The 64,164-nt window shown below is 38.8% G+C and overlaps 2 protein-coding genes across 5 annotated transcripts; one reads left to right on the forward strand and one right to left on the reverse strand.

The window, feature by feature from the left end:
- Positions 1–12,794: 12,794 nt before the first annotated feature.
- On the reverse strand, positions 12,795–14,551 carry TIGD4 (tigger transposable element derived 4). The gene is given in 3 exon segments (XM_066549023.1): positions 12,795–14,447; positions 14,449–14,493; positions 14,495–14,551. Coding segments are annotated over 3 exon segments (1,734 nt in total). The 3' UTR covers positions 12,795–12,815.
- A 44-nt stretch (positions 14,552–14,595) lies between these two features.
- ARFIP1 (ADP ribosylation factor interacting protein 1) lies at positions 14,596–55,524 on the forward strand. Of its 4 annotated transcripts, none has more exons than XM_066549025.1 (9): positions 14,596–14,731; positions 22,918–23,019; positions 31,038–31,152; positions 33,664–33,759; positions 35,234–35,343; positions 40,395–40,616; positions 44,022–44,179; positions 46,315–46,489; positions 53,932–55,524. In XM_066549025.1, the coding sequence occupies exons 2-9, from the start codon at positions 22,927–22,929 to the stop codon at positions 54,085–54,087; spliced, it is 1,125 nt and encodes a 374-aa protein (XP_066405122.1). In that variant the 5' UTR covers positions 14,596–14,731; positions 22,918–22,926; the 3' UTR covers positions 54,088–55,524. The 4 variants fall into 4 exon arrangements, with proteins under 4 accessions (XP_066405122.1, XP_066405121.1, XP_066405124.1 ...); XM_066549024.1 differs by lacking the exon at positions 14,596–14,731 and adding an exon at positions 18,953–19,060; XM_066549027.1 differs by lacking the exons at positions 14,596–14,731; positions 40,395–40,616 and adding an exon at positions 18,983–19,060.
- The last annotated feature ends 8,640 nt before the right edge of the window (positions 55,525–64,164 follow it).

Genomic DNA, 64,164 nt, shown 5'->3' on the forward strand with positions numbered 1-64,164 from the left:
ATATTGAAGATTTATATTGTTGACAGATTTATATTGAAGCTGGACACTTCATTTCTACTAATTTTTGGGAAAACAGTACATGGATTATACATTTTGCACTTGCCAAAAGGTTGCTGAATTACTTGTGACTTACATAAATCCCTAAAATAGATGATGCTTCCATTCTGTTGTAGTACTGACTGTGTTTTGAAAGATATGTCCTCCTGGAAGCTCAGCTTTCCCTCAGGCAAAATCCACAGCTGAAACTGCACTTCCAAAAGGACAACGTCTGGTCAGCAAAGTTGTCTTGTTGTTTGACCACGGGAGAGACACAATTACTAGCTGGTGTAGGTAGTCCCCAGCAGAGCTTTCCTGTAGCCGAGTGGGGATTCACCCATAAATTCCTTCACACAACAACATTCCTAGACTCCTACCCTTAAAATCTAGGGGGGACTCCATGAGGTCTGTCTTTGTCTCAATGCAGGCTGGGTAAAGGTGGGATGAACCCCTCAAAGTACAACTTTAGGGTTTGTGTTTTTTTAAAGCCTGCTCTTACCTCAATGCTACTAGCTTAATATTCCTTTTCATAGCTAAATGATTAGTACTTTCTCCTAAATTTGTAACTTCAGAGTGCTCCTGGGCACCAACAGGGATTGTACCCTTTTCTGCCCCCAAAACTGTCTGTTTTAACAGGGAAAATCCAGGGTTTTGGGCCAGGATGCTGTGCCCCACTTATTTTCAAAACTGTGCAGAGCATCCTCATGAGACATGAAGCCATAAGCATCTGAGACAAGAAGCCAAGGCATGAACAATGCAATTCTGAGAATCAAATTTCAAACACTTTTATTCATTGTAACATACCACTACTGGGAGAGAAATTTACAATTTATTAATCTTTTATACTTTGTTCTTCTGAAGCCAGTGCTGGAATGAAACTGAAATAAAAACAATCAGTTTTTAAAAAGGCTTGGGTCACCTTCCTGACCTTTTATTTATGAGTAAATCAGACTTTCATACTTTGTGGAGCAGGATGGGGATTTATTAGTTAAAGGTTTGTTTCATTCTTTAAAAATAATTATGCACATGTTGTATTAGGGTTTAAGCTGGAATTAGAGACTGAAATTATAAAATGGAAATATAAATTTTCTGTAGGGTTGCAGTATCCCAAACCTGTATTAAGCATACAGCTGATGTAAACAATCCAAGTCCTAGTTTAAGGAACAAAGAGGTCATTGGGCACTGCAACTCAGCTGTCAGGAGGGGATCCCCTTCCACTCTCAGTCAGGGGTTGAGAAACACATCTGACCAGAAGTGGACCCCAAAAGATGAGCCATGTAATAAGTTAGGAAGAATAAATTTACTTGAGATGCCTCACAGAGGGATGGGATTGTGTTCAAAAGCCTGTTTAGAACAGGAGCTGACTCCTGAGTCTCTGGTATTGGGAATAAAGCTGTTTTGTACAGAAATGGCTGTGCAGGCACAGGAGAGCAGCAGACCTGCCAGCACAGACAGACACACGGCAGACAATAGAACTGACATGCTAAAAGGAGTATCTGCGCAATTTTGAAAAAAAATCAGAGAACAGAAATTCTCCGTGGCTGCTCCTGGGAGTGAGAGAAGAAACACATCCTGGGTGTCCCACACAAGGATCAGAGCCTTGTCTGGTCACAGGCTTTCATGTGCCAGCTCACTTGATAGATGCATGGGCAGCAACTAAAATGGGGGAAAAGCTGTCAGCTGGTGAATGATCTTCCCATGAAACGTCAGCACTGCGTGGCTTACACAGAGGTGCCTGCTCAGTAGTTGTCACAAGTCAATGCTAGCTTGAGATCTGGCTTGAAAAAACCCTCAGTGCTCGGTAGAAATTGAAATATTTATCTTAAAGAGATAACAAGACTTGTTATTGATGAAGTAAAGGATTGATGAAGTAAAGGATTGAAAACCAAACAGAAATCTGTTCTGGGTGCAATCACTGGAGATTTAGTAAAATGAAGAGTAGAGAGACAAGGTACTTGAGGGAAAGTAAAGTAGATATTTTAAAATCCTCTTTACTTTCATTTTTAGGGTGCTTCAGCTGGATGTCTGAAGGTATTTTCTCAGCTGTGAGCAATTCATAAGAAGAGAATGAAATCTGAAAAGCACATTCCTTCAGGAATACTAGACCATAAAAAAACCACACCAGCACATCCAAATTGTAATGTGAGTACTAAGGTTTTTCCAGCCACACCTAAAGTATCTGAAGATAATCTTTGATGTCCTAAAATAATGCTGCTTAAATGTTGCTTGATACTTTTTTAGGCTGTGGCAGCTCTCATTTGATCCTCCCATCTAGGTCACTTATTCTGTTCTTGAATTAAATGTTCTCGAGTTTTTCCTTTGCATATTTTCACTGTAATTACTGAACTTTACTTCACAAATAGTTTATATAGAGTCCAGACTAAAGAAACATTAAAGACAAGCGTTTTTTAAACCTTCTCAGATACTAAAAATGCAAATAACCACTAACTACATTTAAGAGTATGGATATCTGATCTGGGGCAAATTTTGTTCCTAGATTATTTGAAAAAATTATTTTCCATAGTTTGTAATTTAAATAACTTTAAAGGACTTAAGCCAAGTTCTCTGTTCTAGTGCAGTGTTATGAACCAACATTTAAAATCATGGAAGCAGCCTCCAGTCCTGTCATAGTCCAGCTCTGCAGAATTTGAGGACATATTTAAGCATATAAATAGTTCCAGTAGAATTAAAGAAACAGCATCCAGCTTTAAACCAGACAGATATTAAAGGAAAAAAGTGTGATAGTCTGCAGAGAGGCTGTATTTATAATGTGTGTACAAGTGAGAGGCTAAATTAAGGCTGTTTGGAAGCCTCTCAGCCTGTGTTTTGAACCTGTGCCTGTTTAACTTCAGGCCCCTGAATCAAAATGTTAGTGGTCCTGAAGGCACTTTGTCTGCTCCTCTATGCAACTGGAAACTAGGACTGAAGCAAGAAACACAGCTGATTATTAGAAAATAAACATATTTTTGAAACACATACTTTAAAAAAAAAATTCAGTTAAAGCACTTTCTATATGGCATTACATTGCTAATACTGGTTTAACCATCATAGCTGCTAATATGTGATACATTCCTTTGTCAGGGTGATTACACTAAACCCACATATTGCTAACTCAAAAAGTTTTCAACAGCCTTTGCAGTGCCAAGGAAGCTGTTTCAGAAACTTTACACTTTTGTCTAGAATCTGAAATCAGAAACCATGCTGAAATCTGGAAATCCATGTATCTGCAGCCTCATTTTCAGATGGAAATGTGAGTTGTGTCTTGCCTACAATCCTTATTTCTCTGAAACCCCCATCTCAGCATAGGGTGTATTTAATCTCTGACCAAGTCTTCATACAGGTGATAGAATTTTTTAGTGATAAGCATCCAAAATGCCATCAGTCACAGCCCAGGGAGGGATATGCTGAGGGCATTTGTGGCAGAAAGCATTGCTTCTCAACACCCTCCCTGTGTTTAAATCTAACTTTCAGTTCAGTATAGCTGACTGTAGTGCTGCAAGACTACCTGAAAAAAAAAAAATCATAAATTTGGCCCTCTGATTTAGTCTGGTATGGGAGAAATCCATTTCTAAGAGCTGGGTTGGATGTACTGCACCACATTTTCAGGTCGATTCGTGTGTTGACCAGTGTCTGTGATGGCAGTACAGGTAGGCACACCTTTATTAAATATTTTTTTGGTTGCTGTAGAGAGTTGTGACAGTGAAATATACTTCAGTATATACACTAGCAGCCCAATTACACATCCTAATAGCAGTGCACAGACTGATACCCCTTAACTCCTGTGGTGTCTCTTCTATGCATCTGTCCATGCCACAGTCACACCCCTGTGCCAGTGCAGGTGCACCAAGTGTGGTCTGAAGTGAGAAGATCATGGTTCTGACAGGCTGCTACCTTGCCTACATCCTGCTCTCTGAGGCCTGATCTTCTGTCAGAAGGTACAGGTTTTATAGGTGTATCCTAAGTAAGAGGCAAGAAATACTAAAATTCTGTGAGACCTGGCATTCAGCCATTCACAGGAGATGCAAGAATGAAAGAGGTCAGTCCTAACTATTGGCTGCTGATGAAACCCCTGACAGAAAGAATTGTAGATGTGATCATATAGGAAACAGAAGCTTCCTGGAAGTGAACATATAATTCCTCTCATAATCCATTTTGGTTCTGAGTACTTAACTGTGAAGCTTTATGCCTTCTACCGTGTCTGCAAAGGTCAATCCACACCTACCCTGAGTCTACACCCTTCTCAAATGTAAGTAAGGGCAGATCTCAGCATGGTTTAAATTCTTATAATTTTATCTCCACAGAGAGAAACGTGGAATTCATTTCAAGTTCACAACTCATTCTTTTCCCATTAGAGCTGAAAATGCTTTTAGAGAATGCAAGGATCTGATACTCAACAAAAACAAAACAAAACAAAACAAAAGCCTGGTAAATACCGGTGCTATATTTAAAGCCTGTAAATCAGGAGGGTGGATTGCACAGAGCCATCCCAGGTTTCCAAACCGGGGGACTGATCGGATCAGGCAGGCGGCTGACAAGGAATTTTTAATCTCTGAGGAGCTGGAATGGCAGACAGGAAGAAGAGAGAAGGATGAATGATTAAAAGCAAACCAGGACCTGCATTACTGCTTTTGGAGGATGTAATCTCACAAATATGTGCCATGCCTGAGGAGTCAGCATCCTAATAAGAAGCTGGCTCAGCCCACTTGGGAGGCAGAGCAGCAGTTAAATCTCCTGCTGGCTGGATCCCATGGGCTGCTTTCCACACATTGCAAAATTTCTGCCTAATTCTTGCAGGTCAATATGCCTCTGAACACTAGCAGAGCTCCTCCCAAAAGAACACTTTTCAAAATTATCTCATTTGTGAGGCTGGACCAGTGCAAGCTACTGGTTTCAACCCCTGTTAGATGAGGTGAGAGGATAAAGAAATCTGAAGGAAGTTTTAAATTCATAAAGCTACCTAATCCCCATTCCAAATAATTCCTTAGGAAGCTTACATTAATGTAAATTTCATATAATCTCATTGTCCAGGATGTTCTCTGCCATCCCAGTGATGCAGGCATTTCACAAGGAATACAGGTTTGGAGTTGCACATGTGCATTATGGCTGGGTAGGAATAATGCTGTAGATATTGTTAAGGAATGATCAAGCCATTTTACGACAGCTATTTAACAATGAATATTTGAGATGAAACTGCAAGATGATTTCTAGCCACCATTGTGTTTGCCAAATGCTCTCCTGTTAGCTCTGGCAGGCAAGTGGTTGGCACCAGATTACACTTTGACAAAGCTCCGAAGGTGTTGTATGATTTAGTGCACCTAAATCTACATGAGATGAGTGAAGGCCAGTTGAGGATGGGACACAAAAAACTACCAGTTTTATTACACATTTACTTCAGCTTTCCCTTTTCTATTTGGATTTCTGTTGCCAACTTCTACATGGTGAAGGGGTATGAAGAACAACATTGCCAATTTGGCAAGAAATTATCAAACTCTAAATTTCTTTTGGTTCCTAAGAGAATTTCTGTTGCTTTTTGAAAAGATTGGGTTGGTAACAGGACATGTAGGAGAAGCCTCCTGATGGGGATTGGAGGGTTGTTTGTATTCATTCAACAAGCAGAGCCAAGAGCCTGTAGCTCTGCCTGCCTGTACTTATATTTCTGTCCTGCTGTTGCTTGTCTATAGCATTTGCCACATCTGCTCCTGCTTCTCTGCAGATGCTCAGTGTATAATGCACTGAGTCTGGTCACCCTCAGCACTCACAGGGAATTAAGGGTTTGTCTCTACTAGAACTTGAGTTGTAATTCAAATTTGAATTGTTTGCCTTTGCCATGTGTTGAGTATACATGTAACACTCAGACACACTTTTTCTCAGAGCAGTAAAACTGATATCAATTGTGCCAGCTTTTCAAAAATAGTTTAGCAGTTGTTAGTAACAGCACATAATAAGGGTCTCTAATTCAGATCCCAAGTTCATATTACCAAGCGTCTCTTGGTTAATTTCTGAAAAGCCATGTCAATTTTCAAGCTCATCTGACTCTTTCTGAAATGTCTAGGCTCTGCAGAAACCCTTCTTACACAGAAATGCTGTTTCAGCCTTGCCTTGTCTCTAGGCAAATGTCTATTTGCTCACTGAACATTGATGAGCCCTGGGCAGGGCAGTGACAGTTTACACAGATCGTGTGTCATTAGCTCTGGGGGAGAAAACTCAAACACAAATTTGTGTCAGTTTTGAAGTGGAGCTGAATTGTGGGTGGCCATTTCTTGCTATCCAGAATTTGGAGAATTTGTGGTGTTACCTCTCATAATAATTTCTGTGAGCTAAATTATATATGGATATGGATTCTGTAAGTCCATATCCATATATAATTTAGCTGTTTTTTAAAAATCAACAACAATCGATGTTGATTTTTAATAAAAAGTTCTCCTTAACCTGACTTACAAATTCTCCCTGAGTTCCTGCAGGGGAATCTCAGTAGACCAGAACCCTGCATTTTAACCCATCCTTTTTTATGTTCTACCTGCCTTTATGATCTCAGGCCATATGGGCTCGCTACACATGGCACAAACATCTGAAGTCTCACAAACAGCTATTGAAATAGAAAAAAAGCAAAAATAAACAACAAAAGATGTAGGTTAAAATAAAAACCTAGATAGATATGTTTTTGATAGATATTACCTAATGTTTGAGCCGGCTTTCAATCTGACTTTTTAATGCAACATTGTAACGCAGTTAGCTATGTCAACAAACAGTCCTCAACTCTGTCCTTGTGCAGGTTTTGTTTGTGGGTTTATTTTTTACAAGGTTAAAACAAAGAATAAAATTTATGCTGAGGAGTGCAAAAGAAAGCTTCAAACAAAGGCAAGACTTGAAATGACTAAGCATAAAGGATGGGGAAAAAATGCAAAGAGGTAAAGTTAGGGCAGATGACATATTTTTAATCATTACATAATATTTGATGTACAAATATCATGGAGACACGCCAAGTAAGATAGAAAGTAAAAACACTGGTTGTCTCCAGAAAGAATTAAGTATTTGTTTTTGGAGGAGAGAACTGGACATGAAATCATAGAAAGAAAGACAAGGGAGTTTGAAATGCAGTTTAAATATTAGATGGGGCCAGTAAAAGAAGAGGGAGGAAAAAGCCAAAGAGCTAAGAGTAGCAATATTATATTTAGAAATGTAAATATAAAAATGGAATGTGGGAAGGATACTATATAGGCAGGTAGGGGTAAGAGATGAATGAGAAATAGGAGCAGTTTAAACAAAGATACTAAATTTCAAATTGAGAATTTCAAAAGAACAGGTCAGAAGGGACCACTGACAGAAAGTTAGAAAATGGAGACATCTGAAAGGAGAAAGAGATTATGTGTTTTGTTACCAGTTCTCTTGGACATTCTGGGGAACTGCTGGAAAAAGCACTGCTCACCCTCTGCTATAAAAGGAAAAGACAAAAACAAATAATGACATAATGTTTTCAGCTAAATGAAGCAAGGATTTGGGAAAGCCACTAAATACAGCAATGGAGAATTTAGGGCCTACGATCACGAGGATGTGTACCAAGAGGGTGATACTAGCTGATACATGAGACAGTTCAAAAATATGATCTGCAAAAGATAATATTAGAAATAGGGAGTGTAAGGAGGAAAGCAGTTTGCCAGAAGGTTGGGCCAAAAATCCTAACATTAACATTAGAATTGTCAGGATATCAATGAATATAAAATGGATGAATAAAAGGTGGAAGGGGAAAGAAATAGAATTTTGAATAGCGAAGTATCATATTGCATCATTTATACAGGTTAGAAATAGGAGGCACCAGTGCCTCTAGAAGAAAAGCAGCGCTTTCATTAGGTTGTCTCCTTGTATGCATGATACAGAGCACATCTCTCAAGAGAAGTGGCTGACTTCAGATGAGAAATCCAACAACTAGTTACCACATGTCGAAGGAGTTCTTCTAAGAGCGAGTGTTTTGTAAGAACTTCTCCAGAGCAAGAACTTCTCTTTCAGCCTTGCTACTGAGCAGGGACCAGGAGAGCTGAGACATCTTAATGCCCTCCTCAGCAATCCTGGGTCCCACAGTCTTCAAGCAATAAACCCTGAATTATTTCATTTGGCATTTGGGGTGAGGTTGCACTATCCCATCAGACCAAACTTTCTCAGACAGATGAGTCACTACCTTGGTGATTACAGCCAAGTGCTGGCACAGCACATAGAGCAATGCAAGCGTGGAAGGGCAGGAGGATGCAAACCAGCTCTGGAACTCACCTCCCCAGTGACACAGCCACTACCTGTGGGCAGGCTGGCAACTCACATGGATTGTAGCTACCTGTGTGTTGATGGGAGTGACCTGTTCCCCTTGGTGCTATTCATGCACAAGGCTGGAATGTTGTGGCAGAGGTAGCATGACATGAAAGCTTAGGAATAATGTGGCTTTCAGCTGAAATACTGTAAAACACAGAAAGCCATTTTAAAAATTGTTAAAAACATGGCACATTCTCACTCAAGAGATTTGGTAATTCAGTGTGCTATTTGCTCACTTTACTGATAGCACTAATTTGCAGTTTACACTTTTCCATTCTGCTCAAAGAACAGAGGTGACACAGCTATAAGTTGGCAAGACACTACTGGCTTCCCCACTCTGCCTTAACCCAGAGGTTGTATGGTTTGAGCTAGACCAATGCAGTTAAACAGATACATTTGAAAGGAGAAAATTCAGCTCAAACAGAGTAACTGAGCTACCAAGAAAGGAAATGAGCTACACCTGAATTCCCATTTCTGTAAACCAATGATGTGCAGTGGTATCAGGAAAAGGGAATCACGTGTCTATACCACACTGCTTTACCAGCATAAAGGCTGTGTGTAAAATCAGGCTGTCAGACACCAAGTTTGTATATTTTCATCTGTTGCAAAGATTTTTTTTTCTGTTGTTAAAGCATGTATTGACAGAAATATGCTGTCACTCATCCCACTGCAAAAATTTCAGTTCAATTTGTTAGCTTATTAATTAACCAGGCTTTGTTCTGATTTTCAAGGAAGGGTCCCCCCAAAACAGACATATTAAAACATTTAGATACAAATACTGACTTCCTTGCATAAATATAAAACTATTCTGTGGCCACAGCAGCATTCAATTCTCAATGAGAACTTTGCAAACCCTTCATTTAACAAATGCCTCCCAAAAATAGGAAGCACCAGCTTTTATTGATATTACAGGAATAAAATAACATGGAAAAAACTGTCATTACAACTGTCCATGGGTGCCCAGTCACCACACATTTCAGGTAAGTCTTGAGTAGACCAATATTATTCTATCACTACAATAAAGACAACCACCAAAAAAACTTGGAGGTATTTTACTAATATTCTCATGTTACATTTTTAACATAAGTTTACGAAAATATTGCACATAAAAATTAAAATCACTTAATACTCTGTGTGTTTGAAAGTATTATTCTCAAGATTTGTGTAATAATGTGAAACCATCGACTTATTTACTCCCATGATTGCTTAGCTATCAAAATGTCACAAATCTTGGATATACACGCACACATGGATTGCTCTCCTGTAGATCCCTGACTGCCTCCTCTCTTCCATTTTTGCCTAAGGGTGCAAAAATTGTTATTTCCTTTTACCATTAGGGGAGAGCAATCTTCCTTTTGGTAACAGTTTTAAAAGTAGATTTTATAGACCTGAAAGGTTTCTAGAACTGCCCATACAGTAATAAACCTACACAAAAAAATCAGAGTGTACTATTTCTAACAGTTTTCAAAAACCATGCATTTTTGAAGAGCATATTTATTTTACATATTGCTTACCTCAAGAATGAATCTGAGGATGTTTTTTATTATATCAAACATACTTTCAAAATATTTTTTTCTATTTTGGCCTTGTCTAGACATCAGTTATATTTTTAAAACTTCATATTTTCAGTTCCCTCTTCTAGAAGCCACTTTTGGGTTACCGAAAGCAGCCTCACTGACTTGTTGCTGAAGAACATAATCACTATCTAACCATAACATGAGGCAGAAAAGCTACAGAGAAAAAGCACCTTATTTTCCATACTAATATTAAAGTATTAGAGCAAACAACAGCCTTAGTTACCTGCCTTTTGTAGAAAAGGTTCTTCATTTTAAATATGATGCAATCTAAAGCTATATTCTTCCTCTCCCTCCAAAAGGTACCATCCCAAGATATAAAAAAAACAGTGTCCTGGTGGTTTACCCAGACAATGTAAAGAAATCTCCAGCTCAAACTGTGTGCACAGGCTGAACTGACAAACATTTACACAGTGCCCTGCTTCCTTTTCCACTGTTTGTACTTCAGATCTGGGAGTCTGCATCTCCCCATGACAAACACCTGAAAAAGTAACAACTTCAGAATGGATTCCATTTTCACTCACTATAAATGTGACCAAAATCCAAGCGAGGAGAAACATTTGGGCTCCTAAATAACTTTGAAAGCTATAGTGTTAGAATTTGAAGTGTCTGACTTACAGAACCAGTTTCAGTGAGTGCATTTTAGTTTTGTTTCTCAGAATGAACTAGGAGGCTAGGAAAAAGTCATAAATTCTCTAAAGATACAGGATTTTGACAGGCTGTATGTTTTTTAAAGCAAGTTTCACAATTCACCTTCAAAGTCCAGGCCAAATTAGTAAATCCTTCCTGTTGCTTTCATGAGGGAGTATGAAAACACACAGTAATTCACTTCCTTCCATTCCAGCTAACAATGTTATTTCCCATCTGCTGATTTTACAAGCCTCTTCTTGCACAAGTTACACTTCTTGTAGAGTGCACCCTTGTTTAACCAAGATTTGCTGCTTACATACGTGAGTCTTCCTCATTCAGATCCAACACTTTCACACTCTGAATTTTCTCAGAAGGAAACAGAGAGGTTCTTTATCTGGAACCCAGGCCAGTGAGGGCCACATGGAGTCAAATTATAACAAATTATACATTTACTATATGGATAAGAGAAACTAAACCTGCCTTTAGCAAGAAAAGCTGTTGCAAAGAATCTATTTTAAATTGAAAGATTACTATAGGCAAATTATCTACAGATGTCTGTGGGATTTAGATGAACTTCAAATAAGCTTAAGTACTTTTCATAAGCTTGTTCTAAAGTATTTAAGCAAGAAGAATGTGACACAGATTGTTAATTGAAAAGATTTTGCATCTGTTTTAAAATAATAAATACCTAGAAGAGATAATTCAGAGGAATATGTTTTTCACCAGTTCTATAAATCTCCATGTAGGACTTTATTTATTGGGATATCAACAGAAATTTCTTAATTAATCAGAATATTCTTTGGATGGAATTCACATAATATATTTCATAATAAGATACCAGAAGTTTGTGGGGTTTTTTTGGAAGGGGTTCTAGTAAAATGTTCTTACAGCCAAAAGCTTTTTCTCACCAACCCTAGTATTTTCACTGTCTTGCAACAATCTGATATATTTTCTGAAATGATTTCACAATAATGAAAATGGATAAACTGTCCTACACCAGAAAAAAAACCCCAGTAAACAAAGCTATAGACAAACTATTTATTTAAACTGAAGATTCACATATGCATGAGATTTTTTTCTCATGGTTTAATTTTAGGAAGCATAATAGATTTTTTTATTACACAGGCTTCCTAAAGGGCCTCTAAAAGAGAAAAAATATTCCTCTAAATTAGAAAAAATATTATCTCAAAATTTTGAAAAAAAAATTAAATTTATAGATATTGAAAAGATTTAAAACAGGTTTTGAAAAAAGCCAGAAGGTCATATACACTGTGGGTTTTGGCTCTGATATGATTACCTTGCTTGAAATGCATACTCAAAGACATGTAAAGGTACTGTGATTTACACAACTTCACACTGCAATCATGCAAACAGCACCCTTGTTAATGGGACTTATAGTGATAAACCACATTAGTGCATCGAATCCTACAGCAAAGCCTCCAAGTACTGAAAACAAAACAAGAGCTCAGTGAGGTTTTTACTCCAGATACTGGGGTTTTATTTCTGTATTTCCTGTAGGAATACACGGAGTTTCACAAAAAAAAAAAAACTACATCAAAACTATGCACCAAAAAGGCTGCAAAGGAGCTCCTTTGCAGCCTTTTTGGTGCATAGATTTGAATGACCTTCCTTTTTGAAGTAAAGGTTTGTTTGTCTTTTGACTCTTCACACTTGAGCAGGTTTAAGAAAACAAAACAACACATTCAAAGCTGTGGTAACTTTCTGCTGTTCATCATCTGCTGCAAGAGTAAAGATGGCAAAATTCCTGATAAGGGGCCAAAAATATTTCTTTTTAAAATGCCTTACTTCTCAGAATTTAAACATGTATTTTCCGTGTTATTCAATTTTGTGTTTATGTATCAAAAGCACCAAAGTGATAAATATTTACTACTCCACTGTCAAAACTCTGAAAACACCAGTGAAATTATTGATGTCTAGAAGTGCTAGTCTCTTCTTGAAGAAAGGATTCCAAGTGGTCAACAGTTTATCCTGAGTGCACCAAACTGCTCAAAGAATTTCTTTTGCCTCCATTGTACTTATTACAGTTAGCATTTTAAGGGTTCAGCTCATTCCCTCTCTCCACCTCAAATATATGTTATTTGCTCCTGATTTTGTAGAAAATTTCAGTTCATAGCCCTTTTTTCATTGTTTTGTTATGTTCATCTAGGCACCTGAGCAAAACATACCAGAGAACATTTCAGCAATGCTTGTTTTTAAACTATCTTTGATTATATAATTTTTTTTCCAATTACATGCTTTCCCGCTTTGCTAAAATATTTATTCACATGCTACATGTTGAATAAAATTATCCAAGTCAGCTAGGGAATCATAAAGAGAATCATCTGTGTCCTGACTTCTGAGAAACTTTCGAAGGGTATCTAAAGCACTCAAAGCCTCCTTTTTGGATGGTAAAAGCTGTTCAACTCCCTGTAGTTGACCGCCTTCATCCTTATCTTCATCACCAACAAATGTCTCAGCTTTATCTGATGCACTTTCTTTGGCACACATCCTTTCATTATTTGTAAGCACTTCATAAGTTACCAAGCCATCATCTATAGCTGAATATTCTTCCAGAGACAAGCCTTCTGGAAACTCTACCCCAGCTGCCCGTGCATGTGCAATCAAATCAAAATCACTTTCAACTTCATTGTCATTTTCATTTGTCTCAGTTTCTAATTTGAAAGTTGCTCCATTGCAACTTTTTGCAATAGTCTCTGGTGTTACTTCCCTCCAGCACAGGTACAGCATCTCAATTGCATCAAGAAGGGTCAGCATAAACTCTTTATTACTTTCTACGCAGTCAACAAATCTCTTGATAAGACAGTGCCTGTATTTTACCTTGAGAGTTTTGATAATCCTTTCTTTCATAGCTATACATGAAGAAGAGTCTGGAGGAAAGAACACTAATTTGACAGACTTCAGGTTCTTTACTTCTGTGTGAGCTGGGAGAAAATCAACAAGAATAACCACTTGGCGCTGCTGTGCTTGAAATCTGTGATCCAGTTTGTGCATCCACTGTTCAAAGATTCCTGAAGTCATGCACGCCATATCATTTGCTTCATAATCCACTGGCAGCGATTTCACATCTTTGAAAGAGTGTGGACTTTTGCTTTTTCCTATAATGAGCAGTGGGAGTTTCTCAGAGCCATCCATATTTGTACCCACCACTACAGTCACGCTCTCTTTGCTTTCTTTGCTTACAGAAAAAGTTTCCCCTTTAAATGTAAACGTGTTATGTGGTAACATCTGATACAACAACCCAGTCTCCTGTATGTAAAACACATTTTTTGGCTGATAATCATTTAAATTACAAGGAAGCACATTTTGGTACCAAGGAGTTGGAGCACCCACTGCAGGAGTAGCAGCTGCTTCTACAGGCTGAGCTCTGAAAACTAAACCGTACCTCGACTTGAAACGATCGAGCCAGCCATTGCTGCATTTAAAATCACTGTGTCCAAGCTTCTGGGCAAAATCATTCGCCTTGAGGCGCAACATGGGGCCATTGACCGGCACATTCAAGCACTGTGCAATTCTGTACCACTTCATCAATGCATCTTCCAGGTCGGCATAAAAAGCAGTTCTCAGTCTTTTCCTTTTAGGATCAAACCGCAAAGTTTCAAAGGCTTCCAAAACTTTTTCCTTATTCTTCATAATCGAAGACAGGGAGTTCCTCTTGATGCCATACTTGGCTGCAATGTCCGCCTTTTTCTTGCCGCTTTCCACAGCGCTTATGATGTCGATTTTCTCCTCGATAGTTATGCTTTTCTTCCTCCTCACTGTGGCTTCGGGCAGAGCCTCTGCCATGGCACCGAGCAGCGTCTCCCGGGCGCGCTCATCCGCGCCCACAGCCGGCCAGGCTCCTTCCCTGCCGCTCCGGCCGCTTTCCCAGCCGGCGGTCCCACCTCAGGGGCTCGGCCCTCGGCGGGGCTGGAGCAGCCTCCCGGGCGGTGCCGGCGGTGGTTGCCATGGCTGCGACCATAGATATGACGGCCTAGAGAGGCCGCCGCCGTCATCCCTTTCCGGCCCGGCGCTTCCGGCTCCTGCTGCCACCGGAGAAGGAAGAAAATAAAGCTTGAGAGGGGCCGCCGGCGCCGCCCCGCCCGGCCTCCTCCGTCCCCCCTTCCCTCCTTCCGTCCTGCCCTGTCGTCCCCCGCAGCACGAAGCCCCCGGGGCCTCAGCGGCGCCGCCGCCAGGTGAGGGACGGACCGGGCCGGGCCGGGGCAGCCTCTGGGCCCGGGTTCGGGGAGGGCCGGGCCGCGCCTCCCGCTCCGTCCCGTCCGACGTGTCACCTCGCGGGGGCGGCCGCCCTTCGCCGGGCTCCGGGCCGCCCTTGCCCGGGCACCGGCAGCGCCCGGCGGGTCGGGGTCGGCCCGGCTTGTACGGCCCGGTCCGGGCATGCTGGGCGGCAGGACAGGGAGAGCAGCGCCCTGCTCGGGAGCAGGCGGGTTCCCCGAGAGAGAGAGGGAAGCTGTGTGTTGGTGGAGGAAGAAAGCTGTAGATGCTCTGTAAATTTTGTGCCCCTGGGAGTTATTCCACACCCTGGCAATTACTGTTTTAAGTGTGCCAATTTGTGTTTTGCTTACTGTTCTTAAAGCATGGAAGAGCTTTGGTGTTGTGCGACAAGCAGGTGTTGCATGTGTAATTGTCTCCAAAGGAGTGGCAGTTCTTCCTGAATTTCTTATAGTACTGCTCTAATAGGTTATTTTTAACCAAAAGCCACTAATAGCCTCTAATTGCATGAAAGTCTTTGGAGGGGATCATTCTGAACATCCAGCCCAGGATGCAGTTTCTGTTTCTCATGTGTGCTTTCTGTGCTTGATGGAAAAGGTAGCAAGGAGTTATCACTTTGCAGTTGGCGGCTCTGTTACTTAAGAGTTGATTCTCTAGAGAAGATAACAGAAGGGTTCTTTTTGCAGGGCTGGAGAAGGATGTCATTTGATCAGTGCAACTCCAAAACTTTTTGAATCGTGTTTATGTTTATGTATGTATGTGCATGTGTACTCACACAGTTAAAATGTCAAGAATAAGAAACACAGAAGAGTGTTAGATTGGCAGAACTGGAAGCTGAGGCAGTAGCTTGATCAGCTGTTTTTTTCTGATTTGGTAGAAGTTGAAACCATAATGGCAGCCCATGGCTCAGCTAATCTGGAAATGAGCAGAGCATTAAATTGTTTAGGGCCAGGTTGACGTAGCATGGAGAGTGTGAAAAGTCAGCAGCAACCCTGTTCTCCAGTCTTCTTCTCCATCATGTCTTCTAACTCCCAAGCATAATTAGATCTTGCAGGTGGAGCAGCCAGGAAATTCAAGAGCATTAAGAAGAAACTATGGTGTGATTGCAGCAGGAAGTGTTTAATACAGTTCTTTATAGTACTTTTTTTTTTTAAGGTAGTACTTTTATAGTATAGTATTTTTTTTAAAAGATGGTTGATCTCTATCTTGACAAGAATTAGTGAAAGTGTTCTTAGTTAGAAATTGAAATAGTCATTAAAATGGTCATTTTCCTACCAGCACTAGGATATTCTTCAGTGTTACAAAAATTTACATTCTTTATGCAGTTAAGTAATGAGACAACAATAGAAGTGTGTAATAAACTTCATTTTAGACAGAAGGTGTCTTGCTGTTGCCTTATTGGCAATTAATTTAGGAGAAAAGTAAGTGAAGGAACCAGTGAATCTTTCTTAGAAAAGCCGATCTGATTGTTGAGAATACCACGGTTCTCATTTCTGAGACCATCAGTCATTTACCTAAGTGATATAGGTATGTGAGGAATATACTTCTTATTCAAAATTAATTTATTGTTGATGACATTTACTTCATATTTTCATGAATAAGCAAATATGAATTTGCCTTTTTAATGAAAAGTACATAAGTATGCTCTTATAACTAATAATTATAAATGGTTAAATGTCTCTTTATGTCTCCATCCTAGAGGAAGCTTCCCATGTTGTTTGTAAGTTCTTGATTTGTTTTGCTTTTTATTTTACCAGTTGAAGAAGTGATACTTAAATCCCCAGGACTCAAAAATCATGTGGTTTTATTTATGATGAACAAACCTTGAAATAATCCAATATGCATTTAAGGTAGCTGCACTATGAGTGGAATGACTCTTAGTCTGATCTGTGTCTTGTGTTCTGCTGTGGTGCAGTATTTGTGTTTGGGATTATCCCCACTGGGATAGTGGGGTAAAGGAGAACCCAGAAGGGCAGGAGTGATGTGGACAGGGTTTTGGTTCTTGTGGAACGGAATATGGATCAACCATGTTTTTTCCAAGTAGAATCTCTTTGAGTTGTTCTATTGCAGCAGATGGGAGCAAATTTCCTGGTACAGCAGTCACCTAATGTGTTCTAAAGTTGTGGCTGCTTTAGTGAAGAAACAAACTAAGCCCTGGATAACACAATCCATGCTGTTCTGGGGATTAGCAGCTTCTTACAAAGAACAGCCCTTTGTCTGGCACCTGCAAGAACTACAGAGATGCTAAAGTCTGTGTGCATTTCTTTAGTGGAACTTTAAATGATAGATGTGTGTAGATGTTGTGATTACCACAATTTCACATGAGTGTCTTCATTTCTGAATCTTGGTGAAGATGTAGCAAGTTCTCATTCTTGCATCGAGTATTTGATGCTTACATCCCCATTTCTTTTCTGTAGAAGCAGTAATCAGGAAATTCTGTAGTTAAATTTGAATGTGCAATTGAACTTCTTATGAAAGCCACCTTTAATCTACATTTTTTCACCTTCTCATATTTTAAAATTGATCACTGTGATCCTGCAGAGCTGTGTTGAAACTGTTAGCACTACTTGTAGGAAAAGAACACTACAAAAAATTGAGCATGGAGGGGTGTTCTAACATAAATGGTGAATTCATTTGGGTTTAAAAAAATTAATCATTTGCTTTTATGCAGTGTCTTCTACATAGATTTGTGAGATGGTTCTTGTCTCTAGGTTCTTAAATCTATCAAAAGTTCTTAAATCAATCAAAAATGTTTTTGCCTGTAGTATTTAATGGTTTAGAACAGTATTACCATGGTACATAGGCTTGTATGTGATGGACAAATATGACTCCAGGAACACTGATGTGGTAGAACTGAAGAAAAGATTGTCTTAAAGAAGGCTCTACCACAAGATGAATTTAGCTTTTTGTTTAACAAGTAGAGCAAGGAAATAACACTTATTGTCTTATTCTATCATGTAATTGCTTTAGCTACTCAGAAATAAGCTGTTAAGCACAGAGGTTGTTTTCAGCCACAAGCAGAGTTTGAACAGGACCATGTGGGCAAACAGCATCTCTGCTGTACAGTCTTCCATGTTCAAAAGAAATTTGAAAAATTAAGGAAGCTATTTAAGGATGTTAAACTTATTTCTTAATTACTTCAAAGGGAGCTTTACTCTGATCCTAGAAAAATCCAACTTCATTCAGTGGTAGCCCTGAATTAACTGTTTTTCTGCAGAAAATCTCTTATTTTATATATTTGGTTTTCCAAAATAAAGTGATAGGTTATCCAGTGCAATATGATCTAGATGATCTAGGTGATTCAGTTTCTCAGCCTTTGTGTCCTTATTTCCCTTGCTATGTGAGCTGCTTACCTTATTAATTATTTGCTTTAGTTAGAATGTTTTGTAGTTCAGGAATTTGAAATACAATATAAACACAAATAGTAATCTCTTTATAAATTTTCTTAATCTGGTATGTGTCTGAACATGTATGAAATGGTGCAAGACTTAATGAACTGAAGTCATGTGTGATTGTATGCAATACTGGCAGATTAATTAATTTTTAATGATTGGTTGTCTCCTCCTCTCAAACAGCTGAGTGAATTGTGGTGTCACCTGTAGTTACCGGCTATTTGGAATCAAATTGAGATCATTTCCTTACTTAAGATAAAATCTTTCATGATCACTATATTCACAGAGTTGATTTCTTTCTCATGTGCTTAGTGTTAACTTTCTTTGCTTCTGCAGCTGAGATCTTTTTGAGGCTAAAATGAAAGGGATTCTGTTCTAGTAAACACAACAGATTTAACAGCTTAATAAGTTTCAGTGGCTTAGCATTAATGTAGTCTTGCAATGTTTGGATAAATCTTACGCCTTAACAAAATGGTGATCTTTGCAGTGGTAGGATACAGTCAGTGTACTGTTGCAAGTGGCACGATATATGTCACCTGAAGAACCTTGTTTGACTTCCAGGGTTTTATGTTGCAAGCTTAGTTGTCTGTGGGGAAAGGTTGCTTTGGCAGTGGAAGCTTACACTAGACTGTATTCCTAATCCCTCTTAGGTTTTTGGAGAGCTGAAGGCCTGGTCACTATCAAAAGAAGGAGGTTTCACTTTGCTTTAGCAGAACTTGTAAAAGAAATGTTTTCTGAACGCCTGCTTTGGTTTCTGTGAGGTGCAACATCCAGCTCCTTTCACTTCAATTAATGCATGCCAAACCTGTTTGGTTTTCAGGTATGTCAGAACACAGCAGTGAATCCACAACACTTGATGAGTCTCATCCATCTGCAGAAGAGATCCAGTCTGGCTGTGAGGTGATTGAGTGATAGTTATATTAGTGTAAAATCAACCAATCCTAACAAGTTTCAGATTCCCAAAAATTCTGCTTTACATAGCACAGTGTTGTTAGTATGGGGATATAAGTTCATGCACAGCATCTTGAATGGGTGGGGTCGGTTTTGAGATCCCATTAAGAACAGTCCAATTAATTCATAGCAAGGGATTACTTCAGCCACAACGTAGCCTGTTGCTGTGCTGCAGTATTTGTTTTGTAAGTTTAATAGATTTAGGCATGGTAGAATCTGAAATGTGTGAGTATTGCAGGAAGAAAGGGTTGGTATTCAAAGGCATCAATCTTTGTGTAACCTCACTATAACAAGGTATTTTATCTATTGCAGAAGGACTGAATCTTTTTTCCCTTAGAGCAGATACAGTTTTCACCTTCTCTCTGGAGAAGTTTGTGACAGATTTGAATTATGAACAAGGTTCCTAAGGTTCCCAATATTATTTAGCTAATCAGGTGTGTTTGGGATGCTCTTTCAGAAAGATAGGGTCAACATTTTCCTTACTGTTCTAGAGTAAAAATGAAAACAAGTAATGCTTACTTTATCACTATTGGAGTTTCAGTAACAGTGAATTGTTTTCAATCTTTCAGTAAAAACAAAATAGTGATTCTCTTTAGCATATTTCTAGGTCTCATATTTGTAAACACAGATGTACAAAGAAAACATAGATTGTTACGGAAGGACAGTTCTGCTTTTTCAAAATAAAACATGCATCTGAAATGCAGTGTTTTACTCTAGTGCTTATGTCATTCATGTCTAATACATCACTACAAATTTAGGAACTTATTTAGATTTATTTTAGGTTGTTTATACATATAAATTTTCTTCTGAGGAATCAATTTCTTTGTATGCTTAGTTTAAGTCAGCTATGGGCTACACTTGTCAAAGAGACACTTGATTCAGCAATCATACTCCCTATTTCAGCAGAAATGCTGCTATGGTTTGGTGGTTTAGTTTTCTCTCAGATCAATAACCTTACCCTGGTTGTGTGGACTTACAGGAGCACACATCCAGAGGTAAAGAGAAATGGCTGCTGGATGTGGCAGTAGCCTACAGTCAGAGTAAGTATTTTGAGATCCTGCACTGCTGATGCTGTGGGCAGTGCTCCATTCTCAGTGGCTTCTTCACTGCATTACTGCCTGCTCTGTTTCATAGGTGCAAGTGTTGGAGATGTTCCTGCTTGGGAGACTTGATGGGAGTGGAAAAATGACCCATCCTCTTTTTGAGCACAGGTCACTTTCTTTTGATCTGCAGTGTTTCCGGAATCTTGTTTGCTGTGCAAATACATTTTTCTGGCTCAGGAAGGAGATGAAGGGATGGTGAAAGCTGCTGGGGGGAAGAGTTGGGGGAAAAGGGCAAGGAGTGGTTCTTAACAGCAGTGCAAGCTTAAACTGTTAACTAAAATGGAGATTATAGTTTCTTGTTATGTCCGAGTTAAATTAGCAGTTTATCCCACTTCCCCTTTTCAGCTGCTCATTTCAAGGCTTTGGTGCTTGTCTGACCTCATTGCAAACTGATTCAGCTCACTGAAGCTGGAAAATTAACCTGTTGAAAAGGTCTATTGCCAGGCTAGTGAGTTGTGTGTGGTGTCTGTAGTCAGGTGAGTGTTGGGGAGGTGAGGCACTGTGTGGTTCACAGTAGAGACTGGAAATAGAGTGGTGAAATGTCCCCTTTTCAGCAGTGGGAAATTGTCGTAGTTCAAACGTAGCATGGAACTGACATTAGCAAGTAATTTTTTGCTTTCTCTGAACTAGATACATAGGTCTGACTCAAGTAGGAATGCCAAAAAAATAGGTTAATTTCTTCTAGTTGTCCAGAGAAGCTCATGAATTTTTGTTTCCTAATATATGTATTTATTAGAGATGTGTGCATGTGCTTTGAGCATGTATATCCCTGAATAAAAGCATAAAAATATATCAATGTCAGTATTTGCAAAATTATTTTAGATTCTTGTTGAGAAGCACCTAAGTCAAGGTGTTTTTCCTTTTATTAGAGATGCAGTTTTGTTTGTGATCCCTAGCAAAGTGCCCCTTGACAGAAGAGGACTTTCCCTTTGAACTGTCTTATCTGATAATTTGTGGAAAGAACAAAAGTAGCTGTGAACTGAACGTGGCCTATGCTAATGCTTCTGTATTATGCAAGTAGCTGTGACAGGCCAAGCATTTTGAAAAATATCTCACTTGACCATATCAAGTAGAAGTGTAGTTCCTAGCAGCCTTAGAGCTTAATTAAGCACATATGAGATTTAGAGCAAGCTTAAGAAACTTGAGCTATTGGACAGATTTCCCAAATCGAAATGTGATGTGGCAGGTAACTAGGGCATCTAGTATAATGATGTTGTATAGCAACTCTCTGTGAGGAGCAGGCAGTTGGACTTGATGATCCTTGTGGGTCCCTTACAACTTGAGATAGTCTATATTCTATGAAATAAAACAAATTACTGTTTTTAAAGTACTCATAAAATAAGCATAGACCTTTTGGTGTGCTTCAGTAGAAGCACATTTATTGGAGCCTACAGACAGTGACTGTTAGAAAAAATCTTGAGACACCTCAAGACTAATAAAGGAAATTAGGCTCACAAATGTAATTGAAGTGGTGATATGTGAAAGTGGAAGAAATATTAGTAATGACAGAAGATGTTCCAGTTAAGAATGATGCAAGTGATGCTCAGTAAGTACCAGTAAAATCTTTGTGTTATATTCATACTCTGTAAAGCTTCACATGTTGTTCGAGAAGCTGATGGTACTTCAGATCCTGATCTCAGGCTGGGCCTCTTCCTGACCCTTGGGTTGAAAAGAGCTGGTTCAGTTTGATGATTTAAGAGCTTTAAGGGTATAAGGGTACCTATTCTCAAGTACCTGTTGATGGTACACCTTGTCTTGCCAGTCTAGCACAGGTGTATGGACTGGTTTGAGGACTTGAGACAACTTTTATGTAAGTGAATAAATGCTGCCTTGGTTGTATGTTGATTTTTCTTCTATATACACTTTAGATGACTGGTGAAACTGCCTTGCAGAGTTAGGAGCAGCTTTTTCAAAGGGATAAAATTTTCACTTCCTCTGTATTTTAGAGTGTTAAGCTGCCATTCTCTCTTCAGGTGCTTGTAAATGATGTGCAGTTCTTCTGGGAATGTCACTTCAAGGCTATACCTTAGGTTGTACTTGAAATACAGCTGCTGCTACTGTTCGTGATGCAGCTGCATTTGAAACTAACTTTGAGTCCTCAATTCTCTTGGTACTTTTGAGCTCTTTTGGCACTTCTGTATTTCACTTCACGTTTGCTGCTGTTGATTTCATGAGAGTTGCATACCAACAGTTTAGTCAGAAGGTGGCGCTATATTATGGTAAAATAAGAAGCAGCTGAAACTGTTTTAAAGTTTGGAATCAATGCTTTTCTTGTAACACATAATTAAACGTACTGCTCTTCTCTAGTATTTACTGCTTATTAATTGCTAGTACAATTTTTTTAGCCAAGCTCATTATAATTTGAGATACAGAAACTACTCTAAAGCTCAAGTGTGCATGTAAAACATTTGTCTGAGCCCATGCCTCATTTGTGTCTTACTCCCCCAATGCCAATGGGTTAAATTTTCGTTTTCCTTTTCTCTTAGCTCTGGAAACTTTAAATAACTTCTTACTGAGCGGTGCTAGAGTATTGCTGTGATTCAATGATGTGATTAAATAGACATATACAGACTGAGCATATCAGAGTATTTCCAGTTGGAGTTTGAAATAAAATCAACTGTTATGAAACCCATACATCAAATATTTTCATATGGATTACTTATTGGAAATGTAAGACAAACACTAACCTGTTTCTTTTTACAGGGAAGTGCAATGGCTCAAGAATCTCCCAAAAATTCAGCGGCAGAAATTCCTGTGACTAGCAATGGACAGCTGGAAGATTCTCATGAACACAGCTTTAACAGGGTCAGAATTTTCTTTGCTGTCTATTATGGTACCATTATCAGAAATGCTGAAGTTACAATTCCGTGCTTAGCAGTCTTCACTTGACGTAGTTTTCTGGAGGTTTACTGAAGAAACGCCTTTGAAGCTCATAGATAATTGTAAGAGTTGACATAACACTGGTTGCGTGTTGCAATGATATTTTTCTGTGCAAAAGGCACGTTCGTAGTGGCGGAGGCTGAGTTCTTCCCCCTCCGCTCGGTGCAGGTGAACGATCCGTTCTGCTCGTGCCCGGGCGTCCAGCAGAGGGCGCTGGGGCACAGCCTGTGGAATTTGGGGTTGGGCTCCTTTTATTTGGATTTTCGTTTGAAATTGTCCACGTTTACTTGATATCTGCTGAGGCTTAGGTTTTAAAGAAGCTCTTAAGTTTTAACAGTTCCATACTGACTTGCAGTGCAGGATTATTCTTAAAAGAAATACTAAGCAGAACTGCAGCATTTTATTCTGTTTTACTAAAATGCTGATTAGAGGGGGGAACCTTCATGAGGTTTGTTGTTCAACTAAGATCTACTAGAGACATAATGTAAAAATTAGTACCGTGTTTAATGAAATAAAGTTAAAACTACATTTCTATGAAGATATATGTTTAGGGAGACCAGCTTGGGAAATGCATCTTGAAGTGGTAAGGAATTTAGGTTCACCTCAAAGCAGGGAAACAGACTGAGTAATTTGAAGCTTGATGATCTTGCTGCTGCTGTGACTTGACTGCTGTCTAAGTTACCTTTTCCTTACATAGTGATTCTTCTGCAGTGCAGTACATGCAACACTTATGTACAGCAAATGGAACTTGCACTCTTGGTGACTGCATTAGGGTCTGTGCTCAGGCAAATTGTAAAGCTGGAATTTTAAGGTGGTTTTTTGTCTATGGACATATGTGAAAGTTGGAGTAGATTTTTCTTGCATGCTAATTGTTTTGCTGGCTTGGAGTCAATTATATTTTGAAACTTTTAATTTGACTAAAATGGGTCGAATCTTAGGTCAAATTGCAGAAAAACCTGTACTCTGCAAGCATATTTGAACTTGCTGTAATTATTTTCGCAGTGCTTATTCTGAGATCAATGAAGAAGCGCACTTCAATTATTTTTTTGAACTGTCTTGTACAAGTTCGCACCTGCATGTGTGACCTGAAGTCAAAATATGTGATAATCAAGGCTTCTTATAAACAAAACAAAGAAAATAAACTTCTTGGAATTAACATCTAGGTCTGTTTACTAATCTGTTAGTCTCAAATTCTAATATTTAGCTTCTATTCATCTTGCTTCATGTTTGTTATTTCTAATGCTTAATGCCATGCTTTCTCTTTTTGTCCTTGCCAGGTAATTTTTTGCTTTAACCTAAAGCAATATGCATTGCACCACAAGAATTTTGGGGTCTTTTTCCCTACAATTTATGGAAATGATAAGCCAAGTACTGATTTTTATGAAGTCACTTAAAAAAGGGGCAAGAAATCCTGACCACTCTAATTTGCAGTGTTACCACAGTGCTCAGTAAGAGTATGTTGACCACAGTAGAGTTTAGAGCACTCCAGTGTGCTGATTTTGATTGCACTTTCTTGGGAAGCTGGGGAACAAAGTTACTATAATTTCCTGCTTCCATATTTGTATGATGAGGGAAATAGTCATCTAGATGCTGTACAATTCAGATGTAAAGAACAAAATACTTCTTGTTCTGTACTTTTCAGTCTTCTGCAGCTATTTTGCCACCAAGACTTGAGCAGCTTTTTGCATATTTTTAAGTGAAGAGGTATTTATACAACCTTTTCTTTAGAATTCTTTGATTAAAAAAACTGCACTTTCCTCTAAAGTTGTGTTCTGTTTGGCACTTCCATGAGACCTCGTCCATAAGCTGCTCAGGCATGAAAATGCACATTTGTGTTTCACCAAATGCAGTATTAATATGCATTCAAGCATGAGAAGTATTTCATTTTGTGAGGCAGTGCAGAGCAAATGTATTTACCTGAAAATGACAAATAGGGTTGCTCCTTCTTTAAAGAAAGATGCCATTAGTTTTGCAGAACATCAGAGAGCATAGATTGTCATAATGTCACTTCAGAAGGAAGTTTGTTAGTTCCATTTTTGTGGGAATGTGACATAGCACTAATTGGTGCATCTTCTTGGTATAATACATATTTAAAAGGTAACTTAAGTGTTTTCCTAACTGTAAAATCTCAGTCAGAAATATGCTGCTACATTCTAATTCTCTAATAAGACATGCCTGTGGAATTTAGACAAGTTTTGTCCTGCTCATATGAAGGATGGAAACTCTTTTACTGAAAAAAGCTGTAGCTTCAGTCGTCACTGGATCGAATATCTAACGTTCTTTCAGTACAGAAAAGCTTGACTTAGTGGTTTTTAACTCCCCAAGCTCTGTTGGATCTCACTTGAGCTTTAAGAACTTGATGTATGGAACTGTTTGCTAATGTTTGGGTATTTGTTAGACAGAACGCTTCAGCATTTCCTAATCAAAAGTTTTTCTTATTACTTTGTATAAGAAAGCCCAACTTACAAAAAGTCTGGCTAGTTTATATTATTCACTTGTTTTACTTCAATTATCTCTGACTTCCAGAGCCCAGTTTTGGACTGTTGGAATGATGTGATTAGCATAGTGGTGTTTTAGTGTGACTGGGGGTATTGGGAGCTGAGGACAGTAGGAAGGAGTGAGGGAAGTATATTATTGCTATATTCAAGTATATATATTATAATATACTATATATATAATATGTATTATATTATTGCTATATTCAAGTATATTAATCCTATATACAAAAGCATGTCATATAGTGTGAGAGCTGCATAGATATAAACTAAATTTTTCAGAAAACAGTTTGATCTGCCTGTAAAGATATTCAAACATCTGTAAGCGATTTGTTATGTTTAGAGTATTGCACAAAATCTACATGATATTCTTATCAGTTTCAGCCTGAATTTGTTTAATCTAATTTTTGGTACTGGCTCTCCTCATGGTTCTTATTGTACTTTCATGGGAACAAAATCATAGTTAAGCATGCATATAAAACCAGTAATAAACTACAGGATGAAAAAAGATAATGAACTTTGTTGTGTGTCTTCAATTTGTCTTACTAGAATTACGAAATAAGATCTGGGATCTGATGAATCTGAGTGCATGTGTTCATGGTCTTGTTCTGTAATTTTATTGCTAGACTGCACAAATAGATAAGGTCAATTCTCTTTTGTTTTTTGCCTCCTGAAAAAAATGCTAGCCTTGTCACTCACATTCTGCCTGCAATGTCTGAGTTAATCTCTTAGGTTTTGCTATGTTGACTGACATAGTTAGATTTTTACTCAGGGTAATTTTTGTTTAATTAATGTAGGACTGATTTAAAATATATTTCTAGAACTGTGTCTGGTCTAGAAAACTGGTTTGAGGAGATAAAAAAGTCACATGTTCTTCATATAGTCTGAAAAACCAAAAATATGTCTGTTAATGATGAGAGTGGGAGGGAAATGAAAACTGGATTGTAGTATGGCATTAGGTAAATCAAAAGGATGTAGTAGAAAAGGTCTTCTCATTGAAGAGCAGTGTATTGGAGAATAGAAGAAATGTGTTAGTCTGTTATTTGCCCCTTCAAAGATTAAAGCCTTCATGTCTTCTCCCATTTATTTATGTTGAATTTATACTGATGTGAGGATCTAGTGTCTCAATTAATGGAAAATAGGAACTGAGTGATGTAATGGGGCAAAGAGAAAAAGAAACTGCTGAATGTGTACGAGGAGCTCTACTTGCACGTGATTTTGATAAGAAGTTAAAGTTCATAGCCCATGTATCTTACTGGATAGACATTATGTTTATCTGCATAACCTTTTGTTCCATAGGGCTTGTAATCACTTTAAACTGTGAACTTGACAATCAGATAGATATGTTGTAAATTTTTCCTGAAGTCATCTTGAGTAGTTTTATTTAAAATGTTATCCACCATTAAAAACAAGCAAGCATGTGATTGGTCTGATACTAGTTGTTCCACTGTTGAACTAGCCATTGGTGTGAGGTTTTAAGAATACCTTAATTCAAGGTATTAAAGGCAAGTAAAACTATCTGTCAAACCTCCTGTTGGTATGAAGCAGAAGTTAATGTTTAGTGATGCATTACTAATGGTGTAGTATAACAAAGAAATTAACCCAGTGTTGTTTCCTTAGTTGCTCCTTAGTTAAATAAGTTTCTATAAATTAAGTTTTGGCTGGATTGGTTTCTGCTGTTGGAGAAACAATACAGTTCTTGTCTTTCCCCTCTTTAGATTATTATGGATAGCATGATTGGGAAGTATCATTTTGGAAATAGTCTGGTAATTCAGCCAACATTCCTTCATGAACATGCATTCTGAATGACTTCTTTGCTGTGTCTGCTGTCTCAACAGGACTGCTATGTCAAAAATTCATACTGGTTCATCAAACAACTCTATTATCTGTATAATAGAGTTGTGTAAATAAGGCTAACCTGACTAAAATATATTTAGTTTAATACATTTGAAGTCATTAAAATGGGATTTTAACAAATGGTTAAAATGGCTTAAATATTCTATGACATACAGGTTTGAATAGTCTAGACTAGAGCTAATTAAGGTAGTGCACTTATTCTGTTCAGCCATATTTCATGCTTTTGCTTCTTGCTAAATGAGAATGGAGTAGGTAATGCAGTCTTTTAACTTGGGTATCTTCTGAGTTGTGGTTTTTTTATACCTCTAGCTCTGGGTCTCAGTGACCTTAGAAAATTAAAATGCTTTTGCTAGGTGGTAAATGCATAAACATGGTTTCAGCCTCATACAAATGAAAATTATTAATGAAGCATTTTTCTATTTGTTTTTGGTGATGGTGAACCTATAATAGATTTGTAGGCTTGCCATGTGTCGATAAATCTTGATAAATTCTAAAGACTTGAATTTACTTTTTACAAAGAAGGGGGGAAGTCTCAAACTTAGCTGGAAGAGCAATACATTACCAAAATATAATCATCGTATGGTAGTAGGGGAATCTGTCCTCACTTCCTATCTTGTAAGAGCCTAACTTAGATTTAGTGGGAACAAAAACAAAAGCTATTTATGTTGCCTTCTTACCATTCAAACATTAAGTACCCTCATACCTTCCCTTAAGTGTGACATTTTATGCAGTGTTTCTAAATTATCCCTCTTTGTAAGTTATTGAAGGGATAAACTGTTTTGTCAGTTTGATTACAGATTTTTGGTAGCTTTTTTGTTTATCTACACTTGTGTAAAGAAAAGAAAAGCAAGCACGATCAGTTGCAAGAATGACATTAAAACTTTTAGTTTACGTGCAGCAATGTGTCCTCCCCTGAACAGTAACTTGCATGTTTGTAAACAAGGAAAAGGTATTGGTTTGATTATCACTGACTGTTTGTCAATTCTGGTCATGTGTTAATCAACAAATGGTAAAATTTTTTTTTAAAATTCGTATGTAAGAATATAATTCTTCACAAAGATGTATTTGAACCGGTTTATAGGTGTTTAAAAAGGGGTTTGAATTGAACTTTGCCTTTCTTTAAATTGAACTTTGCCTTTCTCTAAATTGAACTTTGCCTTTTTGACAATGGGAAAAAATTAGATCTCTTCAAACAAATATGTGTTTGTATACATATATATATATAATGTATATAGATTCATGTAAAAAAGTCTGGTGTATATATGCACAATTGTAGATCTTTAAAATTTTCACATTCCAAATACCAAGTTTTTGTTTAAGAGATGGATGCATTGTAGTATTTTGATTTATTTAATTCTGTAGTTTGTTCATCTTGTGTTTAACTTCAGAGTATAATTACATTGAGTGTATGGAAGTAGTGCAGTTGCTTGGGTTTAGATACAAACTTTTGCCTTTACAAAGCAGCTGTTCTGCATTTTAACCTTAAATACAGATGATTGCTTAGATTCCTATTGCAAACGTGCTTAAGCAGGTTGGCTGTCTACAGTTGCTTGGCTTCAGGTTTAGATATTTCTGAAAACTATACATCATGCCAGGGTGCCTTCAGGAAAGAAATAATTCATGCCATGTCCTTTTTTTGAAATCAGTGCATCTTCTCTGCAATCTGGTTATCCTTTTTCAAGTCTCTGCTTTTTCAGCTTCTAGTGACTTGATACATTTTGAGTTAAATGATCTCTGTTAGCTAAACTAAGTTGAAGCAAAGGCTTTCCAGCATACACCAACTGCAAGTACTTAAATGAAAGCAACAATGTTAAGTCAGTTGTGAAGACTGAAAACAGTATGAATATGAAGTTCTGACATGCTTAACTTGGGAGATCAGTTTCTGCATGTGACTACTATTTGTTTTTCATGCTGTTTCTTTTTCTTTTTTTTTTTTTTTGTATGATGCTTCAGGTACACAGATATGGCATGATCTGTTATCACATAGCCTGTTCATGTCAGTGAAAGTTTGGCTGTAGGAACTGGTTACTCTTTGCAGTAACATGCTGAGTTTTTGATGTTGGTGAAATTTCTGGAATTCACATGAAAAAATTATTTTGCTGGAATTCATACATTTGTAGTTCTTCCTTTTTTCTTCTTCCCAGGGGTTTGTCCTAAACTGAAGACATCTAAATAAATCTGGGGGGATGTGATCCAAAACTACTTCTTGACAATCTGAGCCTCTAGGCAGTATCAGTATCATTCTTATGCACTAACTTGCTTCTGGTTTGTGGATTGAGTGACTAGAGTTATAGGTCAAACATGGATTAGATTTTAAAGGTTGTGATTTCTTTGTAATTAGAAGCATTACATGGATCATGAACAGTTACTATCTGTGTCTGGACACAGACATCTTTGAGTTATGTATAGCTTTTCTCTGGTGGTCCTTGGTACTTTCCCACTTTTTTACCTCTGTATGGAAGCAGAGGGGATGCAAAATGGTAGCTGACTCCAGACATTGACAGTTTTCTGATTTCTTGATGCTTTTATTTTTTTAAATTGTCATCGTAGCCACATGCTGCTACATTTTACCTTTTTGCTTTCACTTTCATAGTACTTTTTCACTCACTTTTTACTTTTATCAATTAATGGTTTTAAATTGCTTTAAAATCTGAACATTTTTTAAGTACTATATCTAATTGCATAACACCAGAGGCTTAAACTTCAATTCGATCACTGGCAATATAGTCCAGGAAACCTGTGGGGAGTTTTCTTGTAGAGGTAGATAAGACAGCAAAAATGGGCAGTAGGATGGTATGTGAGCTGTGGTGTGTGGAGTCTTTCTTAGGCCTATGCTGGGTTTCAGTGAAGACTTTGGTTACGTGGGAGCTGGTTGAAATGCTTGATCTAGCCCTCAGAAGTTAAACAAGGTGATCTCAGGCAATTTTAAATGAAGGGATTTCAAAAGCAAACAAAAGTAAGTGGCAGCTTTGTGCTCTGAGCACTTATGATGCAGACTAGGTGCTCAGAAAGAAGCTGTTTAAATGATGCCTTTCTGGATGTCACTTCTGTGTAAAATACTGAAAAGATTTAATGCGCTATTCATAAGAAATAAGGATGCTATGAACTTTAGGGCTATTCCTTGCTTAGTGATTTAAAAAAATCTTCAACATTATGATAGTTGCTTCCATATTTTTGGTTTGTAAAGTGTTTTCTGCTTGATAATCTTGTATGATTCTGCACCCCTGACAGTTTTTAACTGGACACTTTATTAAACTGACATGGTTGCTTGGACCAGCTTCAGACCACATAATATGATGCTTCTGGCCACATTTTTGGTAACTGCTTCTCTAAGACATGGCATTCTACTTGGTCATCAATATAACAAAAATATCTAGAATAAATATTCAGGCTACTTACACTATTTCTCATTCATTTATGTTGTATTTGTGCATACCAGTAGAAAGCAGTGACACCACCAAGGACTTTCTAGGCTAAAGGCAGAATTGCTTGTCTGAGAGCTGCTGAAACTGTATTATAATACTTTAGAGTCACTTTAATTGCTTTTTTTTTTTGTCTTTAACTTTCTATTTTTATGCATATATTTTCCAGGACTTGAAATGTTCATTACCAGTTGGACTTGGACTTTCTGAAACCAAAATAACATCTCATGGCTTTGATGGTGCCAAAGAGGGAGTTGTTGAGGCAGGGCAGTTTCCAAATAAAGGTAAGTGCTTTTTTTTATATTTCTCAATTTAAAATCTTTAGACATATTATTACATGGTCAGAAATATAATGTTCTGTAGCTGCTTTGAGCAGTTTGGATGAATGTACACATTTGAGATCTGCATTAGTGACAACCAGTTTATTGTCTCTTGTAGCTGGGTTGTTAAAATAAGAGAATACATACTACACTTGTAGTATCTGTCAAGGGACTGGAGGAAACTACTTAGTAGTAAGTTGGTCTGCACTTATGGGAAGGGAAGGCCTTGGGCACCTTGAACTGGTGTCAGGCTGAAGGATTTTACTATTGCATTGTGTTGAAGTTTTTTTCAGATTTTGCAGGTTACTGTTCTGATTTGAAAAAAACTGGAGAGTTATTTATTTGTTATACACACTTCACCTACTGAGAGTAGATTAAAAAGTGGGATTCTTCTTGGGAGTATTAATGTATGCCTTAGAGAATCTAAGTGATATTAAACAATGAGAAATGCAAAGTGATAGACAAGCCAATAATGTCACCATTTCCTGTCTAAGATCAATACAATACCACGATATTGTATGGGCAAATGGTATTCAATGAATTATGTGCCTTTAACAGCTTCTGAATTTGAAAGATTTGAAATTATCTCAGTTGTGCAGCTATGAAAATAAGCTCTTTGTAGTCATGAATTTAATTTACATTTTGCTTCATTTCCTGTTCGGTAAAATTCTTTGCTTATGAAAACAGTTGATTTACATGTTGTACTTTACATATATTACAAAGTGAATGCTGTGTTTCTTTATTCCTTTGAAAAAAGCAAAATATCTAGCTAAAAACTGGAGCAGATGGCAAACTGCTCACCATTCCTGCCTTTTTGTATTCTATTACCAGGATAACTGTTGCAGCTGTTAAGTGTATTAGCCTGTAAGGGAAAAGTGTCTGAAGGTGTTTCAAGCTACACTAATGTGTTTGAAATGCAAATGTTCTGTGGAAATTTCTGTACACAAATTATGAGCTTTGGACACTTTGGATATCACAGATTTTCTCCAAGGGTGTTTTCTTAGGATTTTTCCTGATGTTCTAACAAAATCAGAGAGAGAAGTGGCAAAAGCTAGGGCTTCCTTTGAAACCATGGACAAAAGTTGAATGATTGCCCTATTTCAAATTCTGTCTTCTGTTTGAATGTCCTTATTAGGGCTTCACTTTTGAATGCAAAGTAGACAGTACTGGAGGGGAAGGGCTTTTAGGATTTGTGGGATGTTGAATGATGAAGCATGCATAAGGCTATGTTAATACTCTGTGAAATGATAAGGATTTTTTTAACTGCTTGTCTTGGCTCGCTTGCTGAAATGATTCAGATGAGATCTTGCAGTCAAACTTCTATGCCTGGATGAATTCAGTTGCAGCTCTTATGCAATGTATACCTACAGAAGGACACAGCAAGTGAGCTGTCTTTGTCTCATCTTTTCTCTGCAGTTGGATCCAAATCATTGGATTTATTTACCCCATGTTAGCAGTGCTCTGTGGAATGTTTTAAAGCTGATTGTTGATCAAATTACTTTGAGTGATGTTTTTGGTGTTACTGATAACTAAATTTTGTCAAAATTGCGAAGTTTAGGTTTAATTTTCTTTCCCCTCAGCACACTGTTAGCCCTGAAGTATATTGGAATTTCTCAGCAAAAGTAAATAAAGGTCCTTCCCATTATGGTGGTCATTTATCATTACAGAGGAAAAACTTACTTACTTCTTTTTTAAATCCTGAAAATTCCCTAAGGTTGCTGCTTCAGATTTCTCTGTTATGAAAGAGTGGCAGAGCTCTGAAAAGCATAATGAGCATAATCCTAAAACAGCTTAGAGAACACACACAGTGCAGGTCATTTAAAGTTGGTTGCTTTTTGTTTTGGTTTGGGGTTTTTTGTTTGGTTTGTCGTTTGTTTGTCTTTTTAAGAGAAAAAACAAGTGCTGTAAAATCTTTCATTTGGGAATGAGTTTACACACTTTCATGGCTAATAACTTGTATGACCTTCAGGATAAATTATTGCTGCATGTTTACACAGACTTAAGAGCCTATGTCAATAAAGTGTATCTGAAATTGGCAGAGATTTCAGGGCTTACTTCACCCTTTAATGCTTTCAGTACCATTCAGTGACAGTGCAGAGTGAATTCTACCTAGACTTGCAAAAGAGTGTTTCAGCTGTGGATTGTTATATAACAATCTTCCATGGAATTTTCTGTATATGGTCTGTACTTCACTGACCAGCCCTTCAGTTATATTTTGATTGTTCTTACAGAAAAAAAGAATGGTCATCATGACCTAGAGAAAAAGACTAAATCAAGAAAACTTGGAGTAGTTCACATGGAGAGATGTACCTCTTAAAAAACATTATCATCAGAAATTCCAGCAGCTTTTCTGTGAATATTTCTAAAGTTGCTGAAGCAAATGTTTCTTTGTTTTGAAAATGTGTCTCTGTAAGAGTGCACATTCACTTTGAAGAGAAGATGATGTATTTTCATTGTTAAATGTCCCGTTTTCAGGTTCCTCAGCATCACCCAAATCATCTGTTATATCTCCTAGCAGTGCAGCAGCTAGCAGACTGGCTGGACAAGGTTGTGATTTAATTATTCCCACAGGTATTAAAGCACTGAATGGATAACGCCCTTGTCTCTGCTGAGACTGTACTAACCCCTCCGTGTTTCTAATTATTTGATGTACTATTAGTTGGAAATAAAATTTCTGTGGGATTTTGGTGGCTTTTACTTCTAACTTCAACAGTTTACAAATTAACCTCTGCTTTCCTCTCTCTGAGGTGCTTTTACTCTGTAAAATTAAAATTATAACTAATATTAATGATAACTAACAGTAAGTAAAATAGGAGTGACCAAAATCTTTTCTTTAGGTTAAAGCTGAAACTTCCAGTATTTTTTGCCTAAATGATCATATATTCCAATAGACTATGGGGGCAGCCATTAGGAATTCACAACACCCCAACTCAGCTTTGCCACTTGACTCATTTTGTGCCTATGGGCAAATTCCTTAGCATCTTAGTCCTGCTTCCTCCTGCATAAAAGGAGAAAACTTAACTCAGTTACCTCATAAGGGTGTTGAGAGGGTTAATTACTTAATGTTTGCACAGCATGTTGAAGATGTAAGAACACAGTAGAACTTGATGCTAAAGGAATATCTTGAGGCATCTGTATAGACTTTTTTCCAAACTCTTGCTTGCATAAATAACTTGGCAAGACTAAGGTGACTGTAAGTAGCAGTAGGGATCAGAGTCAGGGGTAGTTAAAATGAATATGGACATGATAAATAAAAATGTTACTTAAAAAGTGACAATACTTAGCAGTTTTTAATATTTAGGACACTAGGAGTTTTGCAAAATTGAAACATAGAATCCACATGATATCCCATACTAGCTTGAAAATGCTGAATAATGGCAGTTTGTGTATGGTGATTTGCCCTAGGTATTTTAATTAGTTGCTTTAAATCTCTTCTTTGCTCATTTGTAGAATTAATTGTTCCTAATAGAATGAGCTAATAAAACTGAAATAAATAAATTAAATATTGACTGAACACATCTTCTGAAAAGAATGACTTTCATTGGAAACGATTAAAAACTCTGTACTTCATGACAACAGTATGCCAGTAATTGTTGTTTAATGGCCTTAAGGTTGTAAACAGACTTTTAGATTGATTAAATGCAAAAGAGTGTTCAAAGAGTGTTGGAGTTTTTAAACATAGATATAAATGTCTCAAAAATAATAAGAATAAACATGTCTCAAAAGCTGTTTTAAGCTTTCAGTATGCTTAATTCAGCCTATTCATGAAATAGTGAGATAGATACAATGTATATATATATATATATATACACACATATATATATACATTGTATATCAGTTTTAACGTAAGTCTTTCTTTCTGGAACTGATTTAATGTAAGTCTGGAACTGATTTTATGTAAGTCTTTCTTTCTGGAACTGTCACCTCGCTCTGCTTTTGGATGTACAATTGCACAAATCTTCCATACCTGCTACTAATCCCTTAAAACAAACAAACAAAAAGCCCAGACCCAAGGCCTTGAAGATTTGCTTTGTGTCTGACACAGGGGGCAGAGCCCAGCAGAAGAGTGGACCTGTTGTGTTAGCAGATGAAGTGAAGAATCCAGCGATGGAGAAACTGGAATTGGTGAGAAAGTGGAGCCTAAACACTTACAAGGTATGCAGCTAAGTGTGTGTGTATGTATGTATTCTATAAGTGAGTTTGCTACTAGATAGGAATTGAGCTGTATGAAAGTAAGCTGTTGTGGCAGTGAGCATAAGCAAGAATGTATAGGAAAGGCTTAGGATTCTTCTAAGTGTAACATTCTTTGTTAAATCCCTGGTGCAATGTGGAAAATATTTAATAGGTATTACTGATTTAGCAAGGTAAAGAATGTTCCATTTCTAATGTTCCCTTTGTCATTCCAAATGTAGAGATTTCAGCACTAAAGCTTGGAATTAAATATTTTTTGCTCTTTTTGAGTTGACTGCGGATACAGTAAGATTTTAGTTGATGAGAAAAAATCAGGGGTATCTAGAAGTTCAAAACTTGTTAATTGCTATTCTGATGGTTTTGTTTCATCTTGGCTGATTGTTTTTTCTTAGTGTGGTAACCGTTGCTTCAATTTGTGTGTGTTTTATATGCTTCTACTTCATGATCAGTTGAGATTTGATGAAATTAAAAGAATAATGTAAGAATAATGAAAAGGTGCTTAAATCGCACCAGTTTGCTAGAAGTGACACTCATTAAAAAGCTATAAGGTAAGGAACAATTGTCAGGGAATGCATTCCTGTCAAAAGCTTAAAGAAAGACCGGTTTTGAAAAATAGCTTCTTGTTATGCCTACATCTTAAATAATAGAGTTGTGAGCAGGTGCATCAGTGAGGTCTACATCAAACCATGAAAAAATTCACAGTCTGTGGGAAGGAAAGTCTGAATCCCTCCAGTGTTCTTTAAGTCCAGATAAGAACATAAGATTCTCAGTGGGGATGAGAAGCAAGGATGGAGCATCCCTAGCGGATGCTTATGCTGTCTTTCTGTTAGAATCAGAAATTTCTTTTTTATGTCTAATGAATTGGCTTTTAGATTTGCTACTTTTCTTGTCATCTAAATATTGTAGCAAGTGCAGAAGTTGCAGTCCAATGGTATCCTGGGGTGCCTTAGGAGGAGCATTGCCAGCAGGTTGAGGGAGATGATCCTGTCCTTCTCTTCAGCCCTGGTGAGGCACATCTGGAGTGCTGTGTCCAGTTCTGGGCTCCTCAGGACGAGAGAGACATGGAGCTCCTGGAGCTGGTCCAGTGGAGAGCAGCAAAGATGGTGAAGGGACTGGAGCAGCTTTCATATGAGGAAAGGCTGAGGAAGCTGGGCCTGTTCAGCCTGGAGAAGAGATGACTGAGAGGGGACCTCATGAATACCTATAAAGTATCTGAGGGGAGGGGGCCAAGAGGATGGATCTGGGTTCTTCCCAGTGGTGCCAAGCAGCAGGACAAGAGGCAGTGGGCAGAACCTGATGCACAGGAAGTTCCACCTGAACATGAAGAAGAATTTCTTTACTGTGCAGTGGCTGAGCACTGTAACAGGTTGCCCAGAGAGGTTATGGAGTCACCCTCACTCAGTATTTTTGAGATACTCAAAAACCCTCTGGATACAATCCTGTGCAATGTGTTCTGGGATGAACTTGCTTGAATGGAGATGTTGAACCAGGGGACCCACTGTGGTCCTTTCCAACCTGACCCTCTGTGTGATTTTGTCTGTCAGCTACTTTGGAGTGCGCTGTGGTGCAATCAGAATATGTGCTATTCAGCTGAAGCTGTTCTTTAAAATTCTCTTGTCTCTTTAAAACATTGACTCTTGGGGTCAAATCTCCTATACTACGACTAAATAGGACAGGACTTGACCTTATTCTGTATTTTTGGTACCTTGATTTAGAAAACAAACCCACAAAAACTCACGTGTCAACTCACGTGACATGAACCATCCGCCAGAGGACTAGTGAAAAAGTTGGGAAAAGGGGTCTTGGATCTTTGTTTAGAACACTATTTCTTTGGCTGTAGTGTCTGCAAAGTTAAGGTTTTTAGTTTTCTTTTATGTCTTAAGCCTTCCCCTTGTTGAAATCCAGAATCACACCAGTAATGACCTAGCAAACAAAGACTAGCATTTTCAGAAAACAACATATTTACTTTTATCTATTCCTGAACATGCCTAAGGAGATGTGTCAGTTATGATCTTTCCCATATTGACTTGCTGCTCACTCTTTTTTTGAGGTATAAGATCATTCAGAGAACTTACAAATTCATTTTGAGTTGATAGAGTATTGTGCAACTGTACTTGGAGATGCCATACATTTGTGTCGTAGGCTTTTTACAAAAAATATATTTAATATGGTTACAGACAGTATTTAAAGTTTTGGACATATTGGCTTGCTTTGGTTCCCATCAGGAAGATCATGGGAAGAAGTGTCCTCCTTATCTCATAATAGCTAACTGTTCATAGGTTTGAAGATGCAGAAACAAAGGACAGGAGTAAATGTCAGCACTTGAATCCCTCTGAATTTAAAATCCCTGGTATCAATGTACCAGACATTAATCTACAAGGGGAGTTAGTGATAAAATTTGCTGTTAGGAAGTTCTTTAGGAATCTGACATGAGTAGTTCCTATACCATGGTGTCTGTATCAGGGGTTGAGAAATCCAAATTATTGGGTATGTTCAGAAGTCATTCCCATCTGTAAATGCCTTTGTAACTACCATTGCCATTCACATTCTCCAGTCAAATGCTCCCTAGTAATCATGAGTCTGTGTGAAGAGAAATTGCCCTTCTTTCCATAGTCTAGTGACAGGACCTTGTTCTGTTCTTTCTTCTGCCCATGCCTTCCCCTTTGGGTGAGAAAGTGGTTTGCAGTTTAGCAAAAACATTTAGGCCCAAGAAAGTCAAGATTCTTCTTGACTTTCAGCAATTCCAACAAGCTTGTCTTTTTGTTTTTCATACAACTTAAATTTTGAGGAGGGAAAAAAAGGCAAACCTGTTTTACAAACCTCTCTAACACTGGGTTAGTAGAACATTTATTTCTGAGACATGTCCAGTAATGCCTCTGTTCATCTTTGGCATATACAAGTTTAAATTTATTTCTCTGAAATGTATTTTGGTAACCTTTTTTTCTCTGAGTTTTTCTTAAGCTTTGCATTGGATGACTTCTTTTTGAGTTGCATGGTCTTTTCTATGACAGTTTCCTTTATAAATACTCTTAGAACAAAGCACAATGGAATTAATGCATGGAATTTTCTTTGCTATTGAGAATATAGAGCAACTTGTGTGCTTGTACTAGTCCACTCAGAACTGGAGTAAAATAGATTGGGGCATTTTCTTTATCTTTTGCTACATCTGAGTTAACAAAATATCCAATGTAAGTCTTTCCAATTACTGGTGTTTCTTCACTTGTCATTGCTGGACTTTAAGTATTTTTCTGTGACTTATGAAGCAAATACCCCTTGGCTGAAAATAATTCCTTCACTTATAATTTATCCTTGCTTTCAAAAATTTTGCTTTCCATGGTTCAGATTTTTCTCTTGCATTTCCGTGGGGGTTTGTGTGTGTGTGCGTCAGCTCTTCTGGAAAATAGCCAAAATTTGACCATCACTTCCACAGTTCCTAATGAAAGGCTTATTTATGCTCTGAGCACACTCAGAGCTAAGCTGTATTTTGCAATTTCTCGTGGAGTCTTTGGTAGTAAAGTTGTATTCTCTGTTATGATTTGTTATGCTCTCCTGAATTTCTGATGCTTAGCAGACTAATGTCACCTAGATTAGCTGTGCTTTTTCTTGTCAATTACTTGACTCTAACAAAGTAGCCCAAATAGTCTGTATCTTCTGACCTAAACCTTATGGATCATGACCAACTTGATCTCCTTGGTCATTCTTGAGTCTCTCCTGTGTTCCTCTATTACCTTAAGAAGGGACATGGAAATTCTAGCAGGTTGAATGTGCATCTGCTTTGGGCACAAGTAAAGATGGTATTAATCTAAAGTCCTTGAATTGGGAATCCCTGGGAAATCCAGTGCTCTAGAGTATTTGGGGGAGTATGTTGCAAGATAAGTTTAGGCATTATTTCACAGAAGTAAAATTTAAAATAGCAGCTTTGTGCTTAGGTTAAATCCTTTTAGAGTAGTTGTGGCCTTGACTACTAACTTAATTTCCTTGTACCTTTTGTTTCTAGCAGTAATTTTTCATATGTCTAAGTTGGTAAGTTGGTTATCCCTTCACATCTTGTGACCACAGATTAACTTCAAGTAACTTACTAGAGCAGTAAATAATTCTGCTTTCCATAGAGAAACTGTATATCTTTGCTACACATCTGCTTTGCAAATGGCTTCTCCTGTGTCTCAGTCAAGGGAGAACCCCAGTGTGCATCTTGGGAGGCTCACTGCCAAGCTGGGCTCAAATCTCTGGCAGAGAAGGTGTCACAGATCCATGGAATGTGGTAGCAGCCTGCTCTGTCACAGCCATAGGCTGAGTGAGAGTGTCTACAGCTGCATAAGAGCACATTTCCTGCTCAGTGTGTTAATGAACTGCAAGCCTACTAAGACTTTGACGTGACAGAAAAGAAATAGTTTTTCTGAGTAAATCATCTCCATTTTATAGATGTGTAAATAATAAGTGCATTTTAATATTTTTGTGTATTTCTCAGTAGGAGTTCCCAGTTTGCTATTCATCTTCAAAAAAAAACATGCTGAAAACCATCACCTTCTTACTTGCCCCCTAAAAAAAAAACCTCAAAATGAACATTTTTGGAAAATTTAACATGGATGTTCTGATCAGAAACTTGGTAGACAAAATTCCAAAAGATTACTAACTAGACATTTTTATACAGAATATGGTCTTATAAACTGACTTAAATGCAATGGGCTAAACTGCTTCTTTTAACTTAATGAGATTCACCAAACCTATAAAAAGATAAGTGTTCTTTTACTTGAGAAACAATTAGTTATGCTCTTGATTTGCTAACTTGAATATTCATCTTAGTAGGAGTTGAGACTTGTCCAGCTGTTCTTGCTGAGTCCTGATAAACTTCTAAAGACTGTGTTGTTTTTTCAGTTTGTTGTGCAAACTTATATTGGGAGGGGTGGTTGTGAAAGAATTGTGTGTAATTATATGTCCCTTGAAGCTGAAAATGGGTGTATGCTGTGTTGTCTTGAATATACTTGAATCTTTATAATTTAATTTTTTTTCTGCAGTGTACACGTCAGATCATCTCTGAAAAACTGGGTCGTGGCTCGAGAACAGTAGACCTGGAACTAGAAGCTCAGATAGATATATTGAGAGACAACAAAAAAAAATATGAAAATATCTTGAGACTGGCACAGACACTGTCCACACAGCTCTTCCAGATGGTACATACCCAAAGGCAACTTGGAGATGCATTTGCTGACCTGAGTTTGAAATCATTGGAACTTCATGTAAGATTTTTACAGTGTTAAAAAAATACAGCAGCAGAGATGAAGATAAGCCTAACTGACTCGTGCAGGGTGTCTGCTACTTAGCAGCTACTTTTATAAACATTGCAGTTAACAATATATTAGATATTCTTTGTGTTGAAAGCACTTAAAACTGTAGGAAATTATTGAAATTACTGTAGTTCTTTATTGTTTCTTAAATGTTAGCCTCTAGTTGATGATTGAACTCAAGAACTGACAATTTTGCTTTGTAGAGAAGATGCATTTTAGTATTAATTTCGCACCTAATGAAATGTCATCAAAATGTTCCAGAGTGTTACATCATTTCAATTACAAGATGTCTTTGGGGAATGTGCCTGGGAATAAGTAGATTAGGGCACATTACTTCACTTGGGCACATTTAATGTGAGTAAATTATTTTTCTGTAGCATATTTAAGCATTGAGATTTGATCTCTAAGTCCTTTTTTAATCAGAATTTTCCTCCTAATAAGACTAATCTGTATTCTTATGTTGTCTGGAGTTGCTGAGCAAGAGAGGCAATCTTGAGATATCTGGGTTGTTATGATTCCATGGTTTAGAAGTTTATGTAACACTGGCACTTTCCTTTGCCAGTGGTAAAGATGTTTGCTGTAAAGAGAGACAAGATGCATGTTGCTTACAGAGTGTAGTAGCTGGCTTGCTTCTACATTGCTCTTTCTGCGTTTGCAAAGTTAAAACAATTTGATCCTTTGGAAAACCAATATTAAATGGTTTAATAATTCCCTGAAACATAGCTGCTGAAACAGCTTAAATTTTCTTTGTGATTTTAAAAACATCTGTCTTTTCATAATTGACTTTTCCCATTGAGTTTTAAGGGAGTAGGTGGAGTTCATGCTTGCACAGAGGAACCTTAAGTGATAGCTAGCTGAAAAAATGTGAAACTCCTACACTAATGTGGAGGAATTTTTAATATTAGTCTGACAGATGAAAATCTGTGAATGTAGAGCATTTCTAGCAGCTAAGAAATTAAATTATCTGCTGAAAGAAGCTTTTAATAATCAGTTTATTCTTGACAAAAATATGGGCATGTGGTTTGTGGCAGATCTTAGTGATTGTTGTGAAGTATGTGCTGAAACTGGATGTTTCTTCCAAAACTTGGATGGAATCTGGCATCATGCTCATTTAATGAATCTTGGGGTTTTTCCCATGATTAGCTTGTAACTTCTAATGGGAATACTGATCTTCCAGGTTCTTTCAGCGTCTTGCATTGGTCTTGGACTTTGCTTCTGTCATTCATCTCTTGTGTGGATTCTTGAATGGGGTTGTTGATGAAAATCAAATAAAGATTTCTGCTGCTGTAATGAGAGTTATCTAACCTTTGCTTCTTGGAGATTTGCCTGGTGTTTGTCTCTTTCCTTTTTGTGTTTTCCCTCTGTTTAATCTGTAATGTATTATCATCTGTAGCCAGGCCTACTTTTGGATATTTGGGTTTTTGCCTCTAAAACTTGTGCAGGACTAAAAGTAACATTTCTGAACCGTTAGTCTTTCATGTTTAGTGTGATAACAGTATATAAGCTTAAATAAAATCAAAAAGACCCCTGAGTCTCAAGGTAAAACTTTTTCTTTTAAATATGATAACAAAACAAATTTTTAATGTGGTATCTGGTGAGGTATTACTTCATGTGAATGGGTTGCTTTTTCTCTTTTGGATACAAAGATAACTGCTGGTTCCAGGCTCATATGCCTCTAATTATATAGGCAGATGAATCCCAATTTTAATTGACCTGAGCATAGAGTATGAACTGAATGTAAACTCTGGGTGTAGAAAGGATTTCCTGTGTGTTTCGTAAGAGGTATCTGCAGAGGTCATGGACAAAACTGAAAAGTTTCTGTGAAACTATGAGCCATTGGAGGGAGCCTGATTGTTGGTTAGCATATTCCTTAGTGCTGCAGGCCACTGCAGACCCATCCTTCTTACCTCCCCCTTTGAACTGAGAGTGTTTTCATTTGGGTCTCGGATGATCTGAGTGAGAGACCAGCTGGAAAACTAATTGCAGTCTTGCCTGCAGGAGGAAGAATAGATGGGACTAAGCTGCTGCAAGGGGCACTTCTACTGCTGTTGTCTCTGCCAGCATGCTGCTATTTCTTCTCTGTGCTAGCACTCGTGTTAGCTGTGTAGCTGGCTATGTTAGAGCAAAGCCAGCTGGAAAATACTTGTTTTGGTTTTTTCCCAGCAAAATCCGTAGCAATTTAGCCAACTGCTTTTGCTGCCCAGGCAGCTGTACAAAGCAAAGATGACAGATCTTTAGCACTGTTTACAGGGCTTAGCTCGTAAAAACTTGCCCTGATTTCTCTTCCTTTTTTCTTCTCCTTCAATTGCTCACTTCCACTGCACCTTCTTTTCTAGAGGATTCTTCCCTTACCATTGCCCATTACCTATTACCCTTACTGTTGTGAACTTGTTAACATGAAATATCATTTGGCTCTGGTGTTCATTTTCTAGACAGATGAAAAGAAACTGGGAGAATAGAGCACTTCTGAGTCAGTTGTTGGCAGTGTGCAGGCCTAAAAAGACCAAAGTTCCAAATATGAACCTAGTGTGTTTTATAGTCATTACAACCAGGGATTGTACTCTTTTCTGAGAACTCCCATCTGTAGAATATGGAGATGCTATATGGATGACATAGATATAATAATTAGATTCATTTGGCATCCATGCATTGGGAAAATCTTTGCAGCCTTGCTCAGCTTACTCTGCTGTTAACAAAGAGAAATGGACAAACATATGTCTAAATGTGACTAAAATGCCTTGGAAATAATTTTGCCCTCGTCTCTTTGAAATTTATGGATGAGCTACATTAAAATTTTTATTTGCTATTCATTATAATGCTCTGCTCTTCAATTATTTACAGCCTATTAAACCATGATAGATGTTGGGGTTTTTTGCAGTGCTCCTTTCCAGAATATAAGAGTAAAACTTAATAGCTAGTTAATGCTGCGTGCCCTTGTGAATTTAGTTACATTACTGTATTTAATGTAGCAGTGTCTCTGTTCTTATTAAAGTATTACCTAGACAACCATGAGAGATGATGGATTAATACCCTGCTGAATGACAATGTGAAGATTGCATTAGCTCTTGATTTTAAGTAACATTCAAGATATCAGAGTGCAGAAAAATCACATAAATTAGGATTTAACATCCTGTGTGGTAAAAAAAATCATAAACTATGTTTTACTGATGTTGGAGAGATTTCATAAGAACTGTGAACAAAATATTGTATTGAAATCATATTGGTTTAATCATAATCATACCCAAACAGAAGTGAAAGACCTGCCACATCTGTGTTTGCATTTTTTTATATAGCTGCTGATGAATGCTATGATTTCAATTGATCTACAGCTTTGTTTTCTCTGTTCTTTGTTTATAGGAGGAGTTTGGCTACAATGCAGATACGCAGAAACTTCTAGCTAAAAATGGAGAAACACTTCTTGGGGCTATTAACTTTTTTATTGCCAGTGTGAACACATTGGTGAATAAAACAATTGAGGATACATTGTTGACTGTGAAACAGTACGAAAGTGCCAGGTAGCTATCCTGTGTCCAGCTCCTTTCCTTACGAATTAATCCTTGGGAAGCAGAGTCTCTATCAGCTTAGGTCTTGTATTTGAGTGACTAACCTGTCAGATAAAAACCCTATAACACAGCTCTCATCTAATGGTTTCTGTAGATGATTGCACAGATCTTCCAATGTTTTGTACATGTTTCCTTGTAGACTGAATTTTACTTGTTAGCTCTAGGAGTAATTATAGCTGGTTTTTCCCACGTGCTAGATTAAGGTGGCTTTCTAAGTAGCGTGACAGTGGAAGATTAACACTTTTATCCAGCTGCATTGCAATAGGTAAAATAATCTCCTCAACTGAAAGACACTTCATCTTGTGCCTCTGTTGATGAACAATGCCTGCAATTCACACTTAGGGTTTTATGCAGACATTTCAGGCTTGGTCAGAAAGGGGAAAATAAACCAGAAATTTCTCAGTGAGTGAGTAATGGCTTTCTTATCCTGGAGAAGGCTACTTTTAGATGTGGTGTAGTATTCTAAAGCTGGGTTCCTTTTTTCTGTCAGGGCCTTGTAGCTCTTTCTGATGAGTGGTTCCATCCTGACTTTCTTTCACTTACCAGAATAAAGTGCATTTTTTTTTAATTTGACGAAAGATGTAGTTTATACATATAATTTTTTGTGATATTTGGGGGTTTTTTAGGTCCAAAATTGCAAACTGCTGGAATTTTGAATTTCCCCCCTTTTTTTAATTGTTCTGTTCTAATGCTTATTTTTGAACAAAATAGTAGGTTATTGTTTTGGTATTTAGGTAAACTTTCAAAGGCATGAAAGGTAGAATTAATGTGTAGATAAGGTATTGCTTTATTTTTGACATGTGTTTTGAAAAAAAAAAAAGAATTGGTTCATATATCCAGGTATCCCCTGGAAAATTTATGCAAAATACATCTGCTGTAGTTGTTCTTGTCAGTCATTTTCAATATATGGTTCTTCCCTCCTGAAATACCTTCATTGCTTTCCCTTTCTGTTCACTAAAGAAATCAAATATTTTGCCATTTTAATAAGTCAAATAAATTATAAACGTTCTTCACTGACATGGCCAGTTCATTATTTTGCACTGTGAAAATAGGTCACATTTATTTCTGTGCCTCTTCTTTCCTGTTCCCAGTTGCACTTTAGCATTCATCTGTTCCCCTCTTCTGTCAGTTCTTGATAAGTTTAATGGTTTCCTTTTTGGAATTAAGCCATAAATTACTTATAAATCCTCAGTCATAGTGGCAGTGAGAATCAGGAGGAGGAGCCCTGTGAATATTACTCCTTTTACCTCTGAAAAGGTTGATTTTTCTTTTGAGCAGTTACATCAACTGAAAATTGTGTTTTATAACTAGTTTTTAATCCTGATTTGTTTCCACTTAAAGAAATGTCTGTAAGAAAGTGTGTTTAAAAGGCCAAAAATAGTGTGGTTTGTCCCATTAAAATAGGTGGATATGCTGAGTTACATTATTTGACAACTACAGAAAACTAGGGAAGGAAGAGTGATGCTTTGGGTGGGGCTGCACCATCTTTTTGCAGTCTGTTTTTCCATAGGACAGACAAGTTCTCAGAAAAGTATTTGTGGAAGAACTATGAAACTGTCCAATTAATACATATGGAGCAGCCTGGAGCATGCTGAAAATGCTTTAGGTCAGAGTTTGGTGTAAGTGACCTGTTCCTCAAACATCTGCTTAAAGGGGGCGTCATGATCTTGGTGTGCCTCTTACTCTCAACACAAACTCTCCAGTGAACTGATTCAACAGCAGAAGAATGACCTGAAAGATATTTGCTAGCTTTTACTGGGTCAGTAGGTTGAGATGTCTCAGGAGAAGCTCTGACTACTGAAGCCTATACAAAACAGAGGGGCTGAGAGCATGTGGCTGAGACAGGAAGAGAAAAGGGAGGATGCTTGTTTAGGCAGTTTTATACAAAGTGCTTGATGAATAGGAGGAGGGAGGAAAAAACTTGCCCAGGTTTTTTTTTTTTTTATTATTATTGTTTTGGGGGTTTTTTTTCCCCCTGTATTTAACTCTTTTGTTCATCTCCTGTTGTACTAAGACCTATATCTGAGGTCAGTTTTGGGGCACTGCCCTTAGATGGTTCTTTTTTCCCTTCTCCTCTTTCTTCCCAGGATTGAATACGATGCTTATCGAACAGACCTGGAAGAGCTGAATCTGGGCCCTCGTGATGCAAACACTCTGCCAAAGATTGAACAATCACAGCAACTGTTTCAAGTGCACAAAGAGAAATACGACAAAATGCGTAACGACGTATCTATCAAATTGAAATTTTTGGAAGAAAACAAGGTAAGCTGCTACTTCTTATGATTAGGAGATTTGTTCTACAAGTTGTTACATCTTGAAATATGTATTCATTTAGAAGTAGAATCAACAAGGAAAATAAGTTGAATTTTTGGAGTTCTTGTTGTATCACTGGGAGGACACACTTATAGAGCAAGCAGCTTTAGATGTCCCTAATCAAGCTGCTCCAGCTACAAATGACAAACATTGTGACAGTAAGTTTCTTGTTGATACAAGAGGTTTCAAGTTTGCAGAAATATTACTTTTTCCAGTTTACCACATTTGTGGTTAAATGAGTCACATAATTACTGATTTAATATTCAAAGTAACATGTACATTTGGCAACCTTGTCTCAGAGGTTATGCACAAAGAAGGAGACAGAACCATGAGGAGGCTTCTTCAAAATTAAGCTTTCTTTAAGAATTTTAACTGAGAAGTACTACTTTCTATAATTAATGCCTTTATAGTGTCTTAATTTAAAACAAGACTCTTGAACTGTTGGCTTGAAGGGTGGGGTTTTTTTCGTGTTTATTTCAACCCTACCATTTCATCCATACCCTCTTAATGATGGGATTCTTACCCTTCTTATTCTACCAGGCAAAGATAAAACTGCTATACAAAACTTTAAAACTGTTCTTTCTCTGATAAATAAGTCCTTTAAAATTGTCTCTAATTAGATGTGAAAATTATGGTCTTTCAAGATCTGATTTTTTCTTACTCATGGTAAATGAGATGGTTATAATCATGTGTGTTTATGTTTCCCATGTCTTCAGAGGAAAGAAAAAGTGATTAAAGCTTACATAGGAGGTAGTTGTCACTCTATCCAGGGTTAACATTATCAGTTGGTTAACATTTTCAGTATGAGTTGATTCATGTATTTTAAAAATTGAAACACAGGTAACAACAGCCTGTCAAAGGATACATGACTGGCCCCAGATTACAATAGCAAACCATGCTCCTTGCCTGGAAGGAGGAAAATTTAAAGGAAAAATCATAGGGACAGGCTAAACCAATTAAAATAGATTATTATTTGTATTCTTGAATATATTATCACATTTTCACTTGCATCATCTTTTTAGAATAAAGACGGGGCATTCAGGGAAGAAACATGAACCATGAACAGATGATAAGAAAAAGGTTGAGAAAATAAGCAAACTACTTTTTGGTTTCCAAAACAATATATGCTTAAAACATAGCTCCTGAGCACTGTTCCTTCAAAGAGGCATCTGCCTTAGGACTCCCTGGTCTGGAGTCACAGAGCCACCAAAAGTTGGCTTTGTGATGAACCAGAACATCAGGTGACTGAACTGGCATTGGCCTCACTGTATTTCTAGTTCTTGCTGAAAAAACTGGAAAATAAAAGGATTGAAAAAAATCATATTAAAATTAATTTTCTTGAAGAAGCTGAATCTAATCTAAATGCTGATACTGATTCTTAAATTAGAAAATGTTCCTGAGAGCTGAGTTTTAAAACTGTGCTAGATTGAAAACAGGTATGCTGAAGATGTCTTGCTACTCTCCTTACCCTTGTTTTCTTCTTTTAGTAAGTTTATTTGCTATCACTACAGTGCACCTCTGTTAAAATGGTTTAATCCTTCCAGCTTATATCTGTACAAGAATTGTGATGCTTAAGTTCAAATTAGTTTAAAATAGGAGTTACCATGCTTCCTCATGGTTTCCATTATCTATATAACACACTTAACAATTCATGTTTAAACGCATAGGAAGGCTTCAGAGCAAAAGCATTTTATTTCCATCTTGTACAAAACACATTTCCATAATTTTTTTAAACTAAATTAGATAGTTTAGGAAACACTGAAGAAGTTGTCTTCCTAGTGACAGTCTTGAATTAGACCAAGCATCCTGTTAGCAGTCACAGCCTACAAATTGTTTCTGAAAGAGATTGTTTTTTCCTTCCTGCCTTTTATATTAATACAGTAGGGACTCTCACATGCTTAAGCCTTTTTATCAGTGGCTGACATTTCTCAGTTTTGACACTGGAGATGTAAAAATATTTATTAAAGGGTGTGTGTAATTTTGTTCCCAAATGAGTTATAGAAAGGACTTCCTTTACACTTAAATATTGGCTTAAATATAATTATCTGCTGAGAGCTTTTCTGAGGTAAGCTTTATTTTTTTTCTATTTATTGTGTAAGATGACATTATGTCATCATGGCAATAGATTGAAGGGAGTGAAGGAAGCAGCTTACCCTGTAGTGTAGGCGTAGCAGGTAGGATGGTTTGTGCCTGCCTTGGGGAAGAAGGGCAGAAATTGGTGGAGAAGCAGTGGAAAGGGAAAGTGATGTGCTGCTGTTTGCAGCAGGGTCCCTGCTCCGAGGCACAGAGCAGCAGTGTATGAAGCTTGCACTGCAGTGGCCTTGGACAGAAAAGCTCAGTCTGTGGTTTGCCAGTCTTGTGTTTCCTGTGGCTGAGACTGCTGGCACAGAAGCATTGCCTTTTACACTTCAGCTGCCTTTCTAAAAAAAAAGTGTAAGAAGGGAACAGGAGCAGCAACAATTCTGTGCTGTCTGCTCCTGGTGGTGTATTTCTGTAAAGTACTTGTTCCTAGCATAAAGTGAGCATTCAAGTTTTTATAATGGCTGTAGGTGAACAGAACTTTGTTTTCTGAGCAAATACACTCAGTCTCATCCCTTGATGAGAATCTGTTTTAAAGAGAATAGCTACTGGAGGAGAAGAGAGTATTTGATGTTCCAGGAGGAGCAGAAAGAGAGATCAGGAGAATCTCTGCAGAGTTCCCGTGTAACACTGGTTGGTAGGAGTGAGATGGGTCTCAGTGTGGCTGTCTGATAACATTTCTTAATTAAGTGCAGAGATCAGATCTAGAACAGAATAAATCTGAAAGAACTTTTTAGTTCAGGTTTTCCCTGTTGTTGCTGTTCACAGCAGCATAAATCCCTTGGTTCAGTCAGGAGCAGTTCAGCTATCAGCAGTGTGTTCCTAGTAGATGGTGCTGCAAAGAACCTCTGAAGCCAGTTTAACTGGCTGGTGGGCTCCAGTTGGTCTGTGGTGCTGCAAATGTCACCAAAGAACCCATTATCTAGAAGGCCCTATCTAGGTTTTCCCTATATGGGGAAGAGGCATCACATGGTTGCAGTCTCTTTGTGCCTGTTCTCCTCAGTTCATATGCTAATATTTCAATTAAAAGCCCTCAAAGGCTTAGAGAGCTGCATTTACAGTAAAGCTGGAATTGCAAGTTTCTTTCTGTAAAACCCAGATACACAAGATTTCTATTGACTTTTATTACAGCATTTGATCTTGAAGTTAGAACTCATTTTTCTTAGTGCTGATACAAGTTTTATTGGCGTTATCCCCAGCTGGCAGAGTTCTGTAGAAGTTTATAGCATTTGCTGATGACTATAGTAATAGTTGCATTCAAAATCTGCATCTTAAAAATAGTTATTTTTTTTTAAATAAGGATGATGGCCTGTTCTTAGCTCAAAGATTTCTGTCATTTCTGAAAACAGTTTTAGAAGGTTTTGTCATTTTGAGTAAAAATACCCTCTTACTCTTGGACACACTTGAGAAATGTCAAATACCATTTTATGCAGAGAAAGAAAATGACTGCACTTCTGTGAATTGTACTTCAGGAGTTTGATTCTTAAATGCTTGCTTCTACAAATGAATCTGCAGTCCAGTGGAGACCCAGATGATGAAACTGTTAAGACTAAATGACTTCAAATTACAATACCTAGGAGAAGGGATTGTGATGGTTGTGAGGAGGTACAGATGCATGGATAGATTCGAAGGGATGTTGTCTTTTTGGTCGTTGAGATGGCTGAAAGAGGCTGAATGAGGAGGGTGTAAAGAAATATGCACTTACTGTGCCACAGAAAATACAATGTTCTTAATATTTAGAAAGAACTGAAATGTTAAGAGCATCCATGTGAAAAATCAAGTCCAACCTATAGTATCTTCTGTGACACTTAAGTCTTCTGTGTAGGATGTGTCTACCTGCAGGTTTTTATGCTTATCCGCAATGTTTCTTTTTTGTTTTGAGATGTGTGCCAATTGTATTACGGAGTGCTTACTCTGCTTATAATTAGGAACAAATAGGTATATGTAGTTAATTAACAAGGAACAAAGATTTTAACTGTTATTCAACTGTAAAGCACGATGGCTTTTTGACAGCTATGTTAGTCATACATTGGAACCTGTCTTTTAGCTGTATTTTAGCAGCACACCATTAGCATTCTTTGATTGAGGCAAATCTTCAAACACTCCTTTCCTGGAATCAGTGCTACAGCTTGGTGATCAAGAGTTGGCCTTTACTGCTGCAATCTGACAATTGTTTCAAGGCTTTGATGCAAAAAAAATGTGATCCCTTCATGCCCCCCCTTTTCCCCCACTGCCTTCTCTCCAGTGTTTGTGAAAGTGTTTTTGCAGCTGTGTAGAGAATCAGATTGGGGAACTGATCCAGGTTAAAGCAGATACATTGTTGTCTGCTTAATTTTAATCTAGATCTGTTCTCTGATCCAACTGGCTGCATACCTGCATGAATGTTTTGCCAACAGAGGGCTAAGGTGAAATACAGTGTGGAAATTGCAATCAGTGACTTGATATGGGAGTGGGTAAGATATTTATTTACCCATTCCCCAAGATGGAGAAAGATTCTTTCATGGGAAAAGTGGGTAAATTTGAATTTGGTCTTAAATGAATAGTTGGGGTCCAGTCCTTAGCTGTGGTTGCAGGTGGTTTTGCTGTGGACATTGGGTGTTTGGAGGTGTTTTTCCTCTTTTTCCTCTTTTTCCTCTTCCTGTGCAGCTTTTTCCTCTTTTCTGGTTGCTGCTTCATAGTAGAGCTTCTTTGTATTGTGTCAGACAGTTTAAGTGGTCTTTTTCTAGAAAAATTTTATTTTGAAGTTACTTGAATGAAGATATGGAAAAGAAGATCCCACCATCACTTTTGGGATTCACTAAGCAATCAGCTTCTGAAGGAGGAGAGTAGAAGTTGTAATACTTTGAACCTCTGCAACCAGCTTGATAGCAATCACGAAATTTATACCACAATGATCTAGGGGATAGAACCTCATACAATGAAGAAGATTTAGTAGTTAAAAAATACCTCCAAAACAAACAGTATTTTTTGAGTCCAAATTATCTGCTTCTACACTGTCAATTCCAGCCTCTGTGTGTGTGTGTGTGTGTGTGTGTGTGCACATCCTTGAGCTTAGGCCTGACTGAATTTTTTAAATTATCAGAAGATTTTTGGGGCAGTTCACAGAAGGTTTATGTTAAAACCTACCCTAACAAAGTACCAAATACAGTCTCAGACCGATGAACTTGGGCTGGGAGGGGAGGTTCATTACCCCTGTTTTATTTGAGTTCCTATAAACTGTATGAGTAAAACTCTTGTAGCATTTTAATAATACGCTATAACAGTGAGTGTACTTCTCTGTAGAATTCCTGGCTTGGATTGCATGAAGTCTTGCATGTCAGTGAGGAAAGAATCTGCTTAAGAAAAGCGCTGTGCTTTCTGTCTAAACTTTTAAAAGCAAACCCTTCATGTTGTTGTGACATTTTCCACTTATAAAGTGTAATATTTTGGTAATTAACATTTTTATAGATGAAAAATCCATATGTTTATATACCTGTCTGCCCACGCAAACTGAAGAAGAGGCCATCTTTTATGATGCAAAAAATAGTTTGAACTCTGTTTGAACAAGTGTAGTTAGCTAAATCCTGTGTCTTCTAGATGTTAAATTCTGTAAATTCTGTAAATTCTTTTGTAAATGAAAAAATGTCATCTGAAGGTATGATGGGGAATTCCTTTCTAACCATTCACATCTCTCATGTATTTTCTTGGAGAGCCTTTTGGTGGTATAAAGTATCATTTTACGCTGTTAATGAGACAAAAAGCCTATTCTTTGGCATGTATTTACATAAGTTGACCTGAATTATTAGAGGAAACAGGGAGAAAGCATAGGGGTTCCAGTTTTCAGATTATCAAAGCAACTTAGATGAAAATTTGGGCCAGCAAAGAAGAGGTTATTACTTAATTTTTGAATTGAGTCTGCTAGTCAGTTAAAAAAAAAAAGTGATATAATCAGAAATTTTAACTTTGTGCAGAATTGTTATATATTCCTGCAGGGATACACACACACATGGTCAGCCCTTTATTCTCAAGGAATTTTAAAAATATATTTATTACATTTCTGAGTAAATGTTGCACTCTTCAGGTGTCATAGCATGTCAAATATAATGGTGGGGGGTTTAATTAGAGATCTTTCATTAAATGAAGAAGATGAGGTGTTTCTGTATTGAGTTGCATGCATTTCAGAGAAGCCCAGTAGCCAATAACAAATAACCTGTTAAAATAGGCATGGCCCACTGGCAGGCACAGGCCAAACCTGCTCTAAGGACAGTTTTGATTCCTGGCAGGACAGAAGTAGACTGTCCATTGTGGACTGTGCTGAGAAATGAGACAGTGATCTAAAATTTGAGTAGAGAAAGGTTAATCTGTTACCTCCCACATCTTCCCTTGGGGCTCCCTCAGCCACCTCATTCCTCTGTTCTCTCTGTGTTGGCTGCCTGCTGCTGGGCTCAGCCTTGTAGGCTGGAAACAGGTACAGGGCCACCACCGTGGGGATTTGGGGTCTGACACAAGAGTAGGGTGGTGCTGGGCTGAGAGTATACTCAGGAATAAAAAGGGTTTGGCTGCAGAAGGAAATGGACAGATGCCTTTGAGCATACTGCTGTCCATTCACAGCTTCAGGTTTCCTGGTGTGCTAGGATGGAAATGTAACATTTCCTTAACTTTGACTTCATTAGTGGGGCTGTAGCTTGTTATCATAGAGAAAAACAGTGGTGCCCTCCAGCTTCCCTTGTGCTCTTCTCCCCAGGTTTTGTTTGCTGTTGTGACAGGTGTATTTCATGACTACTTTTCACAAATGTTAGAGTCAAAGTGCTTAAAATAATCCTGTGTTACAGCAGATGGGCAAGAAATATTGCTGGGAGAAGGACATCAGTTTAATTTGTTTTAGGTGTCCATGAGCTGGAAAGCAGCAACTCTCTGCAAGGGGGGCAGCACATGAGCAGTGTTTATACTCAGATAATGCCCTTGCCATGTATTGTTTCAGGGAGGTAGGTCCATTTGGCCTGCAGGCACGTATCTTAGAGGTTTGGCATCTAATTTCAAGGCATCAAGTACTTGTAATCGAGTGTTTGATATTTGATAACATTATGCTGTTTAGTGAATTGTTTGCTCTGTGCATGCTGAGTTGGTTTTGACTGTTAAACACACTTTATGAAAACTCTGAATCACTTTAATGTTAAAGAAATTCATATTTGCATTTCGTATCTGTATTTTTAAGCTTTTGTTAAAAAAATCTATAGGAAGTCTGAGTATTGCAAATACAGCTATTTCTTTATAGCTGACCTGTGATGATGTTAACATCAGCCTCCTCTTAATGTCTCTCTCCTTGCCTGCAGGTGAAGGTATTGCACAATCAGCTTGTTCTGTTCCACAATGCCATTGCGGCGTACTTTGCTGGCAATCAAAAGCAGCTTGAACAGACACTTAAACAGTTCCACATCAAATTGAAAACTCCTGGAGCAGATGCCCCATCCTGGCTTGAAGAACAGTAATCAGATCATAGAAGAGGACCCAATGTTAACCTAAAATTCTTTAAATTTGAGAATAATTAAGGGTTGGGGTTGAAGGACTGTTGTAGTGATTCTTGAATGGACAGCTTTAAATTTTTCCCGTTTTATAATACTGTAAAACTGAATTTGATAGGAAAGTGGGTGACTTTAAGGTAACCAAACATAATTTCTGTAATTTCAAATATAGAGCACTCCTTTTGTATGTAAAGGTTGGCGGATATTTCTGTAATTGGGATAGGGGAGGGAAAGAGGGAGGGAAAACAAAACTATTATAGATTTGCACTGACAAATGATGCTTGTGATTTCTGATATTTTGGTGGCTAGTCAAAATATTTGCAAATGGAGGTTTACATGATTTGTACCAACACCTGGTATTTTATAGATGAATATAGAAAACATCTTTAATAATTTTCATACGACTTTTAAAAAAATGAGAAAGTTAAAAGACTATTTTGCAGATGAATACTATAAGGCCTATATGTGATATCTGCATATAAGGCAACAGTAGCAGATGGCTCATTGAGAAGTGGAATTGCAGCAAATGCCTTTTTTACAAATGTACCTTTCCATCAAAGGGTTAAAAAAACAAAAAACACTAAGCAAGAATCACTGTCAGTCTGAAGCTTCTGAGCACAGGTTTTTGCTTTGCACCAAGTGGTTTGCTGAGTGAGGCCAACCATTAAATGTACTAATTTCATTTAAAATGTTTCTTTCTCTATGAAACAAATACCATACTAGCCTTAAATCACAGGTATGTGCCTTTTTATAAGATAATATTTTCCACCAGTGTACATAACCTAAGAACCTTTCATGTAATAGTTTGTCAGTTCCCAACAAGGGGAAGATGACTGTGTAAATGCTGTGTCATTGTACACTTAGAGCAAGTTAAAGCTTTAGTTAAACTTCATGAGCAGGTATGATTTTGAGAGGAAATCGGGCCAGTATGGTTTTTCTGTTTAATTGAAAAGCATACTTTGGTAATGGGAGTAAAATGGAGGACACATTTTTAATTTCTTCATCATTTCTGTAGTCCTTAAATGTAAAATTATATGTCAGTTTTATCATAGACATTATAAATTCAATATATTGGAGTCCTCATTTGCACATGTTATGTTGCTTTATGTTATGTTAAGTAAAATGAAATACTTCAAATATGTTATTTACAATGGTGTGGATTGTATGATTTATGTACTGTATGTTCAAACGCCTTTCAGCTGACATTCTAAAGTTTTCAGTGGTTAACACAACTGTAATGTAACTGTAAATCAAACTTTTTAATCATTCCTCATTAAATTCTTGGCCTGACAGAGCCTTCTTTGTTTTTGTCTGTCAGAATCTCTTGTAATAGCTCAATTACGTTCCCTATAATGTATATCCTATGTGAATTTTGTATTCATATTAAACATGTTTGCAGTCAAATTTTCTTGAGTTGTGATGGTTAAAAGTAGAAAGGAGCTTCTGCAGTGAAAGCTTAGTCCTATTTTGTGAGTTGTCACCCCTGCCCAAGAATATCTCGTAAAGCAGTGCTAGGGTAGTGATGCTGTTTTAACTGTGGGCAAGTTCAGCTGGAAAGTAAATCCATAGTGAAACAAATCTTTTAATATATGTGGTTTTTGACTTGAACTTCTAAAGGAAATTAAATTTTATTTACAATTCTTATGAAGCCATTGACTTCCACTGAATCCTGGCACACGTGTGGTATGACGGTGCAAGGTAAGCGAGCTGAGTGACTGTAGGCTTGAACTGGGAAAGGCATTGTTGCAGGGGTGACGAATGCAAACCCACTGACCACAACTGAAGTATTGGGCTTTCAGAACACTGTAGGAAAAGGGTACATAAGGAACATGTGCTCTTGGTTTCTCCCTGAGATTCACGTGTCCCCTGCCTAGGATCGCTGCTGCTCAGAAGGAACTCGTCTGTCAGAAATGGTAAGAGTGAACTTGAATCTACAGTTGCCTTAAGAAAGACTGACCAATGTGGCATTGTGTAAGCCTCAAACTTTTGCAATGGCTTGAAACTGCTGGAGTCTCTTCACCTGGAAGAAAAGGTGGGACCAAAGAGATTACTTGCTAAAACTTGTCTGTGTGTTGTTTAATACTGGGGAAAGGAAGAATTACTTCCATTTTGCTCAGCAAAGCAATTGTTCTAATGGGAAGCCTCAGTGAGGAGGGTTCTCTGTTCAATAAGTTATTAAACTGATAGTAGCCTGCTGTAGTACTGTAGCTTTCTTTGTCACTGCTCAAATACATGTGCTTATGAAATAATTCAAGCTCATATCTTTTATTTAAAATTAGCTTTTTAGAGCTAACCAAATTTTGAAACGTGTATGAAGAGATTGTAAGAGAAAAGACACTTCAGCATTTCCAATGGGAAGTAGTTATGGTTGTGAGGCTTTCTGATCCTCATAAAAAAGCACTATAAATATCTTAAGGTTGTCATGTGGCCTTTATCTAGGTGGACAGTTGTCAGGATGGGATGTTTTTGTTGTTTGTAGAGGAGGCCATACCCACCTTGTAGAGACTTGTCTGTGACAGATTTCATTTCTGTTAACAGATTGTTACATTAATGCTTACAGTGTTGTGTGAGTTTTCTTAGGATGAAGAACTCAAAGCAATCAGTAACATTTTCAGATATGCTGTTGTAGCTGCTGTAGCAGAGACGTGGGGAGCTGTTTTGATTCTCAATGACCTGTAAGTTATCTGTACTCCTGGCTTCTTTGAAATTTGTTGCTCATGTTATTTTGTTATTCTGAATTCTACAAACAGTTTTGTGCTCTAAAAATGCTCTTTGGCCTACTTCATGCTTTTACAAGCCTCTTACAAATAACATTTCTGGTTACAAAATGTCTCTGTATTCTTATTTGGAAAGAGATCTACACAGGCAAGAGTATACTAATACACCATTAACATCATAACATCATTAAAGTAACAGCTTTTTTTTCAATCTTCAGTCAACTGGTTTGCCCAGAAACCTTATCTCTAGTCTGTCTGTCCTTTCAAAAATGATCAAAGTAATGTAAAAGGAAAGCTAAATGTTTCCCTCAACTCTGTTTTGAACTGAATGGGGGGCATATTCACTTTTTATGCTTTGCTTATCTGCTCTTGTTCCTTGTTGTGGTGTTACAAAAAGTGAAAGCTATTGTAATTATTTAGCATTCCTCATCTGCAATTGCCTTCAGGTTTGGGGGTTTTTTTTAGTCTGGCTATATTTTCCATGTTGCATGTTTGGTGTAAGGGTTGTACTAGTCACAATTTTTTTAATATTAGTTGTGAATGTTACCATATTTTATGGTAGCTCCCACCCTAAAATTAACCAAACTACTTGTTGCTGAGCTGTGTCAAGATGAAAGGGTTTTTTTATTAGAAGATCTTTATTAGGCAGAGGATTTGACTGCTGCTTGGTTTATATTTCTCTCATTTCTTACTGTTTGTTGCTCTTTGACATCTTTGTGTACTTTCTGGTTGCTCTGGTGTTAAAGGCAGGGATACACAGAAAACAGAGTTCTCTCTCTGTGACAGTGCTCTTGTTCACCTCTCTACATGTGTTTTACCAACATCCTTCCTCTTCATTTCCATGAGTCTTGTGTGGAAACCAAATGGCCAGGGACAAGGAGGGTGTTCACGTGTTTTTGTCATCGTGGCAATAGATTGAAGGGAGTGAAGGAAGCAGCTTACCCTGTAGTGTAGGCGTAGCAGGTAGGATGGTTTGTGCCTGCCTTGGGGAAGAAGGGCAGAAATTGGTGGAGAAGCAGTGGAAAGGGAAAGTGATGTGCTGCTGTTTGCAGCAGGGTCCCTGCTCCGAGGCACAGAGCAGCAGTGTATGAAGCTTGCACTGCAGTGGCCTTGGACAGAAAAGCTCAGTCTGTGGTTTGCCAGTCTTTTGTTTCCTGTGGCTGAGACTGCTGGCACAGAAGCATTGCCTTTTACACTTCAGCTGCTTTTCTAAAAAAAAAAGTGTAAGAAGGGAACAGGAGCAGCAACAATTCTGTGCTGTCTGCTCCTGGTGGTGTATTTCTGTAAAGTACTTGTTCCCAGCATAAAGTGAGCATTCAAGTTTTTATAATGGCTGTAGGTGAACAGAACTTTGTTTTCTGAGCAAATAAACTCAGTCTCATCCCTTGATGAGAATCTGTTTTAAAGAGAATAGCTACTGGAGGAGAAGAGAGTATTTGATATTCCAGGAGGAGCAGAAAGAGAGATCAGGAGAATCTCTGCAGAGTTCCCGTGTAACACTGGTTGGTAGGAGTGAGATGGGTCTCAGTGTGGCTGTCTGATAACATTTCTTAATTAAGTGCAGAGATCAGATCTAGAACAGAATAAACCTGAAAGAACTTTTTAGTTCAGGTTTTCCCTGTTGTTGCTGTTCACGGCAGCATAAATCCCTTGGTTCAGTCCGGAGCAGTTCAGTTATCAGCAGTGTGTTCCTATTACTTAATGAATAGTGTGTCTTACTGTGCTAATTAAATAATTATACATCTTGCTGCCTTTTAAAAAATACTAAGGGCTGTAAATTCAAGCACTTAAGTGATAAATAATGCTAAAAACTAGTGTTGCCTGTTCAGTTTGCATTTGCCTTTCTTCCATATGCATCATGCTAGTTTTATGTGATGGTGGTAATTAATTGCAGGATTTTGTTTTGAGATCTTAACTAACAGAGTGCTTAATTTTGAGCCCAAATATAACTTGGTTATTTTGACAGGACTGTCACAATTAACTTTTTCTCCTCCTTTTATCCAAACTCTGTAAAATTGAGGGATTGTAATGAAGATGACACCTTTTTTCAGGTGGTGTAAATTGCTTTATTTCCATTAGATCTGTTCAGTCATTAGATTTGTGTTCAGCCTAAAGAATTAGATGCTCTGTGCTCTGAAGAAAAGCAGAGTTTACAAAAGACAAGGTGTTTTTTTACGTCTCATAAGAAAAAAAATGCTTTAAAAAAAGTAGTAATCCTGAAAACTGTCTTGAGCATTTCATTAATTGCAAATCTTAAAAAATTAACAGTATGATTTGGTTTTGTAGTATACCAACTCATCGAAATGCTATCTGTTCTAGGGAGGTGCATTTGTTGTTTATTATAGGCGGGGCTGCTTGATCTGCCTATTATTAAAGTTGCCTAATACTTCCTACTGTAAAGACCAGTTTTCAGTTGTTTATAACTCAGAGTCATTTTAGCCGTGTGGGCAAAATATTTGCCTGTTGAGTGTTACATGTTTAGGTGAAAAAAATCTAAAGCTAAAAATTTAAAATGAATTTGCTAACATATTTTGGAAAAGTTCAGGGAGAACAAACCCACAGGCTGAGGAAAAGTGAAGAGTTTAACTTCACATCCGGACTGGCTCCCAGGTCCTCTGCTGTCCTGTTTGGGTTCTGATTTTTCAAATACAATGCCATTATGCAAGTCTCTTGTTTGGCTTGCTCTTTCCGTCTTTTCCAGAGCACATTTGTGCTCATGACTGGCAGCAATGAAAACAAGTCCCCTTGGCTCCGGCAGAAGCAGTTACAGTCCGAGCGCAAAGCGCTTCCTCGAGATGACCTCAGGGCCGCCCTGACACTCTCGAGGAATGTCCACACTGGCTCAGAGCTGAGCATGTCCTCTCCAGCTGCTGCTAACCCTGCCAAGCAGAGATGTGTGCTCTGATGGGAATTGCCTTTTACTGCACTTGAACTCTTTTCATTCAGTGAATTTTCAGCTTAAATGACTGGGTTCTGGCATTACGTTCCTTAAATTTTCCTTTTGTTTTAATATTACTTTTTTTTTTTTTAAATTGAGGTAACTAAAGCAGGCTGTCCTGCCAGACCAGTAGATCAGACAGATTTCTGGCTGCAGAACTGTGAGCAGGAATGGTGTAACCCCTGCAACCATGGACCTGGGCCAGAGGAGGCCACCTGGTTCCCCACTCTTCCTCTGGTTCCTGCCTCCCAACATCTGAGCAGACTAAATAGCACAGGTGAGGCACTACACAGGTAAGATAAGATTTTGTCCTGCTGCTCTTGCCTTCCCACCCCTGGTTGTATCAAGGTGTTTTCTCTCTCCTGTGCTCAGCTCAGAAGCTTTGGTGGCTTATTAAGCAGGACTAAAAGTGAGGTTTTTTCTTCCTCCCTCCCTCCTTTCTCAGGAAAGGAAGAGTTCCTGTTTCCACCTTTGGAATTTGCCTTCTGTATAAAGTAGTGTTGGGGCATGTGGGCTGACTATTAATTGACTTGAGTGAGGTTCTTCACCTTTACTCTTCCTGGGAAAATGTTTTTATTTTAGACATAGGATTCAATCTCTTGATAGAATATTTTAGAACCGTTTGCATTTGTTTGCTGTCTTATCAGTCGATGGTACTTTGGCTTTCGGGCATCCACAACTCACATGCGCTGCTGCCTGGAGCGCTGTAACCCAAGGCTGTGATCACATCTTAAATTCGTCTGCACTTCTCTCACACCGTCCGCTTTGGAGTCACAAGGGGCCCGTCTTGCCTCTTCCCCCGAGCTTGCAGGGCTGAGGAGCGGGAAGCGCCGGGGTGAGGGATGCGGGATGGACCGAGGGATGCGCTTGCTCGGGAGCGTGGGCAGAGGGCGAAAGGCTTCAGCCGTGGAGAGGAGCCCGGTCCTTCCAGCCGGGCGCGCTGCCGGTAGCACCGCCGTCCTGCTCCTATAGAAATAGTTACTGTGAGTGCGGCGACAGCGTGCGGGGAGGGATGGCTGGATGTGCCGATGGAGCAGCTCAGCCGGAGCTGGCTTAGACCCAGTGCCCCCGGAGGCGCCACTGCGCATCTCCGTTCGCCGCGGCGGCGGCACCGGCGCTGCGTCGTGGGTCGCTCTTCTCCCGCACGGGCTTTTCGGTGGCACGGGCCGGGCAGGGGGATCGAGGCCCCGCTGCCCCGCGGCCGGGCCGCTCCCGGGGCCGCCGCCACCGTCACCTGCCGCGGCCCCGCCCGGGCGCGCCTGCGCTGCCCCGCCCCGCGCTCCGGCGGCGCGGCCGGGCCGGGCGCGATGGGAGGAAGCGGCGGCGGCGGCGGCACCGGACCGGGCTGCGCCGCGTGCTCCCGCGGGCACCGAGGTGAGCGGGGCGCGGGGACCCCCGGGCCGGGCGGGGGCTCCGCTGTGCCGGGAGGCGCGGCCGGGCAGTGCGGGGGTGTCGCCGCCATCCTGCGGGGGTCCTTCGCTGCCTTCCCGAGGCGTAGGAGGGGGGAGCGCTCACGGGGAGAAGACGGATTCCCCTTCCCGCGGGACCCCGGGCCCGGCCGGCCGCTGGCACGGCGGGAGGGCCGCTGCCGCCGCTCCGCTCCCACGGCGCTGTCCCGGGCGCTGTCCCCGGCTCTGTCCCGGCTTTCTCCGGCGGGGCGAGCAGTGCCCCCGCCACGTCCTGCGGGGACAGTGGGGTCGGGGCGCTACCACCGGGCCAGGGCGCGTTTCGGACGGCGGGGTCCGGCGGAGCTGGAGGGCAGCGGGAGCGGTGTTATCCCGGGTGCAGCCGAGCCGCCAGCGCCCTCCGCGGTGCCCCGTGGCCTGCGGCGTCGGTGGAAGGGAATTACGGAGTAAGGATCTGTCGCGGCCCCTCGGGTGGTCCCGGGGGCATGGCCCCCACAGGGCACCGCAGCCTGGCACCTGGTCCGGGCGGAGAACACAGCGGTGCGGCTGGGGCTCCTCCCGTGGGAGCCTTTTCCTGCGGCACCTGGGAGCCCGAACAGAAAATAGCCGGGGTCGAGCCCCCCGGACAAGCCCCGTCAGGTCCCGGCCCGGCCGGCTGGCAGGGACGCGGTGCCGCACAGCGCTTTTGTGGGATGCACTGAGCCGGGAAGTGCAGAGTCGCTGAATAGCGTGACCTGCGTGTTCCTTGTTACCAGCAGATTTTGGCAGGATCAGGGGATGGTTATTGGCGTTTGCAGCTCCTCTGTCTGCAGTCAGCAACTAGTTGCTGCTCCCTTTGCCTTTTGTAGGGTTGTTCTTGAGACACAGACACCCAAATGCTGTGGTTGGGCTCGGCGTTGTTCTCATGAGAACTTGGAGGGCGCCTGATACAGAAACGTGGGCAGGGGAGAGCATAAGGTGTGAGATAAAGGGAATCAGTCGTATCTTGCAGTATGAATTATGAAATGCCCTTCAGTGCGTTGTGCACCTTACCTGTTAATTTGTGTATGCAAACACAATCTGTGTCTGTCTTAGTGGCAACTGCCTTTTTTGCAAGAAACAAATTACTTTAGAGTGCTTTTCTTACCTGGGGAGAAAGTTGTCTCCACCCTCTAACTTTTAAAATTACATTTCCAAGTTAGATTAGCTTGGCTAAAACAATGAATGAGACAAAGAAATAAAATATTTCTTTTATGCCAAATATGGACACAATTAAAACGTGCAGTAAAGACGTTACTTTAGAGCTTTGGTGCTTCTCCGGCTGTTTTGGATAACAAACATGCAACAATGAGGTATAATTGCAACGTCTTAAACGTTTGTTCTTTGGTTCATTTTTTTTCCCTTTAATCCTTTGAAAAGTGTGGAGAGGCTCCTTAGGAGTTAAAATTTTGCTTGGCTTCTATTACGCATCCTGGTCTCAGCGTGTCTTGGTAATCTGTAGCTCACAGTTGGAACGGCTGCCTTGTTCCCCACCTCCTCTTGCTGTACTTCCTGCTCAGAGGCACCTGCTGATACCAGCAGGCAGCCCAGAACCTGTCCTGGCTGCCAGCTTCTCTCCTCTCCCACCCACGGTGGTGGTGGGAGCCTCTGCTGGGAAGAGCTTTGAGCTGCTCCTCCGAAGAGGCAGCATGAGAAGGGAATTTTGACCAGTCTCCTGGTATCTGGTAACTCAAGACTGCCATCCTCTCGCAAGCAGGTGACCTCTCTCACCTGGATCGTGCTTATCTGTCAGAAAACAAAGCTGAATGCCAGCCTTTATGCTGTGCCTTTCCTTTTGTGCCTTCCTTCCAAATGCTGATTCCTCCCCTTTCCTGGTTCTGGCTGTTACCTCATCTAAAGCAGTACGGGGCTCATTGGATTGAAAACAGTTTTTCCTGTTCTATCTATCTTTACATCTAGGTTGGGATGTTTTCTTCCCCGTGCCTTCTCCCCTCCTTTCACTAGGAGTGTCTCTTGTCTAGCGCAGGAGCGCTCAGGTCTGAGATCAGTCGTTTTCCACTCCTGTGTGTTAGTGCTGGGACTCTGATGATTCATCTCCTACAACTCTGTTCCATTAGGATTTGATCCTGTTTTTCCTAAAGCACATGGATTTATTGAAAGTCTCAAAATGAGGTTCTTGACTGTTGCCTGGGGCATGGTCGGTCAGTCTGTCTGTGTCTGTTTTTAAACTTTTTTTGGTGAATGTGTGGGAACCCAAGTTAGAAAATAATAATGTTGAATACTGCTTTGTATGATGGTGGAAAACTAGCTAATACATTTTTCATTTTTAAATAAGTAGTAGGGAGGAAAAGTGTTTTTCCTATTTCTTTAGTATTTCTTTAAATTAATGCAACACTTAATTGCTTTGAGTGGTTAATCTCCTTCCACCACCTTGCACCTGCTTTTTTATGCCTCTCTGCTTCTATGATCATGAATTTGGGAGGAGAGGCGTGAACATGCAGAGCCCTGTAATAGCAGCTGGGTATTAATGCTGACTTAAATTTGAAACACTCTATCCTGATCCACTTTCTTTGTAGCTTCTCTCCTTTTTACCATGCCATTAAAATATTTTTCATCACGCCTGTGATTTAAACCTCATACAGGCTTTTTATATATGTTTTCTATTCTTGTAAACGCACGGACAATGTAAGGTATGGGAACGGAAAATCTGAAGCAGGAGAGAGGAGCTCATTGCTACCTGAGCACGGTTTTGAGAAGAAAAGGTACAGTGGATGATTTTGTGTTGTTTTCCATTGATTTCAGTGAAGCTGTGAGTGTCTGAGTCCTTGCAGACCAAGAGAGAATTTACCCTAAGGCTTTTTTCTGTGACTTGGGTCTGTTTGTTCTTGTACGGTCTAGTGATGGATCTCTGGCAAAAATAGTGAAGTTTTTTCATCACTATTATACATTGTCAAATTGATCTGGGTTGCTATTAGCTCCGTGTGAACCCTGCTGAGGAGGCATA

This window comes from Molothrus aeneus, chromosome 4, assembly GCF_037042795.1.
Source record: "Molothrus aeneus isolate 106 chromosome 4, BPBGC_Maene_1.0, whole genome shotgun sequence".
NCBI lineage: Eukaryota > Metazoa > Chordata > Aves > Passeriformes > Icteridae > Molothrus > Molothrus aeneus.

Excerpts from the sequence above, each read along its gene's own strand:
- ARFIP1 (XM_066549024.1), top strand. The coding sequence starts at position 18,953 with ATGCATGCCAAACCTGTTTGGTTTTCAGGTATGTCAGAACACAGCAGT. Across the intron at positions 23,020-31,037 it reads ATGAACACAGCTTTAACAGG|GACTTGAAATGTTCATTACC; the intron begins GTCAGAATTTTC and ends TATATTTTCCAG. Across the intron at positions 31,153-33,663 it reads AGGGCAGTTTCCAAATAAAG|GTTCCTCAGCATCACCCAAA; the intron begins GTAAGTGCTTTT and ends TCCCGTTTTCAG.